The 72,089-nt window shown below is 43.4% G+C and overlaps 1 protein-coding gene and 1 non-coding gene across 2 annotated transcripts; one reads left to right on the plus strand and one right to left on the minus strand.

Moving 5' to 3' along the window:
* Positions 1 to 9,359: 9,359 nt before the first annotated feature.
* On the minus strand, positions 9,360 to 35,064 carry LOC124015973 (C1q-related factor-like). The gene is made up of 2 exons (XM_046331478.1): positions 33,967 to 35,064; positions 9,360 to 11,288 (listed from the first exon to the last, which is right to left on the minus strand). The coding sequence occupies exons 1-2, from the start codon at positions 34,567 to 34,569 to the stop codon at positions 11,109 to 11,111; spliced, it is 783 nt and encodes a 260-aa protein (XP_046187434.1). The 5' UTR covers positions 34,570 to 35,064; the 3' UTR covers positions 9,360 to 11,108.
* On the plus strand, positions 13,397 to 13,471 carry trnaa-ugc. Its single transcript has one exon. It is a non-coding gene; the product is annotated as a tRNA-Ala (tRNA).
* Positions 35,065 to 72,089: the final 37,025 nt, after the last annotated feature.

A 72,089-nucleotide genomic window follows, 5' to 3' on the forward strand; every position in this document is an offset into this window, starting at 1 on the left:
GGACATATTAGGTAAACTATCTGTTTGCGTTTGTCAAAACGGTAGGTGAACTCCATGCCTACATGTATGAGGGTACTGTATGTCATCATGTGTATACAGTATATTGAGTATATTGTGAGTGTAGGAGGTGTGGGGAGCATGTCTCCTGTGGCTTCTTCCCCCCCTGACTCTGCTCATCTTTCCCTGTCGGATCCATTTCACTTGCAGTCTAACTAACACAAATTCATGCGTTTGCAATTAAGTGCATGTGCTGCCGCCCACCCACGTCTGTGCTCAATCATGTCGTGTTCAGAGGAAAACGAGAGATCATCACGGGAGTTAAGGGACACTGGCCCTCAATGTTCCACTGTTTGAAATGGACTCTTTACAAATACCAATTTGTAATGGTGTGACAGACGCTATACCGTTTTCAGAAAGTTTTCACACCCTGTGACGTTTTGTTGTGTGACAAAGTGGGATTCAAATTGATCTAATTGTCATTTTTTTGTCAACGATCTATACAAAATACTCCGTGAAAGTGGAATCAAAATTAGAACATTTGCGGTAAAATGTATGGAGAATAAAAAAATACCTTGATTAGATAAGTATTCAACCCCCTGAGTCAACACATGTTAGAGACACCTTTGGCAGTTATTACAGCTGTAAGTCTTTCTGGGTAAGTTTCTAAGAGCTTTCCACACCTGGATTGTGCAGCATTTTCCCATTATTCTTTTCAAAATTATTTAAGCTCTGTCAAATTGGTTGTTGACCATTGCTTGACCACCATTTTCAGTTTTTGCCATAGATTTTTAAGTAGATTTAAGTCGAAACTGTAAATCGCCACATTCACTGTCTTGGTAAGCAGGGGCGGCAGGTATCGTAGTGGTTAGAGCGTTGGACTAGTAACCGGAAGGTTGCAAGATAAAGTCCCGTAGCTGACAAGGTAAAACTCTGTCGTTCTGCACCTGAACAAGGCAGTTAACCCACTGTTTCTAAGCCGTCATTGAAAATAAGAATTTGTTCTTATCTGACCTGCCTAGCTAAATAAAGGTTAAAAACAGCAACTCCAGTGTAGATTTGGCATTATGTTTTATATTATTGTCCTGCTGAAAGGTTCATTCATTTCCCAGTTGTCACGACTTCCGCTGAAGTTGGTGCCTCTCCTTGTTTGGTGCGGCGTCACCGGCTTTCTAGCCTCCACCGATCTACATTTCTTTTTCCATTTGTTGTGTCTTGATTGTACACACCTGGTTCCCATTACATTTGTATTATTTCCCTATTTATCCCTCTGGAGCCATCATGGCTTTGTGCGTGTTTATTGTTGTCAGTTGTCCCGTTTATGTGATTCTGGATTTTTGTTCTCCTTGTTGGAAGATTATTTTTGAGTAAAGTTACTATTATTACTCATCTCTGTGTCCTGCGCCTGACTCCGCCTTACCTACATCACTTAGACTCTGACACCAGTGTTGATGGAAAGCAGACTAAAACAGGATTTCCTCTAGGATTTTGCCTGTGCTTGGCTCCATTCTGTTTATTTTTTTATCCAGAAAAACTCCCCCGTTATTAACGATGACAAGTATACCCATAACACGATGCAGCCACCACTATGATTAAACATAAAAGTTTTCAGGTCAAAAAGTTAATATTCTTTGCCACATTTTTTGCAGTATTACTGTTGTGCATTGTTGCAAACAGGATGCATGTTTTGCAGCGGCGACCTGTCAGTAAGGGCAGGTGGGGCAGGGCCCCAAATTTTTTGCAAAAACAAAATAATTTAAAAAAGGTATATATATGCACTACTGTTCAAAGGTTTAGGGTCATTTAGAAATGTCCTTGTTTTTGTAAGAAAAGCAACTTTTTTGTCCATTTAAAATAACATCAAATAAATCAGAAATACAGTGAAGACATTAATGTTGTAAATTACTATTGTAGCTGAAAACGGCAGATTTTTCCATGGAATATCTACATAGGCGTACAGAGGCCCATTATCAGCAACCACCACTCCTTTGTTCCGATGTCACGTTGTGTTAGCTAATCCAAGTTGATCATTTTAAAAGGCTAATTGATCATTAGAAACCCCTTTTGCAATTATGTTAGCACAGCTGAAAACTGATGTTCTGATTAAATGAGCAATAAAACTGTCTTTCAGGCTAGTTGAGTCTCTGGAGCATCAGCATTTGTGGGTTCGATTACAGGCTCAAAATAGCTAGAAACAAATAACTTTCTTCTTGAACTCATCAGTCTATTCTTGTTTTGAGTACTGAAGGCTATTCCATGCGAGAAATTGCCACCAAATTGAAGATCACGTACAATAAGTGTGTACTACTCCCTTCACAGAACAACACAAATTGTCTCTAACCAGAATAGAAAGAGGAGTGGGAGGCCCTGGTGCACAACTGAGCAAGAGGACAACTACATTAGAGTGTCTAGTTTGAGAAACAGATGTCTCAACTGGCAGTTTCATTAAATAGTACCTGCAAAATACCAGTCTCAACATCAACAGTGAAGAGGCGACTCCGGGATGCTGGCCACAAGCATTGCAACTGGGAAGTCAGACTGGGAAAATACGTTTTCATCTTGGAATTGTAAAACAATTTATTTGATGACAAAATTTGCCAACCAAGGACCTCCTCGCACAACAAGGTGTGTCCAAAAATGGCTTATATTCTACTGCAAAATGATGTAATAAGCTAGGGAGACATGGTCAGCCTTATCAGCTATGTTTTTAAAAAAGGCAGTAAACGAGGCTGAATTAATTGTTTCGCTGCCAGACAAGGCTCTGCTGATAGCCAGGTGTAGCGGTGATAAGGAATCACTCCAATTTGCTGGAAAGAAAGCTCTGCTGTTGGGACAGCTTCGTGTAGGCCAGCTTCGTGTAGGCCAGCTTCGTGTAGGCCCTAACAGTTTGTGAGCACGACTTGTCGCCATTATAGTGCAATTAATTATTGTATTGTTTAGTCCTGTGTTGTGTATTGGCTTTCCTGGCATGCATCTAAAACAAAATTGGGGGGGAGTTTGCTCTACCAAGATTTACATGCTAAAATCGCCACTGATGTTTTGGAATATTTGTAATCTCTAAAGGCGTCCTTCTTTTCACTCTATCGATTAGGTTAGGATTGTAGATTAACTACAATTTTATTTTATTTTACCTTTATTTAACTAGGCAATTCAGTTATGAACAAATTCTTATTTTCAATGACGACCTAGAAACAGTGGGTTAACTGCCTTGTTCAGGGGCAGAATGTCACATTTTTTTACCTTGTCAGCTCAGCTCAATGTTGCTGATCCATCCTCCATTTTCTCCTATCACAGGCATTAAACCTCTGTAACTGTTTTAGTCACCGTTGGCCTCATTGTGAAATCCCTGAGTGGTTTCCTTCCTCTCCTGCAACTGAGTTAGGAATGATGCCTGAGTTAGGAAGGACGCCTGTATTTTACTAGTGACTGGGTGTATTGATACACAATCCAAAGTGTAATTAACAACTTCACCATGCTCAAAGGGATAGTCAATGTCAGCTTTTAAATTTTTTTACCCATCTACTAATAGGTGCCCTTTTTTGCGAGGCATTGGAAAACCTCTCTGGTCTTTGTTGTTCAGTCTGTGTGTTTGAATATCAGTGCTCGACTGAGGGACCTCACAGATGTGTGGGGTACAGGGATGAGGTAGTCTTTCAAAAAATCATGTTAACTATTATTGTACACAGTCCATGCAACTTATTATATGAATTGTTCATTTTACTCCTGAACTTATTTCATGTTGCCATGACAAAAGGGTTGAATACTTATTGACTCAAGACATTTCAGCTTTTCTTTTTTTAAATTAATTTGTAAAAGTTTCGAAAAACATTATGGGGTAATGTCTGTAGGCCGGTGACAAAACAAATCTAAATTTAATACATTTTTAATTCCGTATGTAACAAAACAAAAAAAAAAATTTAAGTCAAGGGGTGTGAATACTTTCTGTAGCCACTGTACCAAAGTCTATTCTATTATTTTCAGCTTCAAAGCTAAACAGATCTGAGGGAATGCTCTGTGTGTGTTGACATGTCTACCCAAACATTAGTGTGATCACAATATTAGGACAGATAGCTTGATCTCTGTTTAAAGTGTGTCCTTGTTTTTCTGATGGGCTTGTGCATGACACTAGGGGGAACTAAGCTTTGAAAGGTCACAGACACAATCCGCTTGCTGAAAGGGGAAAAAAAGGCACGTCGGATGTTTGTTTGTGTCTTTTCATGTCGATGCTCAGTAAGTTCTCTGGAGACATGGTGGTAGCTACATCATGTGAGAATACTGTCGTTTGTTCAGTCGGAAGGAGAAGAAAACTCTGTGTTGCTGTACACCATGACCTTCTGTGATCTGCACTGTGTATCTCAGGCTGCAGCCATGAAGGAGCATTATGAAATGGGACGATGCATTTGCCAAGAGGAAGGTGTCTGTAGGGAAAAAAAGGGATAGTTCGTGAAGAATAGGTCTGCAATATGAAGGTTAGAGTGGTATGGAGTTTGTTCAAGTAAAGTTGTGAAGTAATCGTGAACGCAGAGACGGAGAAATGGAACAACAAGGCAGGGTAGAAACCTTGACCCTGGAGTCCGCAATCTTCTAGCGCTCCGTTCTCTCTCTCTCTCTCTCTCTCTCTCTCTCTCTCTCTCTCTCTCTCTCTCTCTCTCTCTCTCTCTCTCTCTCTCTCTCTCTCTCTCTCTCTCTCTCTCTCTCTCTCTCTCTCTCTCTCTCTCTCTCTCTCTCTCTCTCTCTCTCTCTCTCTCTCTCTCTCTCTCTCTCTCTCTCTCTCTCTCTCTCTCACACACACACTCTCATGTATTCTCTCTTTCTTTCTCTCTCCTACTCTTTCTCTCTCTCTTTCTCACCCTCGCGCATTCTCTCTCTCTTCCTTTCTTTCTCCCTCCTACTCTCTCTCTCTCGCTTGCTCTCACGCTTGTAAAGGGGACTGACTGGATAGTACACCTGTGTTGGCGGCCTCAGCCCATCCAAGGAAAACTGGAAAAGGCTTCTTCCTCGGCTGTGCCCTAAAGTGACAAAGGGAATCATGTACGGAGGCAGGAGCAGACAGAGTCGGGGTGACTAGGCGGCTGGGGACGGGGGGAGACTGAAGGAGGGGTTGTGGGGACAGAGCCGTGCTGACTGGGCTGTGCTGGGTGGCTGTGGGTTGGGGGACTTTGGGAGTCTGGAGGGTGGGTTGGGGGACTTTGGGAGTCTGGAGGGTGGGTTGGGGGACTTTGGGAGTCTGGAGGGTGGGTTGGGGGTCTTTGGGAGTCTGGAGGGTGGGTTGGGGGTCTTTGGGAGTCTGGAGGGTGAGTTGGGGGACTTTGGGAGTCTGGAGGGTGGGTTGGGGGTCTTTGGGAGTCTGGAGGGTGGGTTGGGGGTCTTTGGGAGTCTGGAGGGTGGGTTGGGGGACTTTGGGAGTCTGGAGGGTGGGTTGGGGGACTTTGGGAGTCTGGAGGGTGGGTTGGGGGCTTGTGGATGCTTCCATAACAGCTGGGTGTTTCTCTGACCCTTGTGTTTGTCAGAACAAATGAAAGACTGGTACAGCTGAGAAAAAGGGAGAGAAGAGAAAAGAAAGACCCATAGAGGGTGAGTGTACTGTAAGCAGGTTATATACAGAGAGGGAGGGAGCTGCAGATTAGAATAGGATTTTGATAGGAATGTTCTTTTCTCCCATAGCTGTGGTTATGTTTTAGCACCACTGTTATTCTTAATTAGAAGCATGTATTTGTAGAGGCGGTGATGGCCTTCCCAAGAACCAGAGCAGACCAACATTTCTGCCTGCCAGTGTCATATCCCATTCCTTCCTGGTCTAAGGATGGTCCACCCCTCCCACTCTACTCCTAAAAGCAATCCACTACCCTCTCTCTGTTCACCCAATCTATATTAGTCCCGCCATCCCTATCCTTCTGTCTAGTCCTCTCTTTCTCTCTCCCTCCCATCCTCTCCACCTTTTTCATATCTTCCTCATCCCCCTCTGCCTTTTCTCTCTATCTCTCCATCATTCATTCTTCCTCTCTATACATTTATCTCTGTCACTGCACCTTCTGCTCCTATTCTATCTCCTTCTCAGTCAATTCAATTAAATTCAAGGAGCTTTATTGGCATGGGAAACATATGTTAACATTGCCAAAGCAGGTGAGGTAGATAATATACAAAAGTTAAATAAACAATCAAAATCAACAGTAAGCATTTAACATACAGAAATTTTAAAAGAATAAAGACATTACAAATGTCATATTATGTATATATACAGTGTTGTAATGATGTACAAATGGTTCATGTACAAAGGGGAAAATAAATAAGCATAAATATGGGTTGTATTTACAATGGTGTTTGTTTTTCACTGGTTGACCTTTTCTTGTGGCAACAGGTCACACATCTTGCTGCCGTGATGGCACACTGTGGTATTTCACCCAGTAGCTAAGGGAGTTGATCAACTTTGGGTTTGTTTTCCAATTCTTTGTGGATCTGTGTAATCTGAGGGAAATATGTGTCTCTAATATGGTTATATATTGGGCAGGAGGTTAGGAAGTGCGGCTCAGTTTCCACCTCATTTTGTGGGCAGTGTGCACATAGCCTGTCTTCTCTGGAGAGCCATGTCTGCCTACGGCGGCCTTTCTCAACAGCAAGGCTATGCTCACTGAGTCTGTACATAGTCCAACTTTCCTTAAGTTTGGGTTAGTCACAGTGGTCAGGTATTCTGTCACTGTGTACTCTCTGTTTAGGGCCAAATAGCATTCTAGTTTGCTCTGTTTTTTTGTTAATTCTTTCCAATGTGTCAAGTAATTCTCTTTTTGTTTTCTCATGATTTGGTTGGGTCTAATTGTGTTGCTGTCCTGGGGCTCTGTGAACAGAGCCTCAGGACCAGCTTGAAGAGGGCACGACAAAGTCGATTCCCCCTCAGGAAACTAAAAAGATTTGGCATGGGTCCTGAGATCCTCAAAAGGTTCTACAGCTGCAACATCGAGAGCATGGTTGCATCACTGCCTGGTATGGCAATTGCTCGGCCTCCGACCGTAAGGCACTACAGAGGGTAGTACGTACGGCCCAGTACATCACTGGTGCTAAGCTGCCAGCCATCCAGGACCTCTACACCAGGCGGTGTCAGAGGACAATTTTCAGGGCCTTCAAAGACCCCAGCCACCCCAGTCATAGACTGTTCTCCCTACTAGCACATGGCAAGGTAACGGAGTGCCAAGTCTAGGACAAAAAGGCTTCTCAACAGTTTTTACCCCAAAGCCATAAGACTCCTGAACAGGTATCCAAATGGTTACCCGGACTATTTGCATTGTGTGCCTCCCCCCCAACCCCTCTTTTACGCTGCTGCTACTCTCTGTTTATCTTATATGCATAGTCACTTTAACTATACATTCATGTACATACTACCTCAATTGGCCTGACCAACCTGTGCTCCCGCACATTGGCTAACCGGGCTATCTGCATTGTGTCACGGTGTCTGTATATAGCCGGTGTCTGTAAATAGCCGGTGAATGTATATATCTGGTGTCTGTATATAGCCTTTCTACTCTTATTTTGAAATGTCTTTTTACTGTTGTTTCTTTACTTACCTACACACACACACACACACACACACACACACACACACACACACACACACACACACACACACACACACACACACACACACACACACACACACACACACACACACACACACACACACACACACACACACACACACACACACGTACTTGTTTTTCTCTGCACTGTTGATTAGAGCCTGTAAGTAAGCATTTCACTGTAATACATCTGTAAAACATCTGTTGTATTTGGCGCACGTGACAAATAATCTTTGATTTGATTTGCTTAGGGGACTCTTCTCCAGGTTCATCTCTCTGTAGGTGATGGCTTTGTTATGGAAGGTTTGGGAATCGCTTCCTTTTAGGTGGTTGTAGAATTTAACGTCTCTTTTCTGGATTTTGATCATTAGTGGGTATCGGTCTAATTCTGCTCTGCCTGCATTATTTGTTGTTCTACGTTGTACACAAGGGGATATTTTTGCAGAATTCTGCACGCAGAGCCTCAATTTGGTGTTTGTCCCATTTTGTGAATTCTTGGTTGGTGAGCGGACCCCAGACCTCACAACCATAAAGGGCAATGGGTTCTATAACTGATTCAAGTATTTTTCGCCAGATCCTGATTGGTATGTTGAATTTGATGTTCCTTTTGATGGCGTAGAATGCCCTTCTTGCCTTGTCTCTCAGATCATTTACAGCTTTCTCTCCATCCTCTTCTCTCTCTCCCTCTCCTCCTCTCTCTCTCTCTCTGTCTCCCCCTCTAGCCTTCTCCGGTGGATAAATGGTTCCGCTGTTGATGAGTATCTGTGAGTATAGGCAGAGATCTCAGACTGTTTTTATTTTCTTACCTTTATTTTACCTTAACTGTGGTGTTCCTTCAGGAGTCATTGGCTTTTTAATCGAGCATCATATTTAGTAGATTTATTCCACTGCTGCGCGTTGGCAGACTTTGCTGGAGTCAGATGGACTTTATCTTGCAGCCCACCTTTTCAGATCCATAGCTTCTCCACAGGAGAGGAGAGGAGTGGAGGATATTGGGAGGGGTGCACCCTTCCTACCCTCCTTCTTGCCTCCCTGATACCTATCATCCCAAATCATCTCTGGTTAGACTGATATGAAGGAGAGAGAGAGGAGAAGGCATTTATAACAGGATCTGTTTTATGTTTGCTTAAACAGAAAATGGGTTCTCTGGTGCTCGGTTGGAAGAGCATGGCACTTGCAATGCCAAGATTGTGGGTTCGATTCGCAGTGGTCACCTATATGTCAAATGTATGCATGGATTATTATATACATTTTTGTAAAAGTTTAAACGATACTGAACAAAAATATGAATGCAACATGTAAAGTGTTGGTCCCATGATTCATGAGCTGAAATAAAAGATCCCAGAAATGTTCCATTCACACAAAAAGCTTATTTCTCTCAAATGTTGTGCGCACATTTGTTTACATCCCTGTTAGTGAGCATTTCTCCTTTGCCAAGATAATCCATCTGTCTGACAGGTGTGGCATATCAAGAAGCTGATTAAACAGCATGATCATTACACAGGTGCACCTTGTGCAGGAGACAATACAACTCTAAAATGTGCAGTTTTGTCACAGACACAATGCTACAGATGTCTCAAGTTTTGAGGGAGTGTGCAATTGACTGCAGGAATATCCACCAGAGCTGTTGCCAGATAATTTAATGTTAATTTCTCTACCATAAGCCGCCTCCATTGTTGTTTTAGAGAATTTGGCAGTACATCCAACTGGCCTCACAACCATGCTGTCTGCACTCTAAATAGTTCAACACAATAATATTATTTGGGGTAAAATAATTATCTTGAGACAAGTGACTCCAAAAATGCCATTTATTATTTAAATGTATTCAACAATTCAAAAAGATAAAATTAGATAGACAAACATAGCATAGATTTCATTTACAAGCTGTTTGTTCTTCTCATCATCTCTACAGAGGCTCCCCTCCCTATGTAATGCAATCTCATTGTCTGCTGAGTAAAATATCTGTCATTGGCTGTAGCACAGAATAACAGAAAAACAACAATGTAGCAATGGCACGGCTCATGCTCTGATGCAAACACTCAAATACACCAACACACACAGTCACGCACACACACGCACGCACGCACACACGCACACATACGCTCACACACACACAATGCTAAGTAGCCAAGTCACTCACTCACTCACCCAATCAATTTCATTCTAAAGCAAGCTGTCAGTCCGCCATGTTGAGTAAATATCACCATAATGCTTGTATGTATCAGTGAATTGCAGCTAATGACATCCAGTGAAGCCTCAGACACTGAAACCGAAAATCTGCCTCGCCATTAAACTCTCTCTCTCTCTCTCTCTCTCTCTCTCTCTCTCTCTCTCTCTCTCTCTCTCTCTCTCTCTCTCTCTCTCTCTCTCTCTCTCTCTCTCTCTCTCTCTCTCTCTCTCTCTCTCTCTCTCTCTCTCTCTCTCTCTCTCTCTCTCTCTCTCCCCCTCCTTGCTCTGCTTGGTCTGCTTGATATTTTTTACTTCACCACAGCAGAGTGCTCGAGGACGGAGCTGAAGTAATGGACACTGTTGTTTTATAAAATAGGTTACCTCCGAATATGTGGCTTCATTGAACGATTCTGGTGGTGAAGGATATCTACATAACTAGAACATCTAATATTCATTTGAGTCTATTCTCAACCCACTTTGGCCCTGTATAGACAAATTGGATAAGGGTATAGAGACGGGACAAGGGGCAAGGATAGAGACTCTAGATATGTTGGATGGGACGAGGGAAAATGTCATGTTGTATCTGTATAACATGCCTTGCATGAATAACATTCAGCCACAAACCAGGTCTGTGTTCCCACAGCTGACATCACACATAAACAAACACCATGTGATAGCCAGGTGTCAAATGCACGAAATCATTATTAGAATAATCTTTAGAAACCTTTTCATTACCGTTTCTCAACTAAAGGCTTCGGAAATCACAATCAACATCTCACAAAACCGTTCTCTCAAAATCATTTTTTTTTTAGGGATAAACATATTTTTAATATCCTCTTTTGTGTAAATATACGATGCAGTAGTATCTTTCACCAAAGTAAAATGCTGATATTCTAAGGAAAAGCACACAACGACAAGATAGGACAATTTCAGTCAACAATTTCAGTCAACAGAGTCCATATAGCCAACTGTTAAGGAGAGAAGATGATGAGGCCGGATCCACTTGGCGTTAGTTGGTTTATTTTCCAGTTTGAGGAGGAGAAATATTCAGAAAGCGAGGAGCAACTGACAGGTTAGAATTCTGATGAGGAGGGCACCTCTCTCTACCAAGCTTCACCCCCCACTACTCCCTCCCCTATCATCGTGTTCTCCCTCCCTCCCTCACAGCACGGCAGACAGGCAGGCCGAGCTGAGCTGGAGAGCCTTGATTTGGGGCTGATGTGTTTTATAAGCAGAGGTTGGTGTGACGATGGAGAGAACCAGGAAACTAGAAAGCATTCTGGCTTTTAACCCCCTCCTTCCCTCATTAGAACTCTTTCTCTCAATCTCTTACTTTCTTTTCTTCCTCTCTCTGGACGTGGCACCTGGGTGGGTTCAGTCGGCGTAGAGGATGAACCCAGAGAAGGTGCTGTATTTGTTGTTGTTGCCGCCGTGAGCCTTGCCCCCGTCCAGCTTGATGTAGACCTCGTCGCCTGCGTCTAGGTGGAGGATGACGCTATTGGAGGCGTAGTCATAGTTCTGGTCAGCGTCCTGGGCGATGGCGCTGGCTCGCACCTGGAACAGAGAGGAGAGGAAAGAGAGGATGTGCTGGTTAGAGAAACATACTGCACTCATTTGATCTGAAATGGAAGTCATTTCTGTTGTCATGCTTTGATTTAGCCTTGTTCACAAAAAGAACAAGTGACAGGTCAGGAGCCTTTTGGCGCATCACACACCACTACATGATTTGAATTAGGCTGTCATTGGTTCGTCATTGAACGTTCCGCCATGAATTGAAGGCGGTGGGCTGGGGTGTTGGGTCAGATGGTTGTTGTCTCTGCTCAAAGCAGGCGCTCAGTGTTCTCCACCTGAGTAGACATTCTAAGAAACCCAACAATGGGTCTCACTCTCCTGGTGACCTGGTTCTATTATACACTTAGAAATATAAAAGTACCATCTAGAACCTTAAAAGCTTTTACTGCAGTGGGCGAAATCAGGGTAGTCTTGGTAGTCTTACATTTAAAGTTTGCATCCCAATATTACACATGATATACGTCACAGAAGACAGAAATACAACAAAACCTTTTGATGTAGAAATAACGGATTTTCTGCAGTTTGTTTTCTATGTAATGTTTCTCAATATGAATAACATTCCGCCCATGAGGCCACTAGGTCATTTGACTGCAGGAAAGGGCAACAGGGTATTTCGGCTGTCCCCATAGGAGAACCCTTTGTTGGTTCCAGGTAGAACCCATTTGGTTCCCCCTCTGTAGAAAGGGTTCTACATGGAACCCAACATCCTTCTACCTGGAACCCTTTTTTTCTGAGTGTAGAGGGAACTACTGAGGAGTTACAGTGAAATGCATCAAGGACACCCACCTCGCATCAACTTAGAAGAAAGTGAAAAATAAATCCTTATTCCTCAGTGAATGAGAGAATACTGTGAAAGTAAGATATGGTGTACGTGTGATTTAATGAATACATTACTGTAACACTACCACAGCAATTACATTTATGTTGGCCGTAGCCTATGTGGTGAGTATGTTATTGCCAGGCTGCTTGGCAATCTGAGCGTTTTGGAGCTGGATCTCCCTGACCTCTGGTCCTGGCTAATTAAGCTTCCATCTGAAACGTTAACCACTCTCCTGGGAGAACAGCGTGGGCTGTAGTGAGATACGGGTGCCCTGACAGTAATAAGTGTGTGTGTGTGTGTGTGTGTGTGTGTGTGTGTGTGTGTGTGTGTGTGTGTGTGTGTGTGTGTGTGTGTGTGTGTGTGTGTGTGTGTGTGTGTGTGTGTGTGTGTGTGTGTGTGTGTGTGTGTGTGTGTGTGTGTGTGTGTGTGTGTGTGTGCGCGCATGAGACATAAATAAATACTTTTCAAAGCTAACCATTGACCATTCATGTAGAGTTTTACAAAAAAGAAACTGAAGTGCGGCAGTATTGCACTGCACTGACACATCACCAGTACACAAGCACAGAAAGATAAGGGCCTAAATAAATAGCATCAGCACCATACATTTTGGAAGACCAAAGCATCTGAGATATACATTTAGTTGCCATAAACCCGGATATTGTCTGTAGCTAAGGATCTTTTATAATCTGCCCAATGAAGAACACAGCTGTCATAAACTCAATCAAACTACTCTTTTCCCTGTGCATTTCTTCTCTAAAAAGCTTCTGGATCAGAATCTAAAGTATGGGCAGGGTCCCAGAGCTGGTGTGCCGCCCGGCAGCCTGGCTGAGCAGGTGGCGGGGATAAGATGGGACAATTAATTGGCCCGTTTAACCAGGGGCCACACACAATGGATTTATTGACACATCTGAGGGCCAAGGGGCTGGCACAGACCTCCTGCAACAACACACTGATGGGTTTAACCCTGTAGACCTGTCAGTGATTGTCTGTGTGCCAGGGTTAGGGGAGAGCGGGAGATCAGAGGGATGGGTGGAGGAGTGGTCCTTCTGTAGCTCAGTTGGTAGAGCATGGCGCTTGTAACGCCAGGGTAGTGGGTTCGATCCCCGGGACCACCCATACGTAGAATGTATGCACACATGACTGTAAGTCGCTTTGGATAAAAGCGTCTGCTAAATGGCATATATTGAGTAGAGAGAGACGGTGGGAGACTTGCTGTCTAATGAATCTATGTATTTCACTTCCCTCCCTCTACTACTGCTGCAATTATGAGGGTCCCGTGTGGCTCAGTTGGTAGAGCGTGGTGCTTGCAACGCCAGGGCTGTGGGTTTGATTCCCATGGGGACCAATATGGTATCTACTGAATGTTGTTCTGGATAAGAGTGTCATATAAAATGTCTTTGTTTGTTTTATCTTTTCCAAGTCGTGTGAGCAGATCGTTAACTGTATGCATTATGTCCTGTAATGTCAGTCTTTAAATGTTTTACTAGAAGGTAGCCTATATAAAGATACATTAATCAAAAAAAACATTTTTTATCTGACATGACTGCCATTTTAATTGGAGAAATATAATATGCACGTTGTGAAAATGCAATGAAAGCTAATTCAATGGAAACAAAGGGAACTCAGGCTAAGGGAACTCATGCCGAATACCTGTGATAGGCTAAGGGAACTCATGCCGAATACCTGTGATAGGCTAAGGGAACTCATGCCGAATACCTGTGATAGGCTAAGGGAACTCATGCCGAATACCTGTGATAGGCAAAGGGAACTCATGCCGAATACCTGTGATAGGCAAAGGGAACTCATGCCGAATACCTGTGATAGGCAAAGGGAACTCATGCCGAATACCTGTGATAGGCAAAGGGAACTCATGCCGAATACCTGTGATAGGCTAAGGGAACTCATGCCGAATACCTGTGATAGGCTAAGGGAACTCATGCCGAATACCTGTGATAGGCTAAGGGAACTCATGCCGAATACCTGTGATAGGCTAAGGGAACTCATGCCGAATACCTGTGATAGGCTAAGGGAACTCATGCCGAATACCTGTGATAGGCTAAGGGAACTCATGCCGAATACCTGTGATAGGCTAAGGGAACTCATGCCGAATACCTGTGATAGGCAAAGGGAACTCATGCCGAATACCTGTGATAGGCTAAGGGAACTCATGCCGAATACCTGTGATAGGCTAAGGGAACTCATGCCGAATACCTGTGATAGGCAAAGGGAACTCATGCCGAATACCTGTGATAGGCTAAGGGAACTCATGCCGAATACCTGTGATAGGCAAAGGGAACTCATGCCGAATACCTGTGATAGGCTAAGGGAACTCATGCCGAATACCTGTGATAGGCTAAGGGAACTCATGCCGAATACCTGTGATAGGCAAAGGGAACTCATGCCGAATACCTGCGATAGGCTAAGGGAACTCATGCCGAATACCTGCGATAGGCAAAGGGAACTCATGCCGAATACCTGCGATAGGCAAAGGGAACTCATGACGAATACCTGCGATAGGCTAAGGGAACTCATGACGAATACCTGCGATAGGCTAAGGGAACTCATGCCGAATACCTGCGATAGGCTAAGGGAACTCATGCCGAATACCTGCGATAGGCTAAGGGAACTCATGCCGAATACCTGCGATAGGCTAAGGGAACTCATGCCGAATACCTGCGATAGGCTAAGGGAACTCATGCCGAATACCTGTGATAGGCTAAGGGAACTCATGCCGAATACCTGTGATAGGCTAAGGGAACTCATGCCGAATACCTGTGATAGGCAAAGGGAACTCATGCCGAATACCTGTGATAGGCTAAGGGAACTCATGCCGAATACCTGTGATAGGCAAAGGGAACTCATGCCGAATACCTGTGATAGGCTAAGGGAACTCATGCCGAATACCTGTGATAGGCAAAGGGAACTCATGACGAATACCTGCGATAGGCAAAGGGAACTCATGCCGAATACCTGCGATAGGCTAAGGGAACTCATGCCGAATACCTGCGATAGGCAAAGGGAACTCATGACGAATACCTGTGATAGGCTAAGGGAACTCATGCCGAATACCTGTGATAGGCAAAGGGAACTCATGCCGAATACCTGTGATAGGCTAAGGGAACTCATGCCGAATACCTGTGATAGGCTAAGGGAACTCATGCCGAATACCTGTGATAGGCAAAGGGAACTCATGACGAATACCTGTGATAGGCAAAGGGAACTCATGCCGAATACCTGTGATAGGCTAAGGGAACTCATGCCGAATACCTGTGATAGGCTAAGGGAACTCATGCCGAATACCTGTGCTAGGCTGTGAGTCACTACAAGCAAGAGGCAGGGACATTGAAGCAGTCTATTCAAATTAAATCAAATAACAGCGTTTGAGTCAGTCCCTAGTCAGTGCGGAACAAAGTGTTTTGAGAGATACATGTATTGGTTTGACACACTGTGTTTAAAAACCTGTCTAAGCTACGCTATGGTGTGAGTGACAATGCATGATCAATAGATCAAAAAAATGACTGAAAACGTCCCGTCATCGCGAGCATAACGACATCCGTCAGAGAAAGTATTAATGAGCCCTCTAAAGGCTTTAAGAAATCAACCAATATGAAAAAAACATGGTCATATTTTTGTCCCCATTAAAGCTGGGAAAACTTTTGTCCAGTATTCCAAAGGAGGTCTATGAAAGTCTTTAGAAGCTGTGAAAGACTAGTACTGCGTGAGAGAGAAATGGAAAGCTTCTCAAAGGGCATGCGAAGAAGAGTTGAGAAGACCTCAACTTCCTCAACTACCTCTGTAACGATTGTTGTCGGGAGAAGGAGAAGAGGACCAAAGTGCAGCGTGGTACGTATTCGTCATCCGTTTAATAAAGATGAATACTGGAACAAAAACGACCAACGAACAGTTCTGCAAGGTGCAACAAAAAAACACTAAACAGAAAATAACTACCCACAAATCATAGTGGGAAAACAGGCTACCTAAGTATGGTTCTCAATCAGAGAACAACGATCAACAGCTGCCTCTGATTGGGAACCATACCAGGCCAAAAACAGAAATACAAAACCTAGAACAAAAACATATAATGCCCACCACCAACTCACGCCATGACCAAACTAAAACAGAGACATAAAAAAGGAACTAAGGTCAGGACGTGACAACCTCGTTACCCTGTCCATTGACTCGGTACTGGTACTCCTTGTATATAGCCTCGTTATTGTTATTTTATTGTGTTACTATTTCTATACATAACATAACTCTGAATGGGCTTGTAAGTAAGCATTTCACGGTAAAGTCTACACCTGTTATATTTGGCGCATGTGACCAATAAAATGTAATTGGATTTTTAGAAGAATGCCAACTGCAAGATCATTTTCAACATTGATAGGGCACACATCCACTGGTAACACCTCATGTGCCTGTCATCCCTTCTCTTTAGCAGGTCTTGTGACAGACGGAAAAAGCTTAACTTCTTCACCGTGGAGTCAATACGATAATACAATATTTCACATGGAGCAGCATTTCATCCACTGACATCAGTGCCTCATCGCTTTCATCACATTCAGGCATCTTGGAAGTCTTGCCAGTCCTTTGGAATCAGCCTACTTCTTTGACAGCTGGGTATGAAGCACCCTGCTGACCCTCAGACAGTCACGATAATGAGAATCTGAGAAATCTCAGTGATTTCATGAAGCCTTCTCCTTAGTGTATCTCCCTCTTGTCTGTTCCACTCTTCTCACAACAGAAGAAGAAAGTAATGGTGGCTGTTGAGACACTTCATGCCAGACGCCTTAGATTATCCTCAGCCAGAATAAGAGGAACGTTCAGTAACAGTTGTCTGTAGCTAAGAAATTCCAGCTTGCATGGAGATCTTTGCCATATCTGAGAGTACTTTCAAGGTGAAGTACTATGCTAAACAGTTATGCTGAAGCCAGCCTTAAAGGTGCAGGTTTATTCATGGCACATTGTACTATACGCTTCTTTGAGTCTGTTTTTTCCATTTGTTTACCTTCCTGATTAAATCTCGCAAGGCTCATATCGATGTGCAAACAAAGCCTCTATCCTGATCTGTAGCAGCAGTCGTCCAGTTTATATTAATATGAGATGATTCGCCCTGAGCACACAAAGTCAACACGCTCTTATTAGAAGGTTGCTGCTTGGTGCCGGACAGGGGCTTGGCTGGATCTAGAAGCATGTGTTTCAGACATAAGGAAGTGGATGGCTGCAAACTTTCTACTATTAAACTCGGACAAAACAGAGATGCTTGTTCTAGGTCCCAAGAAACAAAGAGATCTTCTGTTGAATCTGACAATTAATCTTAATGGTTGTACAGTCGTCTCAAATAAAACTGTGAAGGACCTCGGCGTTACTCTGGACCCTGATCTCTCTTTTGAAGAACATATCAAGACCATTTCGAGGACAGCTTTTTTCCATCTACGTAACATTGCAAAAATCAGAAACTTTCTGTCCAAAAATGATGCAGAAAAATTAATCCATGCTTTTGTCACTTCTAGGTTAGACTACTGCAATGCTCTATTTTCCGGCTACCCGGATAAAGCACTAAATAAACTTCAGTTAGTGCTAAATACGGCTGCTAGAATCCTGACTAGAACCAAAAAATTTGATCATATTACTCCAGTGCTAGCCTCTCTACACTGGCTTCCTGTCAAAGCAAGGGCTGATTTCAAGGTTTTATTGCTAACCTACAAAGCATTACATGGGCTTGCTCCTACCTACCTCTCTGATTTGGTCCTGCCGTACATACCTATACGTACGCTACGGTCACAAGACGCAGGCCTCCTAATTGTCCCTAGAATTTCTAAGCAAACAGCTGGAGGCAGGGCTTTCTCCTATAGAGCTCCATTTTTATGGAACGGTCTGCCTACCCATGTCAGAGACGCAAACTCGGTCTCAACCTTTAAGTCTTTACTGAAGACTCATCTCTTCAGTGGGTCATATGATTGAGTGTAGTCTGGCCCAGGAGTGGGAAGGTGAACGGAAAGGCTCTGGAGCAACGAACCGCCCTTGCTGTCTCTGCCTGGCCGGTTCCCCTTTTTCCACTGGGATTCTCTGCCTCTAACCCTGTTACGGGGCTGAGTCACTGGCTTGCTGGGGCTCTCTCGTGCCGTCCCTGGGGGGGATGCGTCACCTGGGTGGGTTGATTCACTGTTGTGGTCGGCCTGTCTGGGTTCCCCCCCCCACCCCTTGGGTTGTACCGTGTCGGAGATCTTTGTGGGCTATACTCTGCCTTGTCTCAGGATGGTAAGTTGGTGGTTGAAGATTTCCCTCTAGTGGTGTGGGGGCTGTGCTTTGGCAAAGTGGGTGGGGTTATATCCTTCCTGTTTGGCCCTGTCCGGGGGTGTCCTCGGATGGGGCCACAGTGTCTCCTGACCCCTCCTGTCTCAGCCTCCAGTATTTATGCTGCAGTAGTTTATGTGTCGGGGGGCTAGGGTCAGTTTGTTTATCTGGAGTACTTCTCCTGTCCTATTCGGTGTCCTGTGTAAATCTAAGTGTGCGTTCTCTAATTCTCTCCTTCTCTCTTTCTTTCTCTCTCTCGGAGGACCTGAGCCCTAGAACCATGCCCCAGGACTACCTGACATGATGACTCCTTGCTGTCCCCAGTCCACCTGGCCATGCTGCTGCTCCAGTTTCAACTGGCCTGGGCCCTAGGACCATGTCCCAGGACTACCTGACATGAGGACTCCTTGCTGTCCCCAGTCCACCTGGCCATGCTCCTGCTCCAGTTTCAACTGTTCTGCCTTACTATTATTCAACCATGCTGGTCATTTATGAACATTTGAACATCTTGGCCACGTTCTGTTATAATCTCCACCTGGCACAGCCAGAAGAGGACTGGCCACCCCACATATGCTCTCTCTAATTCTCTCTTTCTTTCTCTCTCTCGGAGGACCTGAGCCCTAGGACCGTGCCCCAGGACTACCTGACATGATGGCTCCTTGCTGTCCCCAGTCCATCTGACTGTGCTGCTGCTCCAGTTTCAACTGTTCTGCCTTATTATTATTTGACCATGCTGGTCATTTATGAACATTTGAACATCTTGGTCATGTTCTGTTATAATCTCTACCCGGCACAGCCAGAAGAGGACTGGCCACCCCACATAGCCCGGTTCCTCTCTAGGTTTCTTCCTAGGTTTTGGCCTTTCTAGGGAGTTTTTCCTAGCCACCGTGCTTTTACACCTGCATTGTTTGCTGTTTGGGGTTTTAGGCTGGGTTTCTGTACAGCACTTTGAGATATCAGCTGATGTACGAAGGGCTATATAAATAAATTTGATTTGATTTGATTTGATCTGTCCATGGGGATTTTGATGAAACTTCTTCAAATATTTCTCTTATTGCCTTCATATTGAACTCTGGGACGTCTGATGTCAGAGGTGTGTGATATGACTCGCTTCAACTCCTTGCGTTAGAAAGTGAAGGAAGTCAACTGGCCAAGGACTATCCTGAAGCTATTCGAAATCCGATGCATTTGTTCTCAGCAACGGTTGATCACAAAGAATCTGACCACGCTGTAGTCGTATTACATTGTTGAGATTGAAGCTGTCATTCATTGCTCTATTCATTGTTCATTCTCTATGTCTTTGACTCAGTCACTGTTGTACACAAATGACAGAGGAGCCACATAATTTACCCTCACACTATACTCGGAACAACTCACAAGCTGGAAGCGCCAGTCATAGGTTAGACTTTGGAACGCGAGAGAGGGAAAGAGGGAGTGAGCAAAAGAAGCAGCGAGATGGAAAGGGAGAACAAAACGGCAACTGGCAGAGCATGGCCTCAAAATAGAACACGACGTGGAACTTTTGACACAACAAATCAAAGCATAAGCGCCCAGGCCAGCCTAGCCTACAGCAGCGAATGCAAATGGCCCCAGAGTCTTCTGACGTTGTCTCGTCTCCCCCCCAGCCGTAGCTGCTGGAGCGTGTTAGCATCCGTCACATTGTCGCTGTGATGCCTCTGATTGAATAATGCTCTGCGTGGTACTGGACCACTAGAGAGAGAGATGGGAGCTGAGGGCTGAGGCTGGGCTGCTTCAGCCTAATAGATAATGCCCCCCCCCTCCCTTCCCCCCCCCACAGACTCCACAGTGAATACCACTCCACTTGGCTCCGCTCGCATTCTGAAAACATTTGAATATGAATGTGGAGTTTATCAATAATGACAGCACTCGTACCTATAATAGGCCTCTGAGATGAAGAGACGACAGCTTTCTGCATATTCACTGTCCTCTGCTAAAGCTGATTAGTCCTACAGAGTTGGGAATCATGTTGAGTTGCGATGGCATTTTGCATTGTCCTATAGCTAACAGCTGAAATGCCTGGTGTTGTGTTGTCGTCTCTATTGCCAATACAAAAGACCCAAACAACCCATTGAAATATTGTACTGGAATAGGACCTTGTTGGCCGAGCTGTTTGCTGGTGTCCGTAACAGTCCCTTTCTTGGACACTCTTGGACACTGATCTGTTCTCTCCAGTTGGAGTGACAAGGACATGTCTGGATGGAGGACAGCTTCTGACGTTTCTCTGGCAGGGACTTGTTGACTCACCGTTAAGCTTCCATTCTTTAAACTTCGCTCGCCTCTTTCTTCATCCAAGTGTACCGCCAACTAATTGGGTTTGAACACCCAACCGTGAGCCGCATGCCTGATGGCAGCTTAGCCACCTTGTCACAACCCTGTCACATCTCCTAACCCACACCACCAACACACACTCACGCACACTTATCTCCCTAGTCAAAAGACCGACTTTTGGTGTCAGATGTTGTTCTGAGCAAGGTTGTCATGGTGTCAAAAACTTCCATTCCTCTTTTGTGTCATTGGTGTATTTGTGGTAGGAACCTGATTAAATACATGATGAGTTGTTGAGAGAAGGAGATGGTACGGGAGAGCCACCATCTGTCAAGGAGAAGGAGAGTAAGGCTTTGTGCATTAATCACCGCATCTGTTCTGTTTGTACCTTCGGGGCCTTTTTTCCTGGTAACGTGAATTCCTTTCGTCGCATGCACCTCTCCACAGTTTATACAATTGTTTATATAATGCCAAGTGTCTCTCCCACTGGGTGTCAAGTCAAATCAAAGCCTGTCATCACGGAAATGCATTATGCATTACAGTTCTGTGTCCTATCGGTTAGTAACAACGACCACTCGGGAGGATAATGACATGACAATACACAGAGGCGATGGATGGGCCAACAGTGATAACGATGGGGCTGTAAAATCCTCGGGCTTGTTGTGATGCCGATGTATTGGCACAGACTTATCACTGGGAAAGGGGAGGAGGAGGAGAGGAGAAACAGAGAGAGGCAGAGGGGAAGCGGCAACTCTGACCTACGTGTGTCCGAGCCACCCTTGTCTGTTGGTGACTCACTCTTGTCAGTCCGATACTGTGAGAAATGCTCAACTTTCAGCACTGCTCAGTCTCAATCCCCACTCACTCCCTGCATCTTGGTACCACAGTGTTTTTAGGGTAGAATCTGGCGAGACGTTGAACCCTTGCACAACATAAGGCAAGTTTATTTTAGTCGCTATGAATGTTTTTAAAAAACAGTTATTGTTTGAAATGCACCACAAAGTATTGTGGGATATTGAGAGGAGCTTTTTGCAGTGTGAGAAACCTCCCTAACGAGGCACAGCTTAGGCAGAAAGTGCTAATAGTCTTGAAGGAGAGGCAGGTTCAGACGTTTTGCTGCCGAATGCATTTTTCATGAAGTGCCCTATTCATCATTTCTGGCTGGATGGATTGTTTATATCTCACTGTTGATATCTCCCATATCCATATTTAGAGGGGAGAGCCACCTTGTTAGGCACATGCAGTAACTTAGCCATCTGAGTGTGAGTCACTTTGGAGCCATTGACATGAGGGTTCCCTGTGCTGTGAGAGAGGGGGTTGGGGGTTATCAGAATGGATTGAATTGGGTGATGGCGAGATGTCAGGGCTTACAGAGAGATGTTTACATAAGGACAGGCCCATGGGTGCTTTCCCGTCCCCCGTATGTGCTCTCATTATAATGAAGGAGCCTTGTGAGTCAACACCAAATGTCATGCAGGAGTCAGTCATCTCCAGACGGAAACCCAGAGGCTATTTTAGACCATACGTTCCTGTGTTTCAAGGTATGGGGATGTTACAGCACTTATTCATAAACTATTCAATCCGAGATGACAGTGGAGATGAAGTCCTAGCGAGTTCTGGCCGCTGCTCTGCTATTTAGAGGGACAAGACCGCAGAGAGGCTGAAGAAGAGATGGCGTTGGAGAGAAGTAGTAGTATGGCGATTGTGTTTGCTTTCCGTTTGGAAACTTTTACGATAAGTGATAGATTTTCTTCCGTTGGTTGGCGATGACAGCCGGGTGTCATCTTGACATTTCAAATGTGTGTGGTATTTCTTAACAACATGGGCAAATCTTCATTTAATAGTCCTACCGCACCTAATTAGACTGCTTCTAATGTTCCACTCGGCAGAATGTCAAATCCGATGTCCAATTACACAGCAAATCAAGGCCAGAGGGCCGCCTCTGCTACCCCTTCAGCTGATTATAGAGTGGGGGTCATAGACTACATGCCGGGTCTGTCAGAGTGGGAACGAGTTACACACACGCAGGCACATGCATGAATGCACGCACACAGACAGAAACACACGCACGCACATGGTGGGATCGATACCAAGGGCCTAGGGCAGCTCGCCTTTCCCTACCCCAGACACCTCCGTCTACTCTAGACAGAGGCTCTCTGTTCCTGAAGACATACAGAGATGAACAGCGGCCCCTCAGTCTCAGTGCTATAAAACCCAAACCTATCCCAAAGATACTAGCAACACATATTAGCAACTAATTTAGTTTGTGTGTATATAAGTAGCTTATAAGGCCTTAATGAGGTCTTATTAGCCATATATTAGGCCTTAATGAAGTATTTTCTAATTCAAACATTATAAGTCATGTATTACTGGACAATCCTTAATAACATCATTATTAGCAATAATAAAGGCATATTAACATTTAATAAAGAGCAAGTAACTCAAGAAACAGACTCTTAATAAGCTGTCTTAATGTTGAACTGGTAAGGGGATTGTACCTCAATCTGTGTCCCCTATTTTAACTATCCATAAATGACCTCATTGGACAGAAAGGGGCACAACTCTGTTCATATATGCCATACAGCCAACATTCTAGTCAAAATTCTTAGGTAAACTACATTTTTATACAGTACATACAGTATTTCCATATATGTTAGCCTGAAACTGAGGAGTTGTGTAGTTTGATGACATCATCAATTGATTGATATATGTCGAATAACCAACATTCAAGTCTGATTTTAACAATTGATGTAAACAATTAGTTTCAGGTAAACATTATTATGGTTGTGCTCATGTGTGGGGAGGTGCGCCCCCTTTTGCGATTCACATTATATCATGCAACATCCATATATGGAAGTATATATTGAAGTTTAGTTGCTCATTTAAAAAAAATGTTTACATCAAATTGGCTGTATGGCATATATGAACAGAGTTGTGCCCCTTTCTGTCCAATGAGGTCATTTATGGATAGTTAAAATAGGGGACACAGATTGAGGTACAATCCCCTTATCGGTTCAACATTAAGACAGCTTATTAAGAGTCTGTTTCTTGTGTTACTTGCTCTTCATTAAATGTTAATATGCCTTTATTATTGCTAATAATGATGTTGTTAATGATTGGCCAGTAATACATGACTTTGAATAATAAGTGGCTAATATGACATAATAAATAAGATCATTATATACATACTTATAAACCACAAATAAGTGGCTAATATGTGTACCTTAAAATAAAGTGTTACCACAGATATATATTGATTCAATGTCGAGACTGTTCTGAAATAATAGATGCTACAAAGTAAATGAATGCAATGCATGATTGTGTATTTTAATACCAAACATTTTGTGAATTGAATCATTTGATAATTACGGGAAAAAGCAGATTTATTTTCCCACCAAATTTTCAAACAGGTTTCATTAATCAAGACAGACACTAATATAACATGCCAGATTCGGGTCCAGATGGTTCATGTTTGTTCAATTTGCTGTGTATAGATTGCCATGCTAAACAAACTGCATGGGTCACACCTGGATACACAGCAATAGGCTAAACAGACTTGTGTTGATGTGCACCAGAGCATCAGAAACCCCCAGAGACATGAAGAAGGAACCACTGAGATGCATGTTGATAAGTTGGGAAATGACACGCAGGTAACAGCTTTATTCACACAGTATTGTATTTCCAACAGCCCTCTAGGGGGAAATACAAAGACATTTTCTAAATGTTGCTTTGGATAATACTTTTTACACACATAATAGTGTTGGGATCTGTGACATCCACTTGTATTGATTATATCTTCACTAATGCTGCAGAGCTTTGATGAAACGCTGTATCGCTTCCCATTGGCTGCAGTGACCATAACATTGTAGCAATAACAAAGCCAAAGTGCCCAAGGTTGGGCCTAAAGTCATTTAGATATGACATTTTTTATCGTACATTTTTGTTCATTTTATTTAGTATTTTTCACACCAAATACAAAACATACAAATACGAACAACAACTTACAGACAACGATTACATCTCATCTGCCCAGACTCACATGCTCACACCCCCCTTCCCTAGTGCCTGAATGATTGTTTGCCTTAAATTGTACCAATTTGTTCTCCTCGACCATTCTATTTCAATAATAAATCATTAGATTTTTCCATTATGTTAATTGACAGATTAATTTCCACGTTTTTTGTATCCGTTTTTTCAAGATGAGTGATGAGAATCCGTCCAGCCCATTGGGTGTCTCAATACTTTTGACAGACAACTTTTTATCTCGCCCATAACTTTTGGACTTTATAGCATTCCCAGAAGTTATTGAGTCATTGTTAGTTTTACACTTAAGACATGACTCTGCCGTTGTGCTGTAAAAAAAAAAAAAAAAAATGTCTCTTCCATAATACATTCTATACGTTTGTTTATACCGGATTAAACATACATTGGCGTTAAACTTTAATTTAGTTAGTTATGCTCCAACATTCCCTCCATCTTGTGCCAACATCAGTTCTTTTTAAGTCTTGGTTCCAATAGTTTATATTTTCTTCTAAGAGATTGTCAGTGGGATATGCTCTCTGCAAGGTTTTGTATATCTTACCTATCATATGAACATCCTTCTCTGACTCAAATAAGATTCCCTCAAGGTTGCTCTGATGGCCAAAATATTTCATTTGAAAATCTCCATTGTTCAGTCCAATATTGCTTTTTAATTCTATCATGGAAATAAATGTATTTCCTGTTACCAAGTAATTTACGGTTTCTATGCCTTTAGTTTTTAACGTGGAAGAATGTATCTGTGAATTCTGAAAGGCTATCCAAGGATCGTTCAATAGGGTTGTGTTGTTAGGGAGTGATATTGATTCATTTTCTTCCATATTGTTAAAGTGTTCTTACATAAAATATTGATGGATGAGCATGCGTATCTTCAATATGCACCCATTGTTCCTCTTTAGTCCATTTAACTGTACTGTATGTAGCAAGTAAAAGCCTTGGGTAGCGAGTTAAGATGTAAAACGTTCCTTTTTATTCCATGATTTTTTTTTTGCCCATATAAAGTTTATTATGACTAAGTATACTTTTTAAAAGAATGTCTTCAGTGGGGTAATTGGTATTACCGGAAATAAATACAAGAACTTTGGAATCCGTGTCATTTATAAGAGATCATACCAAATGTTTTCTCAGGTTTCTCAGGACTCAGGTTTTTGAAGATGTCTATGAGGAAATGAATCCAGATCCAGCAATGGGAGTATCTGTAAAAGTATTCATGCTAATTGCTGACAAGCATGCACCTGTTCAGAAATTAACTGTGACAACTGTTAGAGCCCTCTGGCTTAACAGGGAATTTAAAAAGTGTACGGTTCAAATAAATCATGCAAAACTGGTGGCAAACAAGTCAGGCTGCTCAGCTGATTGGTTGACATACTGTACATTGAGACATTTGGTGACTACAAAAAATAAGAAATTATATTACCAAACCAAGATAAATTACATAAAACACAATGGAAAAATACTCTTGAGTATCTTAAATGATATCATGGCAAGAACTATTGTTGTGCATCAATAACCGCCAGGTATAGACAACCTTGATGGGACACTATTGAGAATGGTAGCAGACTGTATTGCAACCCCCATTTTCTTTATCTTGAACCAAGGCCTAAAGGAGTGTGTCTCCACAGGCATGGAAGGAAGCCAAAGTAATTCCACTGCCTAAAAACAGTAAAGCACCCTTTTCTGGCTCTAACAGCCACCCAATCAGTTTACTGCCTGTTCTTGGTAAACTGATGGGGAATATTGTGTTTGACCAAACACAATGAAATTCAACTTGTACTGTACTGACTCAGATGACAGATGATTGGTTAAAATAAATGGATAATAAATTCTAGTTGGAGCTTTACTGTTAGATTTCAGTGCAGTATTTGATGTAATTGATCATAAATTGCTATTGAAGAAACTCACTTGCTACGGCTTTATATCACTTGCCATCACATGGTTGGAGAGTTATTTATCCAATTGAACCCAGAGAGTGTTCTTCAATGGAAGCTTCTCTAACATCAGATATATACAGTGTGGTGTCCCTCAGGACAGTTGCCTTGGGCCATTTACTCTTCTCTATTTTTTCCAAATATTTGCTGCTGGTCTTATACAAAGCTAAAATGACTATGTCTGTGGATGAATCAACTGTACTAGTTGTTCAGGCTCTGGTCATATCTTATCTTGATTACTGTCCGGTAATATGATCAAATGCAGCAAAAAAGACCTAGAAAAGAAAATGTACGCTCACCACGCTGCACTTTGGTCCACTTCTTTCGACAGCCGTGGCAGAACTACCCACCACCAAAGGACCAAGCAGCCAGGAGAGGCAGCCCCCCCCCTCCCCCCCCCCCCCTCCCCCCCCCCAAAAAAAAAAATGGGGGAAAGGCACACGGGGCGGTTGGCGGAGCCAAGGATGGAACCAGAGCCAGTCGGGGTGAACTTGGAGGGGAGCGAAGGGAGCGAGGCAGAGACAGTGAAGGAGTTGATGGGGAGATTGGAGGGGAGAGCTATGAGAGAGCTGCTGTGTTGGTGCATGAGGCACGATATTCGCCCTACGGAGCGTGTCCTCAGTTTGATGTCACCTGATTCAGCTCTCCATACTCGTCCTGAGGTGCGTGCTAGCCGTCTGGTGAAGACGGTGCATTCCAGTCTTTAGTGGTTGAGGGTTGACGAGAGATGAACTGCTTCTCTTCTAGTTTTTATGAGAAATATTACTGTGATGAAAATTCCTGATTGTCTGCATAATCAAATAACATTCAACTCAGACACCCATATGTACCCCACAAGAGATGTCACCAGGGGTCTCTTCACAGTCCCCAAGTCCAAAATGAATTTACTGCAAAGCACATTACTATTCCGAGCCATGATCACATAGAACTCCCTTCCAACTCCAATTACTCAAGCAAATAACAAAATTACCTTAAAAAATCTAATCTCATTGAATGGTGGGGACTGTGAGTGGACACACAAATGAAAACAAACAAACACGCACACACAAACACACTATGTTGCATTGTTTGTGTATCTTTGTGTTAAAAATGTGTGTGACTGTGCTATTCTATCAGTGAATAAGTGTTTTGCTACTTGTCATGTTCTGTGTCTTTTTGCGGATCCCCCGGAAGAGTAGCTGTTGTCTCTGCAAAAGCTAAAATGGGGATCCAAATAAACAAGTAAATAAACCAGTCTGTGAAGATGATCTCAGTACTTCACTCCACAGCACCGTGTGTCTACTTGGATACATCCATTCAAAGGAGCCAGTGACGGACTGTGCCAAGATTTCCCCTCGTTTCTATACTACAGTCCAGAATCTTTCAAGTGCGTTTTTGCTTTCTAAGCAAAACAATATTCCTGAATTTAACCTCCAAGAGCCAAACTTTATGTCTCCGATAATAATCAAGACACATATTGATATTAAATTGTCAATAAAGGGATGGGCGTGAACTGGGCACTTCTGGGAGGTCACCTTGGATGGCTAGAACAGAGCAAGGAGATGTAGAGGTCAGTACACAGTGGGGGAGGGTGGGGGGGGCAGGTGTGTGTTTTTGCGTGCGAGCGTGCATGGTGGGAAGCAGGGAGCAGTAATTGTTGGGGAAGAGCCATATGCGCTGCTCGGAGGACGCTGGAGCTTATTAAAGAAGGAGACAGAGTGATTATTCACACAGGGCCCCCCTGAGAGAGTGACGCTCACGTCATTGCTTTTAATTAACTCTGAAACGGTTCTGCGGATTAATAAAAATATTAAGAAAGGAACCGAGGAGGAGCACAAACACATCCTGGATCTGGTTCAAGGTTCTAAACTGCGATTAGAAAGGCTCTTTGGCATGATATAACCTCCCTATTTTGTGATTTTTTCTCTCCATTTGTAGTAGCGTGGCAGTGGATTTGTCTTTATTGTCATTGCCTCGTCTCCCAGGGTACCTCCAACTCAGGGAATCGAGACTCTGACACATCCGTCTGAGAAGATTGGGATTGGTTGGAGATAGTTGTCAAGCGAGTAAAAGAACGTCAGAAATAAGAAGCCAAGGAGAGAGGAGAGGAGTGGAGAGGGAACTTGGAGAGCAGATGAAGTGCACGGGGCTGAAAATAGAATCGCATTTGCCTGCTTACCAAGAGCAGCTAACTCTTTGGTGTAGCTTGAAATGTGTCAAGGTGCTGGGGACAATGTTGACACTCTCCTAATGCAACCCACAGAACCAAAAGAGGGAGAGGGAAGAAGGAGAGGGAGATAAATAAAAAAAACAGCAAGGTGTGGAGATGCAGAACAACTGCAGTGCTCGGGCCTGAGAACCTGCAGTTTCATGATGCACCAAGGCCAAAGGATGATAAAATACTGTCATTGTCTGCTATTCCCAGTCCTCCCCAGCCTCCTAGTCCCTACACAGCTTCTCTCGGCCTTAAATGAGCAGAGGAATGCTCCGGCCCAGACAGCGCTGCTCTACGACCATCAGCCTTCCCATGGCCACTTCATCAATGACACAGCACGAGTTACCCCACATTTATAACCATTCACAGTAACTTACACAGACAGACACACTGGGGTCTCACCTCCACACCAGACCCGTGGACAAACCCACAGACAGACGCACACACAGACCCACAGACAGACCCACAGGCTCACACAAGGAAAAACCTTTCTAGCAAGATTCTCTGGCTATAGTGAGTGTAAGCTACATCCCCTTCTAAGCTATTCAGAGAGAGATAGAGAGATGTTTCATTAGCCAGGCAGTTACCACTTCATAAACATTACCCCAGTCTCTGGAGATGTCTGTTGCCTGTGTCTAACGTAAGTGCTTCCCCTCCCTCCCCTTAGGAACACAATGAAGCGGGAACAGAAGGTGCTTTATAGGAACATATGTTCGCCTATTATGTATCAACACTTTTACACCCCCATAAACATTATGGTGGAGTGAGACATTATATATAGAGGAGAGGCCCTTCATGTAGCCGCCAACTCCCCTCTCCTTGGGTTTGCTGGGTGAGAAGTTTGTCAGCTTGGATCGGTCAAAGGAGTTGAACTCAGGGAGCCATAGTGAGACTTGGAAAATGACTGCAAAGAGCTGTGTCAGTAGCAAGCAAACTGTCACTTTTTTGGGTCTCTTTGATTTCTTGCTTTATCATGTCGACACTCTCTAACACGGCAGAAATGGATTTCACTTAATTCATCACTTCTCATTCCAGTCCAGTTCAGTGATCTTATCACATTTCAATTCATATATCACCAGCACACCAAAACACAATTTTGGATGAAAATAGAAAGTAGCCTAGTCTATAAAAAGTATTGCACAAAATGTACAGTACATCAGATAGATTGTTACTGACATTTACCCCGACCTTTATGTTGAACCCCTCACATGCATTATCCTCCTACAATGTTACATTAGTATTCCATGGCTGAAGCCTCCAGGTGCCTCAGGGGTGATATGTCAAAAGCCGCCGCGGAAAATAGGCCTTCCCCACGAGGACACACTCTCAGTATCTGTCCAACAGACACAAGATCAGAAACACCACACTGAACCGCCAACAGATATGCCCAGAAATGGTATTTATCTTTCTGAAATATTGCCCATCTCCAGAAGGGCCAGTTGCTCTGGTAACAGTGCCTTCAATATCACAATGTTAGTGGATGATGGAGAGCTCTGACCTCACTGGTCACAGAGACCGGACCCAGCACTCTTTACAATTACACACTGAGTGTACAAAACATTATGGACACCTTGCTAAAATAGAATCATTTGCCCTCAGAACAGCCTCTGAGGGATGCTGGCCCATGTTGACTCCAGTGCTTCCCACAGCTTCCAACAGTTGTGTCAAGTTGGCTGGATGTCCTTTGGGTGGAAGACCGTTCCTGATACACATGGGAAACTGTTGAGCGTGAAAAACCCAGCAGCGTTGCAGTTCTTGACACAAACCGGTGTGCCTGGCACCTACTACCATGCCCTGTTCAAAGGCACTTCAATAACGCCACTTTAATAATGTGTACATATTTTGTATTACTCATCTCACATGTACATACTGTTTTATATACCATCTATTGCATCTTGCCGATGCCGCTCTGTCATTGCTCATCCATATATTTATATATGTATATATTCTTACTCCATTCTTTACTTAGATTTGTGTGTATTAGGTAGTTGAGGTGGAATTGTTAGATGACATTTTAGATATTGCTGCACTGTCGGGAACTAGAGGCACAAACATTTCGCTACACTGGCAATAACATCTGTTAAACATGTGTATGTGACCAATAAAATTTGATTTGATTTAATACTTTTTCTTGCCAATTCACCCTCTGAGTGGCACACATACACAAGTTATGTTCCAACTGTCCCAAGGCCTTAAAATCCTTCTTTAACCCGTCTCCTCCACCCCATCTACACTGGTTGAAGTGGATTTAACAAGTAACTTCAAGGGATCATATCTTTCATCTGGATTCACCTGGTCAGTCTTTGTTGTGGAAAGAGCAGCTGTTCTTAATGATTTGTACACTCAGTGTGTCTGTGTCCTTTCTTTCCATTTCAGTCATATTTTCTCTGTAATTGTAAAAGTGAGCAATGGCCAATTCAAGTGGTTGGACAATAGAATTAACCAATTAAAACAACCCTTCTATGACCATGGGCTGGATATTTCTCTATGGCAACATATGAAGAGCATTGCACAACAAATAAAGACTTGATCAACATCCTATCCTATATTTGACAACAATACGTTTTAAATTAGATGAATAATGCTGCCAGACATACCCAAAGGCCTACATAGATTTAAATTGAGATTGTGTTTTATAGTTGCTAGAAATCTATATGCCTTTATGAAAGAAAGTGTTCCCTAGCTCTCTTTTTTTTAAAGAATGAGGATGTTCTCTCTCTGACCTATACTGACAACAGTTGATTCTTTGGAGATCGCCATCTAAATGTAACATATAGCTGCAAGTCCACATAAGTCTTGAGTCGAAGGCAGGAGTTGCCTGCGCATGAATCGGATTGCAACCGACTGTGAATTGTGAAATAATCGATTATATTATGTGTACAAGTGTTAGGCAAAACACCCGTTAAAGCATAAAATATAGCAGGGAAGCATGTGCTCAATAGAAATGGCATGATGTTGTGTTGGGCTCAACCCCCAAAACCCTAACCTCTGCGTTAGCAAATAGGCCTACAAGGTAACCTTACAGATGAAGTCTACTTTAAACATGTTGAAACTGGCCAACTAAGACAAGTTGTATTCAGTCACGATAACAAATACATTTACAGTACACTATGTGAACTACATATTAACGTTTAATTCCCATTATAAAATACCATGTAAAGCTTATGCGCTGTAATATCAGGGTAATAAGTCAAACAGATATACCTTGGGTTTATAATCGAATGTTCTCCAGAAACACCGGGAGCAAAAGTTTAGACCTAGAAAAATAAATAAACGTAGCCTAATTAACAATTAAACAAAGTAACTCCAAAGTCTAATTAACAAAGCAATATGTCGGAGACCATGCTGTTAGGGCATTGAAAAACATTGCATGGGGCTTAATGAAAGATAATTGTGAGGATTTTAATTATACACTATAGGCTAATGGAGCTGTAATATGTCATGTCAAAGAGTGATGTGACCTTTAACCCTATAAGCTAGTGGTCATGAACAGATAATAAGAGGATATTCAATCACAACATGTTGGATGCGCGCTGAAGCTGTAGTATAATTTATGATTGCCTCGATGCATATTGCAAATGACTTGACGGTAAAAAAAATATATATATATATTTCTCTTTCTCTTATACTCTCCTGCGCTTTAGACGTTGCCGCCTGTGCTGGACGCGAGAGTTCTCGAGTCGCACACACTCGAGGTACCTGAGAGCACCCCCAGGGCGCAATAAATCTCCAGACCCGTCAAGTGATGCGTAATTTTTTTTTTTTAAGAGAATACATCATGCAAATTATATTTATTTCAAGCGGATGTCACGCAAATATTCCCTTGTTTTATCAACCATATACAACCGAAATAATAAGCAATACTTACATTTCCCAGTCTGTGCACACTGTGACGGATAAGTAGACTAATTGTCATCCTCTTGTTTTACGCACGAGACGTTCGGATAATTGCGGTCTTGTTGAGTCTCTCCAGGAGTACAACGTTAGATTACATGTAATTAAATATGTGAACTCGACAGTTAAATGTAGCACAATGTAATTTGTGTCTGAACGCATCACTTGCTGACTTGCTGCAGTTCACAGATGTATCGAGCACAGAGAAGCAGACCGTTCTTGGTTCACAATTCAACTTTTCGCAATAATAATGATAGCCACTGTCGGGGAATTTTTTTTAATTCTTAAAAAATCTGCCGGTTGACTAAAAGCTGCATCTTCTATAGTGCGCTTTCACACCACTCCTGTGACTCCACTTATTTAATGTACTTTCCCTGTCTAATCAATTTAGTTTATACAAGCATAAATGCAAAAGTAATAAGATCCGAAATTACTGGTTAATATCTTATTTCTGAAAAGATAAATTATTTATTACAATTGTGTAAAGATCTGAGTCAATTATTAAATAGTGCTAGTCCTAACTGACAAATAGAGATGCTTCCATAAATCAGGCACATACACTTTTTTCACCTTATTTTACATTCCAAGTTAAATAAACAATTACACCAGTATTATATGGTAAACTTATCAATTTTGAAACAAGTAGAAAGTGACATGGACTTCGGGGGTAACTGTCTGTCCTTTGATTTGAAGGATGCGGGCAATGTCAGTGTGTATTTATGCAATGAGGGGACGTGCGCCAGATTACACATCATTCTCTCTGGGCGCGTTTGGTGCCACAGCTGTGTGACTGTCATCTGCTCGCTCAGGGGTGGTCTTGGGAACGCACGACAGATGCTTCCGCTACCCACCAGCCTTCAGTTTCCTCGGAAATAGAGCCTCTGTATTATAACGCGGTTTCAGGGCAATTTGATTGTGAAGCTCCGATTAAATTTCCACCAACCAAGTTACCACAGTGACATCAGGTGACACACAGCGATAGAAAGAGAGAGGGGGAGGGAGAGAGAGCACAACAGAGTAGCAAGGCATAAGGTGAGATATCTGTAGTTTAGAAGGAACCTGAGTCTGTAGCAGAGAAACCATTGGAGTGCTAATTAAAAAGAGCAGTAAGCAGGGAGTGGTACAATGTGTAAGATCCCTCTATGCTGAGTGACTGAGCAGTATAAGACTTGGACAAGTGAAACTTGGAGAAGTGAATTGACTCACCTGTTCATTTTTGCAGAGGTCTGCCCACATACTGGTCCCATCCCCACCTCTCATCAGCACATGGTAGATGAAGAAGTAGGTGCCAGGGATGCTGCAGATGAACTTGCCTGAGATGCCGTCGTAGTTGTTTCCCAAGTTGGTGACCACGTCGTCAAATTTGAGGATCTCATAGCCTTCATGGGGGTTCTTAAGCCCTGCGTAAAAGGCCACCCGGGGCACTGTGCTGTAGGTGGCCGTGCTGATAGCTCCGTTCCCCCCCAACCCCAAAATCCCAGTCCTCCCTCCAGACCCTCGATCTCCAGGGGGTCCCACTGGCCCCGGTGGCCCTGGCTCTCCAGGTGGTCCCGGGAGTCCAGGTTTACCTGGCCTGCCTTGCTTGCCCTGGGGGCCCTGCACCAGCGTGGAGGGCATGTTGCTGTTGTCGCTGAGGGCCTCGGCTTCTGCCTGGATGCCACTGGAGCTGGTGCTGCTAGCCGTCGTGCCCTTGTTCAGGTAGGGGTCACACACCATGCGGCAGGTACCCAGCATTTCAAAGTGGCTGGTGTCGGTGCCCACGGAGCTGACCAGGACGGGGATGAGGACCACCAGCACCAGGACCAGCATGACCCCGACGGCAGCCGCCACCAGGGTCTTCCTCCCGATGCTGAGTCGGGGAAGGGGCTGTGCTGCCAGCGTGGCTCTCCCTGGGGCGGAAATGGTGACTGCTGGGTGTGGGGAGCCTGCCACCGAGGAAAGGGACACGGGGATCCCAAGTAGAGTAGGAGGAGCGGCGAGTGTGTGAGGGTAAGAGAGAGACCCACATACACTCACTGATACGCCTCGCTGCTTTCACTCACACAGAGGTAGTTCCCGTACACTCTCGCTCACCAGCGTGCACACTGACGCACATAGGGAGCACACACGAGCCGACATACAGAATTTAGTCCCAAACTCTTGGCATGAAAAAGGAGAAAGAAAGAGGATGTAAAGGAAGGAACACTCAGGAGGATGAATGTTAGAGAGAAACAAGAGGAATGGTAAGAGGACGAACAGAGAGTGAGTGTGAGAAAGAGAGACGGAGAGAGTAGTCATAGAGTCCGCGTGCGTACGTGTGGTGTGTTTGTGGTGACGGATTCTCAGGCTTGGCTTTTTATATGGCAGTAAGAGTGGAGCCCCCCCCTCCACTCATCATCCCCTCCTCCTCCCCTCTCCTCCTCCTCTCTCCTCCTCCCCTCCTCTGGTTGGTGTGGTTACGAATAGGGGGAGGAGGGAGCCCCACGCTGTCCCCTCTCCCTCTCTGTCTCACTCAGAATGGCTCTCATCACATTACTTTCTACCACACTACACTCCCTCTGAGCCAGTGAGGAGCCAACACACGCTCCCTCCCTCTCTCCTTCTCCCTTTCTGCTCTCTTACCCTGACTCCTCACTCCTTCCTTCCACTTTTGATGCTTTCTCTCTCTCTCTCGCTCTCTCGCTCTCTCGCTCTCTCTCTGCTTTCCTCTCACTTTCTCTCTCTCTCTCGCTCTCTCGCTCTCTCTCTGCTTTCCTCTCACTTTCCTCTCTCTCTCACTCCTCACTTCTTTCACTTTTGATACTGTTTCTCTCTCCTCTCTCTCCTTCTCTCTCTCATCAGCCTCCAGCCTCTAAAAATAAAGATGGAGCACAGGGAAAGGGAGCTGCATTTTCCTGGAGGTGCCAGGAATGTATATGCTTTCAACACTTTCTATCTGGCGTATCAACACACACACACACACACACACACACACACACACACACACACACACACACACACACACACACACACACACACACACACACACACACACACACACACACACACACACACACACACACACACACACACACACACACACACACACACACACACACACACACTCTTGCGAACAAGTGCCACGGGACTCATCTGAAGGTGACCAGTACTGGATTTTAAAAAACGAATGGAAGTATGAAGGTAGTTTTGTGCCCCCAAAAAAGGGGTAGGCACAAATATAGGCACAAATATCTCCTAGATTTAGGACAGACACTTCAAAACCTTGTTTCTTATGATTTATGATTTTGACTGTACTTTTTTGCCATTTATGAATGTGTTATTCAATGCATTTCTATGGGCTTTAGTAGTAAAGACCAAAATCAATATTTTATCAAATCATTTTTGATATATATATTTAGTTTTAAACTGTACCTAAAGGGGCCCTAAAATTCCAAATCAAATAGCTAAATGATCCATAGTATGACCATCTTAAAACAATTCCATATGTTAGCTTAGCACCCCCCCCCCCTTCCCCCAGCGTCTTAGACTCTATAGAATTCAAATGTGTATGGTGTTTATTAAGAAGGCTAATGCTAAATACCAACACATGAGCCAACAGCACATACTGTGCACACTAGTAACACAAATCATTCATCTACTGGTCTACCATCACTTCCTGGTCTTTCCTGGCAGACAGCCTCCTCCTGGGGGAGATTTTATTCAGGGAAGAAGACAGGGTTAAAGGACAATGGGGAGGTGCCATCCAGGGTTAATGTGCCACTGACATTGACTCCATTTTACTGTTGCTGTAGTCCACTGTTTGCCCTCTCTCAGTGTCAATAACCGCACTTCTGCACCTCAATGCGCTGACACCGTTTCTTATTGGTATCTTCTTTTTGAGCTATTGATCTCATGGTTTTATTCAATTAAGGGTCCCCCGTTTGATGGGGGATAGATCTCTGCGCAGTGGTGATGTCATATATTTGACATTTTCATCTTTCAGAGTGATGAATGACAAATATGGAGGGAAATGACAACATTAGAAAATAGTCAACGTGCACCGTTCTCCTCCTCTGGACCATGTCTTTGGAGAGGAGGTCAATTAAATGAGGTCTGGATTTATTTAGCGTAACACTTAAGGCTGAGTGAGTCTGTGTCTTACACAAATCCACCCGGCTTTTACTGGGGATGTGCATTAGAATTTGTCATAGCAAACAATTGAGGCTTATATCCTCGAGTGCTGTTATTTAGCATTTAATTGAAGTTGTTGTTGTTGTTGTTGTGCCGTTGCTGTCGTGTAGGGATGAGGGCCAGGCCAGCATGGTGAAACATGATGTAAACCTCCCCCAGATGGAGGGCTTTGGCGTTGTTTGCACTAGGTTTGGACAGGGCTCTCATGGAAGATTGAGATGGATCAATGCACACCAGGACGCCTGAACATTTGTCACCACTAGGCTTGACTGGTCACCAATTAGAGCATTCCACTTCTGTCTCTTTATCATCATCAAACAGCCATTGCAGTGTTATGGCGTAACCGGTTGGCTCTCAAATTCATCTTCCAGGGTGAGTCCATCCACAGACTCAACACACAACCCAGATCACTCACAAAAGACCAGGTGTGCGTCTGACTCGGTCGGGCGTATATTTGACCACTGTGTGTTAAGCCTTATAATTGTCATGGAGTTTGTCCGTATGAAGAAGCAAACAATACCTAAATTGCTTTCTGGGTTTGCTTAGTCGGATTTGTTTGTTTTAGGCACCTGCCGGCAGTACCTGCCGGTGAGTCTGTCGTCAGTGACCCAAATCTCTACATCCTTTAACCACTGAGAGATCAGTTCACAGCACAGAGGACAAACACAGAGGTAGGGATGCGAGAGAGATGAGAGAGAGAGGAAGACGGTCTGGAGAGAGGGAGACAGAAGGAAATGAAAGAACAGGAGAGAAGTCATTGGAAGCTGTGGGAGTTGAGGCATGGCTGAGGTTGGCTTTGATTGGTTGGTTGGGAAGTAAGTAGGGCGGAGGGAGTAGGGCTGTTGTGGTGAGAGAAAAAAACGGAATTAAAAATGATGATTGAGCTGTTATACAATGCATAGTCTACCGCATATTACGCATGGCAATTATTATTTTATTTTTTATGATTTAAGATGTCTTTGGTACATAATTGGTGTAGCCTACTGTATACTCACTTGATGAGAGATTGACAATGCAGCCTGAGGCAAGGAACAGCTTTTTTACTACTTTTTGCTACTATAGCCTATAGTCACATCATGCAGCTCACTTATGTTCATTTTAGGGTTTGTATCATTCACAACTAAAGTTACCAAATCTTTCTAAATCATACAGGACCTGTTTCAAATGATCACTTTTACTCTCATACTGTATGTGCAATCGTGCCGAAAGGGAAAAATATCCTTTCTATTTTATTCAGCTAAGTTCAATTATATTCTTCTTACTATAAAATCAAATAATATAAAATAATGGCACGGGACTTATACTATCTTGTCAGCTAAATAAACACGCCTACATCCTACGGCATGGAGCAGAAGCAGATAACATACAGTAGGTCAACTCCTATTCTCTTCTTCTGAAATACATTTTCTTCATATCATGTTTCTTTAGACCTGACCACTAATGAATAATGGATTATTGTGATGGTGTATATTAAACTGATTCATTCCTTTTTTAAAAAAAAATGTAGATGTTCCAAAGGTGCGCAACAGTGGCTTGTATCCGTGGAGGCCAGGAGATGCTCGAGGTGTTTATGTTAATTACCGCTCAATTGCCGTGAGACCGGCAGTCTTTTGCGTGACAATGACCCGTCTGACAACATTTTATGGCCAATGAAAATCATGTGTTTTATGGGGATTTATTTATTGAACGGAAGGAAATGTCTCGTATTGAAGTGACAGAACATTAAAGGGTTACGCAGTAATTACAACTCTCTAGGACTTTGGAACAAACACTTGAAAGGTTACACCTCCTCCCCCTTGTAATACAATGAGGATAATTCACTTAGCTCCGTGTCCAAGTCTTCATTACCCTTAAAACATAGATGTCAGTCTCAATGTGACTTCCCAGGTTAAAAAGGATAAATACAATACAATTGGAGAAAAAAACTGACCATCCTCAAAGGGACATTGTTTTCGGAAATCAGACCTGCTTGGTTTCGAAAAGATCATTAGGAAAAACATTGCGGGAGGCTCACAGCTCAGTTGAGCCTTCCCCCGATCCTATGGAGCTGTTCAGTGGAAGGGGGTGCTGAAATCCCCCCACCGCTCTGCAACTAGCACCATTAAACCTGATATTTAACTGATGGTGGTTATAAACAAGGTTATTTAGTGAGTGAGAGGCTGATTAGTGGTTTCTTATGTTGATCAGGTGCCAATAGCCAAAATAGCGGACAAAAACAAATATCAAGGTTGAAATGGACGTTTTCAGGGTTTAGACATCTGGTTTGTTTCTGTGAAAGGGGTGTTTGGAGGGGGGAGAAGAGGGTGCAGAAAGCTTTTAAAATTGAAAGAGTGAAATGCTGGTCATGGCCTTAGCCCTGTGGCCTGCATTTCATCAGAGCTTTTTTAACACGTGGCTGGCTGGGGTCAGGAGAGGAGATCGTCTCCACTGAGGCATCAGACACAACGAACCAAACATAGCTCAATGCACTACAGCTTTGTAGTTTGTTTATCCTCAAGAAAAACAAAGATCTCAAAATGTGTTTGAGAGAGAGAGAGAGCTTCAGAGGTCCACAAGGAGGACAGACTGAACATACCGGAGTAAGAAAAGAAAGAAAGAAAAAAAGGGTCGGATTCTTTTAAGAGAAACCTGGACCAGGTCAAACAGTAAAATAGAAAGGGCCAAGATAAAGCAAAGCAGTTTGACACATACAACAACACAGAGTTACAGAATTACAGAGTTACACATGGAACAAACAAACAAACAGTCAATAATACAGTAGATAAAAAATATATATATACAGTGTGTGCAAATGAGGTAAGATAAGTGAGGTAAGGAAATAAAATAGGCCATAGTGGCGAGGTAATTACGATATAGCAATAAAACACTGGAGTGATAGATGTGCAGAAGATGAATGTGCAGGTAGAGATACTGGGGTGCAAAGGAGCAAAATAAATAAATAAATACAGTATGGGGATGAGGTAGTTGGGTGGGCTTTTTACAGATGGGCTATGTACAGGTGCAATGATCTGTGAGCTGCTCTGACAGCTGGTGCTTGAAGTTAGTGAGGGAGATAAGAGTGTCCAGCATCAGAGATTTTTGCAGTTCGTTCCAGTCATTGGCAGCAGAGAACTAGAAGGAAGGGTGGCCAAAGGAGGAATTGGCTTTCGAGGTGACCAGTGAAATACACCTGCTGGAGTGCGTGCAGCGGGTGGGTGCTGCTATGGTGACCAGTGAACTGAGATAAGGTGGGGCTTTACCTAGCAAAGGCTAGTGGGTTTGGCGACTAGTATGAAGCGAGAGCCAGCCAACAAGAGTGTACAGGTTGCAGTGGTGGGTAGTATATGGGTCTTTGGTGAAAAAACGGATGGCACTGTAATAGACTGCATCCAATTTGTTGAGTAGAGTGTTGGAGGCTATTTTGTAAATGGCATCAACGAAGTCGAGGATCGGTAGGATAGTCAGTTTTACGAGGGTATGTTTGGCAGCATGAGTGAAGGATGTTTTGTTGCGATATAGGAAGCCGATTCTAGTTTGAATTTTGGATTGGAGATGTTTAATGTGTGTCTGGAATGAGCGTTTACAGGCTAACCAGACACCTATATATTTGTAGTTGTCCACGTATTCTAAGTCAGAGCCGTCCAGAGTAGTGATGTTGGACAGGCAGCAGGTGCGAGCAGCGATCGGTTGAAAAGCATGCATTTGTTTTACTTGCACTTAAGAGCAGTTGGAGGCCACGGAAGGAGAGTTGTATGGCATTGAAACTCGTCTGGAGGTTTGTGTGTCCAAAGAAAGGCCAGAAGTATACAGAATGGTGTCGTCTGCATAGAGGTGGATCAGAGAATCACCAGCAGCAAGACATCACTGATGTATACAGAGAAGAGAGTCGGCCCGAGAATTTAACCCTATCAGAGAAGTAGTTGGTGAACCAGGCAAGGCAGTTATTTGAGAAACCAATGCTGTTGAATCTGCCGATAAGAATGTGGTGATATCGTTTAGGACCTTGATCGTGGCTGAGATGTGATGACCTGCTCAGAAACCAGATTGCATAGCGGAGAAGGTAGAGTGGGATTCGAAATGGTCGGTGATCTGTTTTTTTTGTGTGTTTTTATTTCTTTATTTATTTTTATCCCCTTTTCTACCCAATTTCGTGGTATCCAATTGTTAGTAATTACTATCTTGTCTCATCGCTACAACTCCCATACAGGCTCGGGAGAGAAGAAGGTCGAAAGCCATGCATCCTCCGAAACACAGCCCAACCAAGCCACACTGCTTCTTAACACAGCGCGCCTCCAACCCGGAAGCCAGCCGCACCAATGTGTCGGAGGAAACACCATGCACCTGGCGACCTTGGTTAGCGCGCGCTGCGCTCGGCCCGCCACAGGAGTCGCTGGTGTGCAAAGAGACAAGGATATCCCTACCGGTCACGGCCGGCTGCGACAGAGCCTGGGCGCGAACCCAGAGTCTCTGGTGGCACAGCTAGCGCTGCGATGCAGTGCCCTAGACCACTGTGCTGACCAGGGAGGCCCGGTGATCTGTTTGTTAACTTGGCTTTCGAATAACTTAGAAAGGCAGGGTAGGATAGATATAGGTCTGTAGCAGTTTGGGTTAAGACTGTCTCCCCCTTTGAAGAGGGGGATGACCGCGGCAGCTTTCCAATCTTTGGAACAGTACATAGACACAGTCACTGTCCTCCTGTCTATCCAGTTGGGTTTGGCTCTCTGATTGACTCCCCTGTGCTGTGCTGTGTGGGTCCTGGCTGGGCTTTATCAATGGACTCCTTTCATACACAGCTGAAACAAGTCACCGCTGTCTGTGCATTGGTCACTTGGCTCCCACTGAGAGGACTCACAACACAGAGGAGAGAGAGACAAAGTCAAAGTGCAGTGAGCTGGCGGGGTAGGAGGGGAGGGGTGGGAGGGAGGAAGGAAGGAAGGAGGAAGAGATGGGGTGCATTTAAGGGAACTGGGTGGATGGTGTATGATAGGGTAGGAATGTCGGAAAAGAGGTGGCACAGAGATGACATGGAAAGTTGTAAATGTGCATGTGTGTGTGTTAATGTGTGTAAGCCTGCTCTGCCTCACTGCTTTACTTGCTGATGTGGCACTTTAACACACTGCACATCCAGGTGAACGAAGAAACAGAGCGAGGGGCATGACTTCAGTGAAAACAACAAACACTAACACTGTACCCTCAGGGTGTGTGTTCCACTAGAGCAGCCATGACTTCATCAACTGCATTGTTTATTAATGTGACAGCACTGACGATGGCCAGAGCTTTCCCATGATGTTGCACGATGATTTAAGTCCATAAGTCATCATTTTAGTCAAACAATTATATATTTTGGCTTGATGCGACAAATCCGAACTCCCCACTTCGTGCAAATCTGTGTGAATGCGGTATATTTTACCATGATATGATGTATAAATTATTTTCAGCCTAGGTATCGTTGAATTTTTATGTTACTGCCCACCAGCATGGCGTTGTTTATTAAAACAGCTGCAAAGTTATTCCTCTTTGTGGATGAGATGAGCCAATCAGTCTTTTATCCACTCTGGCCGCCAGAACCATATAAAAAATTCAAATATGGGATGTAAACTTGTGTTTTTCCACCTTTTTTACCAAAAAATTATCATAATCTATTGGCTAGTTGGTGAATTTGCACTTATTTTTGTAGTCTGTAGTAAAAAAAAAAATATATATATATATAACCATTTTCTAAAGCCGAAGCCTGCCAGCAGCTTACCCACCAAAGCACCTCGTCCATTATGATGTCGAAAAATGCATATCATCGATCTTTCATTAGTTATCCATATTACCGGTGCTTCATCTTATTCTTTCTAACTATTTCTGCAGCGGAAGTTGCCAAGACTTTGGAGAGAACAATAGATGGTGAAGTCAAAGATAGGCCAGTGGTTTCCATCTGTGACAAAGTTTTCCCTAAATCAATGCTTGATGACAAATCCAGCTCCAGAATCAGCTATAGAGCCAGCTGGCTAATCTTTTTTAAGATGGTGTAGCAAAAAAAAAGCAATAGCATTAGCATTAGCATAACATTAGCTAGCGAGATAAGATTAGCCAGATGTCAGTGCCCTATTTGTTGATGTTTATCAACTCAACATGGAAATTCCCACACCCATTTTGTGACTACGTATAGGTAGCCTTCGTAATTCTTTCGAGGTGGAACCTAAAGTGCATTTCCTCTTAGGAAAGTACGTCAAAACAGTGGTGGCAACTTCCTGTGGGGAACAGACGAGCAATGACTAATCCAGGTGTTTAGTCGAGGTAAACAACCGAAGATCAGTACTTCTGTGGATGGTTCTTTTTTCTGTCGGTGGTTATTTTTCAGGAGAGCGAAATAGATACTTCAATGCACAATCATAACTCAAAGGTTGTGCAAAACCAGTCAAATTACTGTACCGCTGTCTAGACACATGCCTGGTGCTTTAGTTCAATAAAGTGTACAGTTTCTTTAAATACACACTGCAGTCACTAAAGGGAACTGTCAAATGAGAGATTATTTACCTGCTATGCACTGGCTCAACAAACCCTCATTGCAGCCTGCGCTGTTAGGCAGTAATAAGAAAAACAATCATTTGTCATTCTTCATTCCCTAAATCCCGTTCCCCATGGCCATGGCTCAGTGTGTGTTTGTTTATTGTCTAGTCCATTTTCCCTGACAGCGACATACAGAGACCCAGGGTAGACAAGGTAGGGCCTTATGAAGTAACTATTTTTCATGCAGTGTGCTGACACTCACTGGGCTGTGACATGCTGTTGAGTGAATAAGAGTGTGAGATCATGAAGAGGCCTTGCTGTCTGTCCCAGGGGTTCTGCTCTGTGAATCACATGGCACGTAGGGCTACACAGTTTTGATCATGATAGAGTTATCATTGATAGTACCCTTAATCAATAATATTATTCCAGCATCTTATATATCCTTTCTCGACGAGGGCTTCTCTCTTTCTAAAAATAGGGAGATTCACTGGCAGTCCTCCCACTCCGCCAGACACTACTGAATATCAGTCTTACTGACTACATTTAAATACATATTCAAAGAGGTGCTGCTAGTGCTTGATGCAGACAAAAGAGGTGGTCAGTCTGTAGAATATAAACTTACAAAGGGTTCTGGACAGCCACTTCAGAACTGTCCCTCATGCACCTTCTAACCCACAGGGAAAACAACCGACAGACACTGTGCACTACTGCAGTGTCCAAGAACATAGACATTTTCTGGCGCAGCATAGTCCTCTACAGTGACGTTATATTTTATTAAAAACCTTGCTGCTTTTAAACGACTGGTAGAGCTATTGCTCCAGGTAAATGGCAATATGTATCGAAAGAAAACCACGCTAGGGAGTAATAACACTCAAACGTGGAAACATCTCACAACTGTAAGTGATTCAGCTGCAATTGAATGCATTTTTGGCATTTTAGTATTTCCTTTTCGCTCCTCAGTCGTGCCTAGGGCTAGACTGGCTACCCAAAACCCTTGCTCTGGCCAAACGCTACACCAAGCCCACGGTTGCTGGTTTCTTCTCTGCAATGAGTCTGGATTTGAGTACCTCCACAACGATTTCGAGAGTGGATATTCATTCTAGAAGCCATAGGTCCTATTCCTGGCTGGACTGCTTGTGGTGTCACTCACATTGTTGTCATTGGCCACGCCCAGAGGTTGCTGCCATGGAGGATGCCACTGTTGACAGTCTCCAAGCAGTGAAAGGTCGCATAGAATGAAACAGTGCAATAATATATACAGTGGGGCAAAAAAATATTTAGTCAGCCACCAATTGTGCAAGTTCTCCCACTTAAAAAGATGAGAGAGGCCTGTAATTTTCATCATAGGTACACTTCAACTATGACAGACAAAATGGAGAGAAAAAAAATCCAGAAAATCACATTGTAGGATTTTTAATTAGTTTATTTGCAAATTATGGTGGAAAATAATTATTTGGTCAATAACAAAAGTATATCTCAATACTTTGTTATATACCCTTTGTTAGCAATGACAGAGGTCAAATGCTTTCTGTAAGTCTTCACAAGGTTTTCACACACTGTTGCTGGTATTTTGGCCCATTCCTCCATGCAGATTTCCTCTAGAGCAGTGATGTTTTGGGGCTGTTGCTTGGCAACACAGACTTTCAACTCCCTCCAAAGATTTTCTATGGGGTTGAGATCTGGAGACTGGCTAGGCCACTCCAGGACCTTGAAATACTTATTACGAAGCCACTCCTTCGTTGCCCGGGCGGTGTGTTTGGGATCATTGTCATGCTGAAAAACCCAGCCACGTTTCATCTTCAATGCCCTTGCTGATGGAAGGAGGTTTTCACTCAAAATCTCACGATACATGGCCCCATTCATTCTTTCCTTTACACTGATCAGTCGTCCTGGTCCCTTTGCAAAAAAACAGCCCCAAAGCATGATGTTTCCAGCACCATGCTTCACAGTAGGTATGGTGTTCTTTGGATGCAACTCAGCATTCTTTGTCCTCCAAACATGACGAGTTGTGTTTTCACCAAAAAGTTCTATTTTGGTTTCATCTGACCATATGACATTCTCTCAATCTTCTACAATTTTGTTTCTGGTGTCCTTTGACAGCTCTTTGGTCTTGGCCATAGTGTGGTTTGGAGTGTGGCTGTTTGAGGTTGTGGACAGGTGTCTTTTATACTGATAACAAGTTCAAACAGGTGCCATTAATACAGGTAACAAGTGGAGGACAGAGGAGCCTCTTAAAAAGAAGTTACAGGTCTGTGAAAGCCAGAAATCTTGCTTGTTTGTAGGTGACCAAATACTTATTTTCCACCATAATTTGCAAATAAATTCATTAAAAATCCTACAATGTGATTTTCTGGATTTTTTTTTCTCGTTTTGTCATTTTGAACTTGCACAATTGGTGGCTGACTAAATACTTTTTTGCCCCACTGTAGGATAAGTTAGTGATTGGAAAGGATTACAGTGAGGCGGGGCTTGGCAACCTGAAGAGCACAATTGTGGGAAATTATATTTAATCTACCAGGAAAGTTCTAATATCATAATAATAACTTTATTTGTATAGCGCTTTTCAAGTAACAAAGTGCTTCACGTCATAAAATAGAATTACTAACAAAGAAACAAAAACAGTAGGAAGGAGAATGAAAAAAGATAGCTCATTGAAATAACACATTGAAATCATACATTAAAAGCATTTGTAGCACTTTAGAATAAAGCATTCATAATGGATTTGTAAATAGTTTATTCATCGTTCATTAATCATTATTCCCACATTTGTAGATGTTAGCAACCTAGTTATTCCAGGATTTATCAACAACTTTTAAAGTATTTAATAATGATTCATGCCATCAGTAAACATTCCAACAGTACCTGATGCTACTTAAGGTCTCAAAATGGCCCCTAGATGATCAACGGTTACAGGGCCGGCCCGCTCATTAGGCAGGATTATGTGGACGCCTATGGAGACAGATTGATGAGGGCGGATTTTTAAGAGCTAAACTGACCAAGACACACCTCCAACTGTCACAAATATTACCGAAGGTGACTCCCCTTCTTGTTCGGGTGGCGCTCGGCGGTCGTCGTCGCCGGTCTACTAGCTATCGCCGATCCGTTGTTCTGTGTTCATTTAGTTTTGTCTAATTGGTAGCACCTGTTTCTAGTTTGGTTGTTAGGATAGGGTATATATAGTCTGTTTAGCCCGCTTCTGTTTCGTGCGGGCTTGTTCGTCTGTTTTGTTGGTTGAGTGTATTTTGTTGCATTTTGGGTTTCACGCTGTCCGTTTATATTTCTGTTCATTTGTGTTTCCACTTTTGTACATGTTATGTTTCCGGGACATTAAAGCGTGTTGTTTTTCCCACATCTTTTGCTCTCTGCGCCTGACTCCACACCTCTTCACTCATTTACCGTAACACCAACAACATAAAACTTCACATAAATCTGCCCAAAAACAATTTCTCTCAATGAGTGGCATATGGGCATTTCAGGTGAGGGCTGATTCCGCCATGTGATAAGCACGGCCCACTTTGTCAAAGCAGGGGCGCAAAATATTTTGTTTGTCCATTCCCAGCGCGCCTTCCTTATTGGAGAGACGCTTAGATGTGGTGCTCCACCAGCATTCCGGCAAAAAAAAATATCTAACATAAATCATGTAGCAGATATAGCCAGGGTAACACATTCACAATAATTCAGACAAAATGCTATTACACCACTTTTTTATCATTACCGCATGTCATAGGCATGACTCCTCTCCCTTGTAACTATTCCCCAGGTAGTTTACTCTAAACGAGAATGTGTTATCAGTCAACTTACCTGGTAAAATAAGGGTTAAATAAAAAATAAAATAAAGAACAACTAGCCATTAATTAATAGCCAAATATGTCATTACACTTTTTTTGTGTAACAGAAGTGATTTCTTTGAAGTGCTTATTTGACAATTAGATGAAAACATCTTGACTTGGATTGGGTAGCTGATATTCAGAGTTTAAATGGCCAAATTGATTAGTCACAGGAATCAGGACTAATAAAGCCAATGCAACGGCCTGTTTTACAAACCGTGGGCCGACCACATGGATGGGCATTCATGAAATTCATTTGCAGCCCGACATGGTAGGCTACACCACAGTAAGCACAGACCAACGTCGACATTGGTTTTTAACCTGTTCCGGACTAGATCTGAACCAATCATAGACGTCTATGTTTGGTTCAGATTTGAAACCGTGAATGTTGAAACAATAAGGACACAATACAGAGGATGTTTAAGAACATATGTTGAGAATTGTATTCCAAAACAGTCACTCTGTTGTAATAGTGTGCTGTGTAACTTTAGACACACTATGCTGAGTAAAATAAAAGCATGAATTCGAAAATGTTTCTTGGCACTGACGTTTCTACCAAAACCTCCCGCTCATTTTACTTCACATGCGAAGCAGTCGAAGGTAAATGCACTGCCTTCGCCCAAACCTGGTATGTTCATCTGTGATGAAAACACAAACTCCAAAACGACTCCTTATCCTATGCATTATGTCGTTGTCGTAACAGATTCTTCGGGTTACGCGCAAAATCTGCCCACGGGCGATTAAGAGCAGTCTAGAGAACTTCTTACGAGGTAACGAAACACATACCCGAATAGATCATTTCGCTGAACTATCCCATGACGTTTAAAAAGTTATTACGTTTAAATAACAAGGTGCCACCAAACAAAGCCGCATGCCAAAATAGTCTGGGGTTTAAAAGACCGAGGCAGTGGAAGCATGTCCATCTTTTTGTGAGAAATAACACTGGTCACTCAAAACATAGATGAAGTATTTATAAAGTATAAACAGCCCACACTTTAGATGAAGCCATGCAAAAGACAGCTAAGTAAATGGTTTATAAGGGCCTACATTCAACATCTGACGACTGGAATAATGATTCATAAATGATTTACTCATCCATTATAAATGCGTTATTACGTGGAGTTGTGTTAAGGTTCTATCAAAGCATCTTTATAAAAGTGCCATCAGCAGGGATTTTGAAAAGAGGCACTGAATCTGCAAGCCTGGCCCCATGTGGCAGACGGTTCCAAAGTCTATGGCCATAATGGCAAATGTCCGGCAAATGGAAAATGTGGGAGAGTGGCAGGGAAAATGGAATTGGATTGTGAGTTGGGGTAAAGTATGGGAATTAGGCTTTGAGGAGAATGGCAGCTGACCACGAGATTTGATAAGAGCCATGGAAGGCATTGTGGACCTGGTACAGTGAAGCATCTTGTGAAGGTGATGGCTTGATTTGTCTGCCTGTGACATTATACAACACTTCCTTTCCCACAACAAATTGCAGTGAAGGAAACCATTCTGAACATGGGAGAGCGAAAGGGAATACACACAAGGTGTTGATCAATACTCCACTCTTTGAGCAGACAATATCCCCAGTTTAGCCTTGTTTATACCTGGCACCATCATGCATCCTGTGTCTTGATCTTGTCCCCATTCTTATTGTGACCACATCTTCAGAAATGTTTCCACACATGGTATTACAGTGTGTCTGTTATCCGTCCACTGTGACTGCATTTGTGAACACATTTCCCGGTGACACCCTGTATGCAAAGTATTTGCAAGATAACCCTTTCAAAATAATATTCATGTTATCTGAAATCAAATTAAAAAAGCGACCAAAACAGGCTGCGAAATTGCTAAATTACAGTGAATTTCCATATTATGTAGAACGGAAATGTATACATTTGTACCTTAACCATTTTCTTCCAAAGTACATTCCACATACAGTGACTTCAGAAAGTATTCACACCACTTGACTTTTTCCACATTTTGTAGTGTTACGTCCTGAATTTAAAATGTATTAATTTGAGATTCTGTGTCATTGGCCTACATACATAATATCAAAGTGGAATTATGTTTTTAGATATTTTTTTCCAAATGAATAAAAAATGGAAAGCTGAAATGTCTTGAGACAATAAAGAAAAAACAGGTTTTTAGAAATGTTTTCAAATGTATAAAAAAACAACTGAAATATCACATTTCCATAAGTATCCGGACCCTTTACTCAGTACGTTGTTGAAGCACCTTTGGCAGCGGTTACAGCCTCAAGTCTCCTTGGGTATGATGCTACAAGCTTGGCACACCTGTATTTGTGGAGTTTCTCCCATTCTTTTCTGCAGATCCTCTCAAACTCTGTCAGGTTGGATGAGGTCGCTGCACAACTATTTTCAGGTCTCTTCAGAGATGTTTGATCAGGTTCAAGTCTGGGCTCTGGCTGGGCCACTCAAGGACATTCGGAGACTTGTCCCGAAGCCACTCTTGTGTTGTCTTGGCTGTGTGCTTAGGGTCCTTGTCCTGTTGGAAGGTAAACTTTCTGTTAAGGGAATTTTTATCAATGATGACTAATTATGTATACATTTCAATCAGGACTGACTAATCAGAATACTATTATGTTACTGTATATGTACTAATCCGCAATACTATTATGTTACTGTATATGTACTAATCAGAATACTATTATGTTGCTGTATATGTATGAGTTTTCTTTCTTGATCCCAGTGCTGAATATAATGTGTGTAAATGTGGTCAAGAGTTAGAACAATGACTGTCTGTTCCTTGGTAGAAATGAATGAACAATATCTTCAGACTGGCTAGAATGCTTATCTACACAAGAAGACCTTGGCTCATAAATTATATTAAATTGGTAGCGAGACGATGTGGGAAGGCTTGAGATACTGCCTTTGTACCAGGGTGGGAGAAGAGACAGGTTGGTACTGGAACTAATGACGTCATTTTAAGTTTATAACCTGTCGTAACCTGCACCGTGTTCAGTACTCTCGTGAATAAACTCTGCTGATTGACTTTAAGACTGGGCTCTGTCCATTATTATAGAATAAGGGTCTTACAAATCCTTATGAATTGACAGAGTGTTTAATTTTAATTGGGTATTAAAACATAGTGCAATTTAATTCTTGTAACACTTTCTCACCAGTCTGAGGTCCTGAGCGCTCTGGAGCAGGTTTTCATTAAGGATCTCTCTGTACTTTGCTCCGTTCATCTTTCTATTGATCCACTGAAAAACTTCCCCACAGCATGATGCTGCCACCACCATGCTTCACCGTAGGGATAGGTGCAACGTTTCCTCCAGACGTGACATTTGGCATTCAGGCCAAAGAGTTCAATCTTGGTTTCATCAGACCAGAGAATCTTGTTTCTCATGGTCTGAGAGTCTTTGGGTGCCTTTTGGCTAACTTCAAGTGGGCTGTTTTGCTGAGGAGTGACTTCTGTCTGGCCACTCTACCATAAAGACCTGATTGGTGGAGTGCTGCAGAATTGGTTGTCCTTCTGGAAGGTTCTCCCATCTCCACAGAGGAACTTTGGAGCTCTGTCAAAGTGACCATTTGGGTTCTTGGTCATCCCCCTGACCAAGGCCCTTATCCCCCGATTGCTCCATTTGTCAGAGCAGCCAGCTCTAGGAAGAGTCTTGGTTGTTCCAAACTTCTTCCATTTAAGAATGACAGAGGGCACTGTGTTTTTGCGGACCTTCAATGTAGCAGAAACTTTTTGACACTCTTCCCCAGATCTGTGCCTTGACACAGTCCTGCCTCGCACCTCTATGGACAATTCCTTCGACCTCGTGGCTTGGTTTATGCTCTGACATGCACTGTCAACTGTGGGACCTTATAAAGACAGGTGTGTGCATTTCCAAATCATGTTCAATTTATCATCAAGTTGTAGAAACATCTCAAGGATGATCAATGGAAACAGGATGAACTTGAGCTCAATTTCGAGTCTCTTAGCAAAGGGTCTGAATACTTATGTAAATAAGTTTGTTTTTTAGTTTTAATACTTTTTAATAATAATAATAATAATAATAATATTTTTTTTAAATGTCTAAAAACCTGTTTCGCTTTGTCTGGATGTCATAAGGTGAATGCACCAATTTGTAAGTCGCTCTGGATAAGAGCGTCTGCTAAATGACTTAAATGTAATGTAAATGTCATTATGAGGTACATTTTAAAATAAGGCTGAAACGTAACAAAATGTGGAAAAAGGGAAGGGGTCTGAATACTTTACGAATGCACCGTATATATATTTTATTCGTTTGGAATTTGGTCTTTACTACTACAGCCCAGAGAAGCGCATTGAATAACATATTCATAAATGACAAAAATATTTTTTAAATTAATTTTAAGATACAAGGTTTAGAAGGTTTAGAAGTGATTTTGATGGGGATTTTTTTATTATACTACTTAGATTCAAGCAGACTTTTCATATACCATTACATATTTTGAAATTCCCAAAAATAAGGTAACTTTGGTTTTGTACACAGTCAGACAAAACGTGGTATAGAAAAGGACAATCTTAGGTGAGTACATGGGGAGTCAAAATCACTGATGCAGGTCCTCGACCACCCTTTGGTGGTCTGGATAACTTCTGTCTTCTGAGAAAATAAAGGTCCTATCTACAGTTTTACATTACTATAGACTAACTGTAGGTGTTATTCATGCTCCAGTGTTTATACTGCAGTAGTTTATGTGTCGGGGGGCTAGAGTCAGTCAGTTATATCTGGAGTATTTCTCCTGTCTCAGCCTCCAGTGTTTATACTGCAGTAGTTTATGTGTCTAGGGGCTAGAGTCAGTCTGTTATATCTGGAGTATTTCTCCTGTCTCATCCTCCAGTGTTTATACTGCAGTAGTTTATGTATCTAGGGGCTAGAGTCAGTCTGTAATCTCTGGAGTATTTCTCCTGTCTCAGCCTCCAGTGTTTATACTGCAGTAGTTTATGTGTTGGGGGGCTAGAGTCAGTCTGTTATATCTGGAGTATTTCTCCTGTCTCAGCCTCCAGTGTTTATACTGCAGTAGTTTATGTGTCTAGGGGCGTCAGTCAGTTATATCTGGAGTATTTCTCCTGTCTCATCCTCCAGTGTTTATACTGCAGTAGTTTATGTGTCGGGGGGCTAGGGTCAGTCTGTTATATCTGGAGTATTTCTCCTGTCTCATCCTCCAGTGTTTATACTGCAGTAGTTTATGTGTCGGGGTCTAGGGTCAGTCTGTTATATCTGGAGTATTTCTCCCGTCTTATCCTGTGTCCTTTGTGAATTAAAGTATGCTCACTCTGATTCTCTTTCTCTCTTTTTCTCTCTCTCTCTCTCTTTCTTTCTTTCTTTCTTTCTTTCTTTCTTTCTTTCTTTCTTTCTTTCTTTCTTTCTCTCTCGAGGACCTGAGCCCTAGGACCATGCCTCAGGACTACCTGGCTTGATGACTCCTTGCTGTCCCCAGTCCACCTGGCTGCGCTGCTGCTCTAACTGTTCTACCTGTGACTATGGAACCCTGACCTGTTCACCGGACGTGATACCTGTCCCAGACCTGCTGTTTTCAACTCTCTAGAGACAGCAGGAGCTGTAGAAATACTCTGAATGATTGGCTATGAAAAGCCAACTGACATTTACTCCTGAGGTGCTGACCTGTTTCACCCTCGACAACTACTGTGATTATTATTATTTGACCTTGCTGGTCATTTATGAACATTTGAACATCTTGGCCATGTTCTGTTATAACCTCCACCCGGCAAAGCCAGAAGAGGACTGGCCACCCCTCTTGGCCTGGTTCCTCTCTAGGTTTCTTCCTAGGTTCTGGCCTTTCTAGGGAGTTTTTCCTAGCCACCGCGCTTCTACACCTGCATTGCTTGCTGTTTGGGGGTTTAGGCTGGGTTTCTGTACAGCACTTTTTGACTTCAGCTGATGTAAGAAGTGCTTTATAAATCAATTTGATTTAATTCGATTTTTGGCTCGGGTCAAAATGACCCCAAAGGACTTCAATTTTTTTGTTGATACAGAAACACTATAAACTATCAAAAATAAAGAGAGTTGCACACACCATATTTAATCTCCCAGTAATTCATTGGGTAAATTGTTTATATATAGAGTGTGCGACTCTTTATTTTCATAGTTTATAGTTTTTTCGCCGTTAGTCAGCACCTCCACACAAAATATTATTTTCTGGGTGTGCGCCAGCTCATGTTTATTATGATACAGAATCACTAAGCAGTGATTTAGATGTATTAAAAACCAGTTGATTGAAAAAGTAATGAACAATTTGAAGAATTGAATGAACCACCTTTGGCCCTCATTTGGTGTGAGGGCTAAGTCAGTAGTGCCACCTGTCAATCATTTTAGAGGACGGGATAGTGACGATGTTAACAGTTTCACTGTCCAGATCTGTCTACACTTGTAAGATATCCAGATACATTGTGTGCCTGACTACCTCTGGGTGTGGCCAGGAAGATCCGATCAAGGTGCATCTTTTATTCGTTTACACCTTTCTGAAAATGTGGACACAATCAGAATGTGGACGAGCGTCGGGACGAAGGATCCATGTTAGAACCAGATATAAATGGGGCTTTTGTGTCTGTGTTGTGTAGTATCCAATGATTGAAATGTCGTTCAAAGTTTTTGGTTAAAAAAAGTATTTTCGTTGAGTTTCGTTGAGCTTTTGTTGAGTTTTTGAGTGCTCTCAACAACCTATTTGTACTGACAGAATATATAAATAAATGGGAGACTTTTGAGTTGTCTGTTTTCCTCTCTTTTATGTGACCCAAGGGAGAAATCCCAGAGTGGTTCCCATCATCCAGGCGTTGGAGACAGGGGCCTGTCAAAGCCTCAGCCGGAGCGCAGCTAGGGTGCACTGTGACCTGGCCTCGCTCACAGCCTCGCTAGAGTGTTTTGGAAGAACCATGGAGGAATTGTAGGTCCCATGGGAATGGAGTCTGGTGTGAAGTGGGGTGTTTCTCTAGAGACAGGAAGGATGGATGGTAGAAGAGGAGGGGAAAAGGCTACCTCCATCCTTTCAGCTCACTGAACCTTTGTCATATATCACCTTTTTAACATGTACTATAGCTTGGTGTTCCCTTGTGAATATGAATTGAATTGAGAAAACACCATAAAGACGTGAATATACAGTCAGCTTATGTTTTAGCTCATGGCCTGGGGGTTACCACTGTATTTTAGAAGTAGGTTCATTTTGTCAGGGCTGTCTCAACTAAAATAGTTCAAGTTCAGCAAACCATAGATTTCTTACCATAGATTTTAGACCTGTAGATGTCTTTACTTGAATGTTGAGAATGACTTATTAGACTTCCAGGCGTATTGCTGTGCATTTCACTGAGGCAAATCCAAGCTCCGTTAACTTCTCGACTTCAAATCTCCGACAATCCGAGCTGAGCACTCAAGTGCCCTCCACGGTCCTTAAGTACCTTAACAGCATGAATCTAAAATTAGCCCGAAATATTAAACAGCATGAAATGCTTCGTGGCAATGTAAATATTGATGTCATTGAAGCATTACATAATGGCGTGGCTCCTTATTACTGTTCAGCAATATACTCATAAGTACACAAAAGGACGAGGAGACTCACAGGGGAAATAGATGTGTGATCACTACATACAGTTTGGCCTGAGGAGCTGAGGGGGGGGGGGGGGTGTAGGGGGAAGACTTTGAGATAATTGTAAATGCTGAAAAAGCAGTACCCCAGCTAGAAAGCTCTCAACTAATATCAGTGCAAAACACACACACACCAATAAGCATGACAAAGGCACACACTACAGTAACACACAGACACAATAACAACACATAAACTAGCACACTCAAAGAATTATACCCACTCACTATCACATAGGTCTTGGATTGCCTATACCCCCCCACCCCCTCCTCCTCCTCCTTTGATGAATGCATAGTATATTCATGTCCTTATAGTGTTTTTGAAGAACAGTTCCTCGTTAGGCTGTGAGGAAGACCCACCATGTCACCACAGTGTTGCACCTTGGGACTCTTGCCCAGCCAATCACCAAAGACTACCCAGCCGGAGGAGGGAGAACCCGCAAGCTTTGTACCCTTAAGTATTTATGGTAATGAAGTGGTCTGGATTAATCATGAGCAATGTGGAAAGAATTCTGATGAACTTGGAGTGCATGGCTGTGAGTCACACTCATCACCAGCGATCTGAGTTCCACTCCAGGCACGGACGTCTCCTCTCTCAATTATACATCATCTAGCTGTCAGGGAGGAGTGTATGCTACAGAACATCATTAATATGGATCTGAGAGGAGGGAAGGACACAGCTTGATATAATGAGAGGTGCTCTGATTACTATTACAGTCACTATGTCCTATAACACTGGTACAGCAAGCAGAGGTACGTTTATTATTTATACTTATAGGACTATGTAATATGTTGATGTTTATGTTTGATCATACAGTAGTAGTGGCAAGGGTACGGCTCTGATACTCAGAAAACCTTTAACTGGGATACTGAGTCAACTTTAAGTGCTGATTCTCAGACAACCTTTAACTACTTAACCCTTGTTAGTGTCTGTCCTGAACCGCTATCTCATTCCTTTAATCTTCAGCAAACTTAAACAACTTTGAACTTAAAGGGGACGTGTGCTGTGATAGATCACTAATCTGCAATGTAATGGTGGCTTCGTCTAAGGCCTTTTACTGCAAACTTGGCTTATTTTTGTACTGTCTGATTTGCTGTTTGTTTTTGGCTTCTTTTTGTCTCTAAAAGAGAATCAGTCCCATCTTACTGTACATTTATCCTGCTTAGTCATCTGAAAGACTCATGAGAGATGAACAACTGACTGGCACACCTGAAGCCAGAAAGCGATCCTAATTTCTCCCATGAGAGAGAGATGTGGAAGAGAGAGGGAAGAGAGAGGGAAGGGAGAGAGAGAGAGAGAGACTAAAAGAGAGGGAGTCAAATTGAGTGAGCGATAGAGCACAAATGGGAGCAACTGAAAAGCATTGTGTCGCTCCCTCCCCGTACCTCCCTCACCCTGTCTCCCCCCTGTGTCCCTCCCTCCCCTGCCTCCCCTGTACAGCAGTTAATTTAAATTCTGCAAGGAGACAACCAATAAATCACCTGCATTCTGACTAATGGTTCCTGCACTGAGGGGAAAACTCTCTCTCTTTCTCTCTCACCTCTGTACCTAGAGACACTTCACACTGCAAAGAAATATAGGGTAGTGCTATTAGCTAAATGTACACTACTTGTGCACACACACACACACACACACACACACACACACACACACACACACACACACACACACACACACACACACACACACACACACACACACACACACACACACACACACACACACACACACACACACACACACACACACACACACACACACACACGTTATTGCATAAATATTCACACTCTCACAAAAACACACGTACCGTAATATCCACTGACAGGCTGCAGTTGTAAGAGTCAGCAGAAACACAACTCCCCTGCCAGGTTTGCACTTCCTCCAGAGGCAAACATCCCCCAAAGTGATGGTCCATAATTAGCTTCTTCAACTCCACCTCAGCTTTCACCGTTGATGTCTGAGACACAGAACTTAACCTTGAACCGTCATGCAGAAGCACAGCAATGGTGTTATTCCAAAAATATACTGCAGCTGTGAGCTTGACAAACCACGATCATTAAAAAACCTGAACCTTCTCACCCCAAATCCAGGTCCACTATTGTTATCACCACCAGCACGAATACCATTTACTAACTAAAGGCATTGACTGCAGCGATATTATGTTAGTAAAAGTACTGAAAATCAGCAGTTTGTGGGGAACAGTAGAAAACAAATGCACTCAATAAAATGGGGCTAAAGTGACTGTGACTAAAACTAAACTAAAACGGTCCAGAGTTTTTGTCGACTGATAATAACTAAAACTAACCCGGAGGAAATGACCAAAATGTGACTAAAACTACATTGAAAATAGCTGCCAAAATGAGCGCTGTATTGTGCAGAACCACATAGTTTAACTTACGCATTTTGATTTAAAAAAATAAATAAATCGTTCTAATTGCTCCCCGGTTAAGTCGTGACTTGCGACTCCCCTGAATCGGGTCACATAGTATATTATAACATTACCGTGAGAAAAAAAGCACCAGCTAATTTCTAAATAGATTTTAGGAGGCTTGTGCAAATGCTCAAATGTTTCTCTCACGTGGCCACAATTCAACAGCGCACGCCACTAAGCAAAATATGTATTTGATTGAAACAAAACACAGTTATGCTACAGTTTCTTAACACCATCTGCTCACAGTCAGTGGCGGTTCTAGCTTGTATGGCTCCCTTAGTCGAACGCCCCCTTGGTTGGCATGCAGATGCTGCAGGGACATAATTCACGATTGACAGGGAGAAATGTGAAGGGAGGGTGGCCACAAAAGGTAGCGACAAAGAAACATGTGTGGAACATGACGCGGATCTTTCCAGTGGGATCAAGGAGGTGGGACCAGGCGAGACTGGGGCGGGACAGGGGCGGAACTGGGCGGTTACCTACGGATCCGCAGCCTCGGCCTATTGTAAAAGGAGGGTGGGCCAGGGACAGAAAAACTGTATGCCCTTACTGGCACCAGAAGGCTTGTTCTCTCTGGTCTCTACTGTTATCTGTTTTGTGCCAGTGAGGCCCAGCGCTGAGGGATGAGAGATGACACCTCAGGCCCCCCTCTATTTCTTCCTGGCCCTCTCGTGACCTGTCACTATCAGTTTGTCACTATTCTACTGAGTCCGCTATGCTAGAAAACATGCATATTCTCATTACCACTCGCTTTCTCTCAGACACGCGCACACAAACACATTTAGCACACACACACAAACACACACAAACACAGGAAAGGCTCACACTTGCACACATACATTTGAGTTCCTGTGAGCTAGTTAGTTTGATGCCACGGACAAGGGACCATTATGAAGGGATGGTGTATACACTCTATAATCTGTGCTACTCTCTTGGTCTTTAAACTGTTCACTCTTTGATGAAAAGGGGGTATCACTTGTGCAGTGACCTGGGGTAACCCGCTGCAGCAAGCCTGGGCTCCCATTCCCCCCAACAGATATGTCTGACTGCCAGCTGTGATTGGGGCCTCCTACATGTGTTTTTACACAGGACTGGACTACGTTATCCGTCCCTCTCTCCCCCGCCATCCTCCTCTATTCTCCTCCCTTCTCTTCTCCCCCATTCTCCTCCACTCTCCTCCCCTCCTTCCTCGCTTCCCTTCTCCTCATTCCTCTCTGTTCTCCCTTCTCCTCCCCAATCCCTCCCCCACTCTCTTCCACCTTTCTCTCTCCCCTCTCCTCTCCTCTCCTCCCCCACCCCTCCTCCTGTGACTGGGCGGGGACTCCTGGGCAGCCGTTCTGTCCTGCTGACTTCTGACAGAAGATGATAGAGGTTGTACGCTGTGGGGTGTGACACAGATGGACAGAGCAGTGTGCAGGGAGTACACTCCACTGGACCACACCATCCACAGTCCCCAGTCCCCAGTCCCCCTTTCCACGCCCTCGGCTTGGTCTACATCTGCAGCGAGAGAGAAGCTCCCCTGCAGTCCTCTCCTCCGGCCTCCTCCAACCCCGTTCCTCTAGACCTGCCAAAAACAGCCAGAGAACTGTAATGTATGTGGGACACTGACCTGTCTGCAGCTGATGCCACGTCTCAGACCCAGTAAACATCTCTTCAGCTGTCTCTCTCCATCTATCCCTCGTAGTATTGAGCCCACAACCAACATTTTTGCTGATATTCCTCCTGACAAAGTCAATTGGAAATGCAAAGGGAGACATGTTAAATGGACAGGCATCATCACCAGCTGAAATACTGTCAACAGCCTAAAGGGCTCTTAGTTCAATGTGAGATCCAAGGATTTTGAGAGGGGTTGTCATGGCCACATGGCACGAGCAATGACTCATGGGTGTGAGACGAGGTGAGGTGCACACTGGGATACTATACATGGTTGGATGTTATGGCAAGAGAGAATACCCTTAATCAGCCATCTCCACCAAAGCTCCCGAGGGCCCTCTTAAAATCAGGTTAATCCCATGTACAGCTATATTGCCTTGCCTCGCTTACTCTAATCATCTCTCTGTCGCTCCCATTATCATTAAACAGATATTTAGCAGCTAACCTCTCTGATCCTGACGGACGTGAGTACCCCCCCCCCCCCCCCCCCCCCACATACAGTATAGTAGTACTTTCCCACTTGCCTCTGCTCTATAACCACGTCTCATTAGCTGTGTAAATGGAGGGGTCTCACTGTGAATCCATTACAGGGGGAATCTGTCGGGCTCTTTGTATAATCTCTCCTCCACCACTGTGGGATTAATCATCCCAGAGAGAGCAGAAGTCAATCAATTTATCCAGAGAGAAAGAGGGAGAGGTGACAAAACACCTTACGAGAGGGAAACGCTGGGAAATTCTTATAGGCAAATTGAAATGCATGAGTGGAAAGAGGGAGAGGCAGAGAATGAGAATGCCAATTAAAAAGAGTTTTTAAAACCTTGTTTTCATGGAATATCACGGTCTTCCACATAAATACACAATTCATGAATTTTTGTACTTCATATTTAGTATTTATTAGGATCCCCATTAGCTGTTGCCAAGGCAGCAGCTACTCTTCCTGGGGTCTAAGCAGGTTTATATTACTACATTATTACACTGTTATTCATCCCCCCCCCCTCCTCTCCCCTGTAACTATTCCCCAGGTCGTTGTCTTAAATGAGAGTGGGTTCATCGTCAACTTACCTGGTAAAATAAGGGTTAAATAAAAATAAATACAAATTTCAATGTACAATATAAAATCCACAATACCACAACAGCATTACAACGTATTCATGTTACTCTTTTGGCGCGTGAACCCCTAGCGGGACACCTACGACAACATCTGGTGAAATTGCAGAGTGCGAAATTCAAAATACAAAAATACAAAAAAAGCTTCACTTCTTGTTAATTCAACCACGTTGTCAGATTTCAAAAAGGCTTTATGGCGAAAGCATCCCATGCAATTATCTGAGGATAGCGCCCCACACCAAAATGCTTTTTCAACCAGCACAGGCGTCACAAAATCACAAAGGGCGATTAAATAAATCACTTACCTTTGAAGATCTTCCTCTGTTTGCAATCCCAGGAACCCCAGCTACACAATGAATGGCCTTTTTGTTTGATAAAGTACTTCTTTATATAAAAAAAGTATGTTTAGTTGGAGCCATAGGAACTGCATTCTGGGTCCTGTCTATTTGTATTTCCCATAGGCAAGCACTAAAATGGCCTGTGACCTTAAAAAAATCCGGATGGATCTTCCTCTGGTTTTTGCCTGCCATATCAGTTCTGTTATACCCACAGACATGATTTTAACAGAAACTTCAGACAGTTTCCTATCCAATGCTACCAAGTATATGCATATCCTAGCTTCTGGGCCAGAGTAACAGGCAGACTACTTTGGGCATGTCAGTCATCCGAAATTCCGAACAAAAACGGGTTAGAGTGTTTGTGTATCTCTTCACACTCCATGTTGTGCCATGAGGTATTGTTTTATCTGTTTTCATATCTTAGTCATGGCTCTATGTAGTACTGCACATTTCCCAGAGTTTGTTCTGGACTTGGGGACTGTGAAGAGACCCCTGGTGGCATGTCTTGTGGGGTATGTATAGGTGTTTGAGCTGTGTGTTAGCTATTTGAACAGAGTTCAGTACTTTCAACACGTCAATACCTCTCACAAAGACAAGTACTGATGCAGTCAATCTCTCCTCAACTTGGAGTCAGTAGAGATTGACAAACACCGTATTCATATTGGCTGTCTATGTACATTTAACGCCAGTCGTGCTACTCTGCTTTGAGCCAACTGGAATTTGCTTGTGTTCTTTTTTTTGTGGCACTTGACCTTATAACTGGGCAGTGGTCCAGGTGTGATAAAACTAAGGCCTGTAGGACCTGTTTTGTTGATTGTGATGCCAAGAAACAAGAGCAGCTCTTCATCACAGACAGACCTCTTTCCATCTTCGCTACCGTTGAGTCAATATGTTTTGTCAGTTTGCAATCTAGGGTTACAGCATGTAGTTTAGTCTCCTCAACTTGCTCAATTGCCATATTATTCATTACAAGATTTAGATGAAGTTTGGGGTTTAGCGAATAATTTGTCCCAAATACAATGCTTTTAGTTGTTGTTATACAACAGGACTAGCTAATTAGTTGCCACACATTCTAGAACTGACTGCAGATCTTTGTTAGCTGTTGCAGTGATTTCATTTGCTATGCTAGCTGACGTGTATAATGTTGAGTCATCAGCGTACATAGACACACAGGCTTTACACAATATTACTGGTAGGTCATGAGTAAAAATAGCCAAAAAGTTGAGAGGGGGAGGGTGGGGGAGATATGGGAAGGGAGAATGAAGAAAATTAGGGAAAAACTGCAAAGAAAATGACTTTCTGGCGCTAAATGGTTCCAATTATCTGTGCCATCTATTTGGGAAAACACTGGGGTTTGGATGTACTGAGGAGAAAACTGGAGCTGTGGAGATCATTAGAGGTTAGTTGTGTGTGATGAGACTGCACATATTAACAAGCCACTTCATGCACAGTTCATTACAGCAAATGAGCCAATGATTGAAGAATATTTGTTTTTTAAATTGAGTCTGAACTAAATTGAGTCTGAAACTCTCTACTAATATGTGTTTATGCATGTACATTTAACAGTTATACGTGTTTCAGAATCTAAAGTCAAAAAAAAAAAGTTTAACAGTATGTGCTTTTGGTGTTGCGCTGTGTGTATGAGTTTGGACCTGGTGTTGCGCTGTGTGTATGAGTTTGGACCTGGTGTTGCGCTGTGTGTATGAGTTTGGACCTGGTGATGTGCTGTGTGTATGAGTTTGGGCCAGTTCTGTAAGTCTGTGTTTGTGGGAAATTAGGCCAGGGTTCCTAGGGTAGCCATGCAACATTTCAGGCTGATGATACCTCTGTGTGTGTAATGAGAAGAAATTAGGGTCGACTGGCGATGTTAACCCACTTATAAAATCTGCCTCCTTTTAAAGGGTGTTAGAAAACCACAATTACCCCCCTGACATTTTTTCCTGCATGATTTATGAAGTGAACATTGCTTCCCCCTCCTCTAGCCCCAGCCCCCGTTTCCCCAGGTAGAGCAATAAAGGGAAGTTAAGGGACGGTATTGATCAAGAAAAAATTGTCTTTGATTTGCCTGGGAGAGAGGAGGGCTACTGATGAGTTTCTCTCCATCCTCCCCACCTAACCACCACCCAGGGCCGTGTCTAGCCTTTTGGGGGCCCTAAGCGGGCAAAACATTTTAGTGACCCTCTTGACAGTGGAGAGAAAATGTACATTTTAAAGTGAATTTCCTGCAATACACATTTTTCCTTGACTTATGCCATGTTAATGATATCAAAGTGAGAGTGACTAACAAATCAGTGGTGGTCCCCTGGAGGCCAAGGCCCCTGGGCACGTTCCCGTGCATTGTGTAACCGGTCAGTATTAGGCCATGATAGCTGGCTAGACTAATTTACCAATCTAAAAATTGTTAGCTGACATGGCTAATTGAGTGACTGACATAACAAGAGAAATTGCTGATGCGCAACCAAATGTTGAACTTTAACCTTGTGTATTCTACTATTCAATTAATGTCACCTTTATTTAACTAGGTAGGCCAGTTGAGAAAAGTGTTCTCATTTACAACTGCGACCTGGCCAAGATGAAGCAAAAACAACACGGAGTTACACATGGGATAAACAAACATACAGTCAATAACACAATAGAAACATCTATATACTAGTGGTTAGAGCGTTGGACTAGTAACGGGAAGGTTGCGAGTTCAAACCCCCGAGCTGACAAGGTTCAAATCTGTCGTTCTGCCCCTGAACAGGCAGTTAACCCACTGTTCCCAGGCTGTCATTGAAAATAAGAATGTGTTCTTAACTGACTTGCCTGGTTAAATAAAGGTTAAAAAAATAAAAAAATAAAAATGCAGATGTAGTAAGATTAGGGAGGTAGGGCAATAAATAGGCCAATAGTGGCTAAATAATTACGATAAAAAATGTAAACAGTAAGTTGAGATGCTGACTGAGTACCTAAAAAATATGAATACAACTTTTTGGGGGGTTGAGGGCTCGCTAGCGGCATGGGGCCCTAAGTGACAGCTCATGTCTGGAGCAGGCCCTGCCACCACCACCCACCCCTTCTCCCCACTCCACCTCCTCCCTCTGGCTGTCTGGCCACCCGCCACGTGTGAAGAAGCTTTCAACTCAGATCATCGTCTCCACTTCCACCTTTAATTGGCCATATGTGTCACCACCACCCTGCTGTTATTGGTGGAGAGGAGAAGGAGTGGGAGGGCAGAAGGATGTGACAGGGTGTGTGTGCAGACTTATTTGGTTATTACAAACGCTTGTCAGCATCCCAAATGCCACCCTTTTCATAGCCGCAGGAAGTAGGGGTGCTGAGGGTGCTGTAGCACCCCCTGAAGAAGAAAAAAATCGCACAAAAGTAGTGCACTATATGACACTATTTGCTTAGATAGTGCACTAATTTTGACCATAGCCCTTGTGGAACCTATTCAAAAGTAGTGTACTACTGTAGGTAAAAGTATGCCATTGTGTGCAGACCTTGACCATAAGAGGGAAGGTGTGTTACGGGGATGAATAAATTAATGAAGGAGATGGGGATAGAGATGCTCTAACAGGAAGTGGTCTCAGCAGACATGATCTAGAGCATCAGTATGAATGACACATACTGGTACTACAGTATAATACCCACAGAAGCAGCAACACATTCCTCATGACATTCAGCAAGCATTCATTAACCTTCATTAACATTCATTAACCTTTACTCCTGAACACAGGAAGTGAAGCAGCAGTTACCTCTACATTTTAAGGCAGGGGTTTATTTCCCTCTGCAGTGGGGATACCGAGAAAGGGTATTTGAAAAACAAACACACGAGTTGAAACAACAGCTCACATTCAGAACAACAACTAGCATGACGCGGTGAAGTGCATATTGAGGACATCATCCGAGCTGGGTTCATTTTCACCCAATGTCAGTTATACTGCACTGTCTCCAGACATGTCTGTGATGAAGGAGAGAGGGATAGAGGGAGGAAAAGTCAGGTTTTTTTGGATAAGGGTCCACCCTCCTTCCCTTCTCTAAATGGCAAATGTCACAGCCAGGAGATAGAGATGAGGAGAGAGAGAGAGAGAGAGAGAGAGAGAGAGAGAGAGAGGAGAGAGAAAGAGAGAGAAAGAGAGAGAGGGGGGGGGGGTGATCGGCTGATGGGAGTGTGGTGGAGCAGGAGTTTACAGAAGCCAATATCTCTCTGCAGTGGGGGTGAACAACCAAAGCCAAGCAGTGTGGCTGGCAGAGATCGCAGAGTTGGCAGTGCCGGGGTGCTAGAGGGGTAGCTTGCAGGGTCTAGGGACACATGGTGGAGAGCACATGCAAATACACATACAGTATAGTGACCTCAGCCCATACACCCCCTCCCTCACCCACTAGGCATGCAGCTGACACACACCAAACCTGGGTGGTAAGGGCTAACAAATCTCTTGGAAATTATTGCAATTCGAGAACATTTTCAACAGTGCTCTTACTGCAGAACGTTTGTCAAGATTAGTTTAGAATGTAACTGTTACACTGTCAATTTAGGATGAATTCATTATAGATTGTCAAGTAGGCTCCTTATGTCCGGGTTAGATCCCTTATACCATGGCAACAACAGAAATGACTACACACGCCAATTTCTCTTGCAGGGATCTGAATGTCCAATAGCTAGTAGAGACAAGACACAACAGAATGAAAATCAACAGTAGCCTAAAGATAATGCTACAAATAGCTGGAATTCCAGTAAGCTAGATATTAAACCTTTGCCAAACAAAGGCCACTCACTCTATCAGCTGTTAGCACCAATGTGATTGTCAGAGTCTATCGAGAAGATAGCGAAGGAGTCATGCGCAGGACACAGGTAAGAGTAAAAAGGAAACACTGTATTTACTGAATCCAAGAACGGAACAAAAATCCCGTTTACAAAAACAAGGACAAAACAGGACTCGATCTCCAACACACGAAAGACAATCACGCACAAAACAGAAAGGGAAACCAGAGGGTTAAATAAGGGACATAATCATGAGATGGGAACCAGGTGTGTAAAACAGACAAAACAAAAGGAAAACTGAAACATGGATCGGTGGCAGCTAGAAAGCCGGTGACGTCGACCGCGGGAACGCCGCCCGAACAAGGAGGAGGGAACCACTTCGGTGGAAGTCGCGACGGTGATAAATGTCTGGAGCTGTGACGTTCTCCATGTTGTAAACAGAAGACAGGAAGAATAAAAATAGATCAAAATAAACACTGAAATGAGTCACTGCAGGTCGAACTGTACCACCTCTTAGCTCTTAGCCTCTTGACACTAGGGCCAGGGTTTAATCAGATCCGCGGTAATCCACAGTAACCGACAAACGCATATCCTGTCATTGCCTTTGTTTAGGCGGTTCGGGATTTTCTAACTGCATTGGAGCTGTCAAATCCACAAGTGGCTCCCGGCTCTATATGCCTGTTGCAGACATCTGAGGACTGTCACATTGGTAGAAACCCATTGTGGCCGTGTTACACGTTCTAACACTGGAATGTGGCATGTACTCTACACCTTAATTAGGCGGACATAAATGTTTGTTATTTCGTTAAAGGATTTTTGAATTTGAGTGTCATTATTTTTACGTAGCCTTTCTCTTTGTGAACGTCTAATGCAGTTAGGATATAGGGACGGGTTTGGTTTCGTGGCCAAAATAGCCGCCGCTCACCGATTTTAGAGCTCTAGCGCAGTTACACCTCCATCACCCAATGAAAAGCGATGCGTTTGTCAGCTAACCGGGGTTAACGCTGATCCGATTCAATCCTGGCCCAGATCCACGGGTATGCACATTTCAGTCAACCTGCTATCCTTTATTTGTCTCTGGAACTACCACCGTAGAAGTTTCTAGAACCAGGCAGAGGCTAACAGAGTCGGCCTGTGCGGTTTGCATTGCTCTCCTGTGCATGGGGCTTATTGAGACACAAAGGACCTTTGGAAAGACAGGGTACCATATGATGTCCATCTACCATTGTCCGTCTGTTCGTCTGTCTATCCATTCGTAAAATAACGGTGTTGAAATAACATTTACTGCTGGTTTGGTATGGATTTGCTGACACGCAGAGTAAATGGTCCACTTTTCATTTTGTGAATGCAACCCTTTCTAATTTAAAAAAGGTCTGTCTGTCTGTCTCCCTCGCTCTTCTCACCACTGTCTCCTTTTCTCTGACTCGCCCTGTGTCTGGGCTGTCTGGGCTGCTGATAGATGAGTATCTGCCCTGGGATTATGTACTGCGAGCTGCTAATAATGTTGAAGAGCCTCCTGGGCTCTCAATCCCTGAGCAACGGCGCAATAAAGCCGGGAGCTGGGAAATACATGGCTATTTAATGGAATCGCCTGTCCAGGAGCTGAGGGGAGCTTCAGTGCCGAGCTATATTTACAGTTAGCCCCCATGCCACTTCCGTGTTCGCCTCGCCTGCCTGCCTGCCAGCCCCCTCAGAGGACAACAGGCATCTGCCGCTCTGCTCGGCAATACCTCGATGCTTCCTCCCACCCACGCCACGCGCCACCGCCACGGGCACACACTCTGCTCACACAGCCAACAAAGTAAAAGCCAAAGAGTATAGAGTCAACCAGTCACGTGTCGGAAGTGGCAAAAGGCCAGGCGAAAGTCAAATGGGTGACACGTGATCGAGGTGAGATGAGCTAATGCTCCCGCGAAGGCCGTGCCACTTTGTAAAACAACAAGTGGGTTGTTCACTTCTGGTTGCCGGCGCCGCAGTTGTTCCGTCTGTCTTTTTTCAGACCTTGTCATTCATTTGCACCATCTGTCTCACACCGAAGTCGAGAACAACTGTGACACGACGCAGCGCTTCTTCCGTCTTCTCTTTCTATTTATACTGCGATAAGGAGAAATCGGCACAGGGATGGCTTGGCTCTGGCTGCCACACGGGCACACACCTCCATCTTCCAGGGCCATATGGCTCATCAACAGCAGGGGGGGCCGTTGACTCCACTGACTCTGGGGCACGAAGGGGCTCAGACCTCACTTCATCCAAGTCACAGGTTTGACACCGAGATCCACAGCACCACATATACTGAACCCCCTAACATCAATTCAGCTCCCTGTGTGGCTCCATGATAACCCCGGTCTCACATCTCCTTGTAAGTGTCATAGCACAACAACTGACCGGTGGGGTGATTGTGTGAGATCAGTGGTGATTAGTTTTACCTAGGAAGTCGTTGGTCTCACAGGCAATACGAGCCGTGTTTCTGGCCCCCGGACACGCTAGGGGTCTTGGTCGTCCTTGTGTCCACACGTGTTGACCCCGGCACTGGGCTTGTGTGTGCGCAGTGTGTCGGGACTGAGAGAGAGAGAGAGCGACTCCGCATGACTCATTACACGCTCTTGGACTGTTTTAATGGACACAGATTGACAGCCGCACACATGCAATGTTCAAGGCAGCATCCTGGCACGGAATCTTTCTAATCTGGTGTCAGACCCGCTCCAGAACAGCAGGCATTGGCACAGCCAACTGTCTTATATCCCCACAGTAAGATATACACACATACTCTCACATACAGTACACACACACACACACACACAAACAATCGCAAACACAAACAGACATATAGGACATAGAAAGCGATGCATGCAGACACACTCACACACACACACACACACACACACACACACACACACACACACACACACACACACACACACACACACACACACACACACACACACACACACACACACACACACACACACACACACACACACACACACACACACACACACACACACACACACACACACACAGTAGTTCCTGATGGTCGGAACACATCGCCTGTCCACAGCATAGTGACCTTGATTCTGGATTCAGTTGAGCACTTCCCTTGCCTCAGTCGGCATTCTGATCTCTGTCTCAATTGATTCCTTGGAGGAGGTGGGGAAGCTCAGCTCTCTTTGTTCTGGGTGGAACTTAGTTTCCCTCCGTTGTGCACAGGGTTGACAGAGGTTAGTAATTGAAAGCGACATCATTACGCAAAGCTTTGTCATGCTTCTCGCATCCATTCCCAGGACCCTCTCACCCTCTGGTCTCCATCTCTGAGGCTATTGTCTAGGTCAAGCGCTGGAACACAAAACGCTATCGCTGCACCGAAATCACCTCGGCCGTCTTCCTCGAACCCGGCCAATCCAGCATTTCAATACAGCAGTCAACTCGTTTTATTTTGCTTATTTCTTCCTTCCCCTCGGTCTTCATCACAATCAGCAAACATTTAACCAGCCTATTCGGTTCACAACGCAGGCCATTGTAGATAGGCATGGCTTGAGTCATGCAAGTACTTTACAGTCCCCACTGTGTGTGTTCTAAGTGTCCTTCCTACACACACTCTGGCTTCTGTCAGGGACGGCTGTGTAGAGGTTTGAATTTCTGGGTGTTTAAAAAAAAGAAAAAGGAATTCCACTTTTGCAACCTTGAGCGACAATAATAATATTACTGAAAGAAGTTGAACTACAGTATTGGTTAAAACTTTATTTGAATAGTCCATCTGCAGATACTGTATAGACTATCTACAGACTATCAGTACAATGTCAACTAACTATCTTCTAACCCTAGTTCTAACCCTAACCCTTATCCTAACCCTAATCTTAACCTTCACCCTAACTCTTATTCTGAACCTAATCCTAACCGTAACCTTAGCAGGAAGTTGTTGTCAACAGATAGTTTGTTGATAGTATGATCATCTGTAGAGTATGGTGTGAGTATGGTGTGAGTATGGTGTGAGTATGGTGTAGACAGTCATCTTTTCATGTTTTTATATCGACAGTAGGTTGACCAAACCTACCAAGGTTGAAGCAAAATAAAATATTTTTGGAGCAGAGTAGATAAGTGGATATTGAAAATGTTTTTTTTTAAACAATCAGACAGAACCCATGACTAAGACAAGAGATGAGCACCACTGACTTGGAATGCCCAATTTCTACTGTAATGTGTACTGTTAAGAAAAAAGAGAAACCCTGTGTACAACAGTGCGTCAAGATAAAGTGCTGGTTTTGGCAGGTACACCTAGTCTTCAAAAACATGTTTTTTACACTTGTTTTGTGTACAGTATACTGTCTTAATGGTTACTCTAGTACAGCATTAACTAGGTTGGGCTAACTCAACTGACCACACGTTCCCCTTGCTCTCCCGCAGGGAATGTGTGGTAGTGACCCGATCCAGGGTCCAAACCCCAGCTGGATCCCAGCTCTGGCAGGAAGCCCAGCCCCACGCTGTCTCTGGCCCTCTGTTTCTTGGCCAAGACCAACACCAGCAGACACGAAACAGTGACCCCCGTGGAGCACCATGCTGACGGAGCAGCCAGCTGACCATGCAGGGTTCACTGACCACACTAAACACAATGACCACGAAGCATTGACCAAGAAGTAATGTCCAGCAGAGATATTCTTATGAGCCAGCCAAAAAGCCAGTTACTCTCATTCTGATGGACCCCTTCAGTCATTTCATAACATCGCAGTCTCCCTAAAGAACAATATAGTTGAAGTCAGGAGTTTACATACACTTAGGTTGGAGTCATTAAAACTCGTTTTTCAACCACTCCACATATTTCATGTTAAGAAACTATAGTTTTGGCAAGTCAGTTAGGACATCTACTTTGTGCATGACACAAGTACATTTTACAACAATTGTTTACAGACTACAGTGAATTATAAGTGAAATATACAATTGTTGTATCACAATTCCAGAGGGTCAGAAGTTTACATACACTAACTTGACTGTGCCTTTAAACAGCTTGGAAGATTCCAGAAAATGATGTCATGGCTTTAGAATCTTCTAATAGGCTAATTGACATCATTTGAGGCAATTGAAGGTGTACCTGTGGATGTATTTCAAGGCCTACCTTCAAATTCAGTGCCACTTTTATTGACATCATGGGAAAATCTAAAGAAATCAGCCAAGACCTCAGAAAAAAAATTGTAGACCTCCACAAGTCTGATTCACCCTTGGGAGCAATTTCCAAATGCCTGACGGTACCACATTCATCTGTACAAACAATAGTATACAAGTATAAATACCATGGGACCACGCAGCCATCATACCTCTCAGGAAGGAGACGCGTTCTGTCTCCTAGAGATGAACGTACTTTGGTGTGAAAAGTGCAAATCAATCCCATAACATCAGCAAAGGACCTTATGAAGATGCTGGAGGAAACAGGTACAAAATTATCTATATCCACAGTCAAACGAGTCGACATATATCGACAAAACCTGAAAGACCGCTCAGCAAGGAAGAAGCCACTGCTCCAAAACCGCCATAAAAAAGCCAGACTACGGTTTGCAACTGCACATGGGGACAAAGATCATACTTTTTGGAGAAATGTCCTCTGGTCTGAAACTAAAATAGAACTGTTTGACCATAATGACCATTATTATGTTTGGAGGAAAAAGGGGGAGGCTTGCAAGACGAAGAGCACCATCCCAACCGTGAACCACGGGGGTGGCAGCATCATGTTGTGGGGGTGCTTTGCTGCAGGAGGGATTGGTGCACTTCACAAAATAGATGGCATCATGAGGGAGGAAACTTATGTGGATATATTGAAGCGACATCTCAAGACATCAGTCAGGAAGTTAAAGCTTGGTCGCAAATGGGTCTTCTAAATGGACAATGACCCCAAGCATACTTACAAAGTTGTGGCAAAATGGCTTAATAAGGACAGAAAAGTCAAGGTATTGGAGTGGCCATCCTATAGAAACTTTGTGGGTAGAACTGAAAAAGTGTGTGCGAGCAAGGGGGCCTTCAAACCTGACTCAGTTACAACATCTCTGTCAAGGAGGAATGGGCCAATATTCACCCAACTTATTGTGGGAAGCATGTGGAAGGCTACCCGAAACGTGTGACCCAAGTTAAATAATTTAAAGGCAATGCTACGAAATACTAATTGAGTGTATTCCACTGGGAATGTGATGAAAGAAATAAAAGCTCAAATAAAATCATTCTCTCTACTATTATTCTGACATTTCACATTCTTAAAATAAAGTTCTGATCCTAACTGACCTAAGACAGGGAATTGTTATTGGGATTTAATGTCAGGAATTGTGAAAAACTGATTTGAAATGTATTTGGCTAAGGGGTATGTAAAATTCCGACTTCCACTGTACATTCAGGTCACATTAAATCTGTATTTACTGTGTGTAAGGCAAAGTACCATTCATACTCGTGTTCAGACGTGTTTATAATCCTGTAGAGTTTCTCTGGATAAGCCTGAAGTGTTTGTTCTCCTCTTGGTTCTTTGTTACTTTCCAGAGGCATCTCTATTGATTTCAGCCCCACAAGGGAAGGACCCGGTGAGTCAGACACTTTCCCTGGGCAAGGAGGCTTTTAGTTACCCCTTCTATGAACCTAAGTCCCTTCTTCATCAACCATTTCTATCCATTATATATTGTTTCTCTACATCTTCTAAGAAAACTCTAGTTTCACACTGGGCTATGGCTTCTGACGCGTTAGACTATGGCTGGCTCATAATAGAGGAGCTCTGACAAGTTAAGTGTGTGTGTGTGCGTGCGTGCGTGCGTGTGTGTGTGTACACACGTTTTACTATACTTGTGAGTACTAGAAGTCCTCACAAGTATAGTAAACTAACTCAAATTCAGAGAAGTAAGGACATTTTGCTGGTCCTCACTTGTTAAAAGGCTATTTTAGGGTTAGGGTTTGGTTTAGGGTTAGGGGTTAGGGTTAGGGTTTGGTTTAGGGTTAGGGTTAGGGTTAGGGTTAGGGTTTGGTTTAGGGTTAGGGTTAGGGTTAGGGTTTGGGTTAGGGTTA

Source organism: Oncorhynchus gorbuscha, linkage group LG26 (genome assembly GCF_021184085.1).
Source record: "Oncorhynchus gorbuscha isolate QuinsamMale2020 ecotype Even-year linkage group LG26, OgorEven_v1.0, whole genome shotgun sequence".
In the NCBI taxonomy this organism is placed as follows: Eukaryota; Metazoa; Chordata; class Actinopteri; order Salmoniformes; family Salmonidae; genus Oncorhynchus; species Oncorhynchus gorbuscha.

Bases quoted from the DNA above. Each gene is read 5' to 3' on its own strand.
- LOC124015973 (XM_046331478.1), bottom strand. From the start codon at position 34,569: ATGCTGGTCCTGGTGCTGGTGGTCCTCATCCCCGTCCTGGTCAGCTCC. The intron at 11,289-33,966 runs GTGAGTCAATTC...TCTCTGTTCCAG, and splicing joins ACCTCTGCAAAAATGAACAG to GTGCGAGCCAGCGCCATCGC.